Genomic DNA, 72089 nt, shown 5'->3' with positions numbered 1-72089 from the left:
TACTCAGTAAATAGAAAGGGAAAATCGAACAATATTGCCCTTATATCTTATAATCACTATAGTTGTTGGGAATAAATTAATATAATATCTGGAAATTTCTAAATTATTGATGTTAAGGTACCTAATGATAATGGGAAGTATATTCTCCACGTGCATAAGTACAACAAATTGTATGAACCAAGTTAAACTTCTCTTAATCTTCCTTGTTTCTTTCTGAAAAATGTAATAATCTAAGGAGTTAGAGCACTATTTGTTATTTCTAAAATAATAAATGTAAATTTTTATTCATGTAAAAAGTCCATAATCCCAAGGTTGTAAAATAATAATATAATTATTTAATATATAGAACATGGGTAATAATGCTATTAAAACTCGATATGATACGGGTTAATCTGTAATTTGTTTTACAAAATTATACAACATAGGGTTGTTCTGCAACATAAGAAGAGAAGTAAAATGAAAAAGCTTGGCCAAACTTTCCAAGCTCATCTCCCAAGAATCAAGTTGGCAAAGTTTAATTGACCAAGAACTCAGCATTACTGAAGAGGGATTCTGCACGTCAGGACTTAACTTGATCAATGTCGGGCGGCTGACCTCAGCTGAATTACACCACTTCCGGTTGGTCACTTCCGGATTGTTATTCAGCGGAAGAATATCTATTTAACTACAATTTACTGTCAAATAATATGTTTACGCGTACATTAATATGTGTAAGGTTATTAAATATATTCATGATCCGTTTTATATACTACGAATGGTAATGAATTCAATAACATATTACAGATTTTTAAATTCCACTGTTGTTTGGATCAAAAGTTATAATGTGTTTCAATGCTCATTAGATTATTGAAACTTTTTTCAAATATGATTCAAAATAAAAGTTTTTCTGTAAAAAGTAGAACATTTTTGGAATACTATAAACTCACAAACACCTTTCATTTGGTGAGATAAAATCTTTCCCACGGTTGTCAGTGTACACACAGAGTTGTAAGTTGTTTTAAAAGTTAATTTTATATCCTCTGATACTATAAAAATGTCATGTAAGAAATGTTACTACATTTACATACGTGAGTGTACATTTAGAAGCGAGAGTAAACGCCTGCAGATTTGTCGCTACAAAATACTCTCAAGATGTATAGCAGTCGTTTGTGAAAAAGATATACTACTCTTAAGAGATCGAATTCAGCTGAATTTAAAATAAGTGAATTAGTTTTAATTTAGTTTCAGAAGCTACTTAGTATAAATGTGCTAGGCAAAAAGTAATAATATCTCGAGAACCATTTAATTCCAATATGGCAGATCTAAGATGGTGGCTAAAAATATGCTAAATTAAATACTTGGTACAAAACAAGAATCAGCGGTAGTCCGGGTCGATATCTGAAGAAATGTAGAACATGAATTGGGTTACGATTAGAACTCACCCAGTTTTATATTACATTTTGTATCGTAAATTATGTACATTTCTACTTTACGAAGTAGTCTAGAGGTATCTTTTAAATATGTACGTCTGGTTCGCAAGACGTTTTGATATAATAGACTGATCATTACTGTAATTGTAAACCGAGTTCAATTAACCTTTATTTTATGGTATTCCCTCACACACGATTTTATAAACCTGAAATTACCTGTTGGGTCAAAAACCTGGAAATAATATCAATTTATTTGTCTCAGTACTTTATATTAATACCATGCTAATACATTTCAACCTCGGTTTTCACGATGATATACGAGATAACATTCGTCTATCATTACATAAGATCGTATCCACATAAAATAAATACTTCTTCCTTCTTTATTGAAAGGGATATTTTATTTATTCTACTGTAAATATTGTGTTAGCTGTTTTATTACTAGTTATAAATAACATTATTCATACACAAATTTGTAGATAGTAATGAATGTTTCAATGGACCACAGCATTTTAAGCATTCTTATTTTCATTTAATTAAAACTGTTAATACCATGTAACGCAATCCTGAGATGACATATAACAAAACCGTTTTTCTGTAAAGCGACTCAATCATTAAATGGTTTTTGCTGAATTTTGACTTTCTAGGTGTAGAAATCTGACTTAGAAGTGTAGTGGACATTTCAATTGTACCCATGCAGTAAAGTCTAAAACATTGAGGGTTTACACTTCATATAGCATTTTATGATGATAATGAATGACAGTGACATTTTACAGGAGTAATAATAAAATTTTTATTTTTTAGAATAAAAAGTCTCTTAAAATTCCTAGTATACAGCATACTACACAATATAAGTACTGTTTAGTAATTGTTATTTTAACACATTATTTCGGACTTAATTACGGTGAAACTGGAAACCACGCTGTTTGACGTTACAACGTATATGTATTACAACGCTTTGTGTTTACAGAGCTTTACCCACAGGAATTCCAGGCAATTTTTATTTTTATCGGTTTAATTAACCGCCAGCAATTTATTTTTCGTTCGAAAAACATCTATGGTATTTATTTTGATTATGTTAGTTTTCTTTGCTGTGTTTAGTATTTTAAATGTCTTTTCTTGTCTGTAAATAATGCCTAATAAACAAATTTAGGGACGATGTTCCGTTATGAAAATACACGTTTTATTATAATATTAAATATACTTTAAAATTATACCAAAACCAGATATTTATTCTAATGTGAATATTATTAAACAAGAAAATGTTTTGCTATATGGTGCTATATTCTGGTATTTAAGGTTTATGAGATATCATAATTTTTTATTTTTCCTAATTTGAGACCTTAGCTTAAAAGTGACCTTTTTAAATTAGTTCTCATATTTAAAACGAAAACAACCTTAACTTTATAGTGAAAGATGTAATAAATATTGTTTTAGTATTCACAACTCGTATGCAATTGTGTACTATGAAAAGTCCTACATTCCGCAGTTTTTAGAATTTTAAAAAGGAAAAATAATTAACTCTCTTTCTCTTGTAGTATTTGGATTACAACGATTTTTAAGGGTGAAACAGCACATTTTAGAAATCCAAAAATCTAAAAACGGTCTGTGGATTGTTGGCAAATTATTTATTTAAAATTTCCTGAAAACATTTGTAAGCTATTAAGCCTAGAAGTGATTTTAAGGAAATAAATTGAGTCATTTAGATTTAAGCTGTACAATCTGCATCACCAATTTCTGTAACCCTTAATAGCGACAATTCGTTTTCTATCAATTTATTCTGACAATAATAAGAGACAGTCTCGATCTAGGCAAGGTTGAGAATTCAATTTTAAATTCTGTTTGACCCTGTTGTTGCTATTACCTCTCTACATTGAATACTTCTAGATAAGGCTAAAGATTCAAAATTATTTATTAACATGCTACCTATTAAAAATCATCAATGCAACAATATTGTAAAAATTTACATTCATAACTTCTTAATCCCCAGATAAACAGTCAATGATGACACACTGATCTCTACTATATGTGGCTTAAGCAGCTGGCATTTTTAAAACTAGACTAAATGGCTGAAACCTACAAAACACCAACAAGCTAACGCCTTAATTTAATATAGCAACAGAATCCTCTGTTTTTATGACAAAATAATATTGTAGTTTAAACAGATTGTTTTGTTTTAAACATATGTATTTATTAATTATTGTAATTTGTTTCATACATGTGCTTATGTGTAAATTTACCTACTAGTACATTTATCAAATAGTAAACATATCGTGCAAATAAAATTCTTGTAAAATTAACAAATTCTGTAAATATTACTAAATTTATCAAAAAAGAATCAAATGAAATAAAACCCCGAGTATAGTTTGTTATCAGAAATTAAACCTTATTGACAGTAACACCTATAATCCTATTAGGGCAATTCAGTACTTTTATCATTTGAGGACGTCAATGCAAAAGATAAGCTGCAGCGTGGGTTTATGGTATAAACAAGTATTACAAATCCATCAAGTAAAATCCCCATTCTTGATTTGACAGTACGTATTTTACAATATATATCTGTCTTGTTACTGTTGAAATTTTACTTTTTATTCTCATAATTTTTATGAAATCACCTATAAGCATATGTTTAACCCATAGTATATGTTTTAAAACAAAATAGTAATAATATAAAAAACCAAATGCTTGAAACGGAACTCGAGAGGTTTGAAAAATGTTCATTTCTGTCTGTCTGACTGTGAGTCCGCACGAGATCTCAAACACAAGGTCACTTATAGATTTTAAATTTTACATGAACCTTTATTTCTAAAATATAAGCAACACTGAGTTCATTGATGGTATATGGCATTCATGGTTTGGCAGAGCGTTAGTGTACATTTTCATATTGCTCTTATAGGTAACCATCACATTTATTGGAAATAATTTCTACGCAATAAGGGATCCCATATCAAATGTTTTTGACATCGAAACTACTTTTGTAAGAAACAATACTCGTAAAATATATTGTATACATTAACAAGACAAAAATGTACAACAGATATGTAAATTATTTAGAATTATCTTTTATTGAAGTAAGATCAATTTTACTACTTAGCGTAACATAGTTAACATATTTCTTATCTGTAAAATAATTAATAAGCTGGATTGAGTTGTACTCCGGACCTAGACGATAAATCGGGTGATGGTTCACATTGGCCGAGTGACATCGTCTGAGGTCACGTGACATAGCGTGGTCGCATAGCGTCCTCGGTATACAGCCCGGCCAAGCAGTACTGACATGATTCACTTACGCTTGAAATCCTGGGAGCGGTTTCAAAAACTTAAATCGAATAATAAATCATATTTTACAAGCAGTTTACCGCAGCTTCGCTCTCAGTTTCTCATGTACAATACTTATTATAATATAATAACTTCTGGTTAGAGTAAATTATATTTCCGATCCAAATGTTGAGTTTACTTTGTTGCCACGAACAAGAAAATCTGTCAACAAGTGTATACTTATGCCCATTGTAACTATACCACAGACTTAATTTTTTGCTCCTTCTTTGATTTTGCCTTGTTTCATGATCAAGAAAGTATATATATATATATATATTTACGGAAACAAGGCACTTGATGGTCCTGTGTTATACAGCGACCCATGCAGGTCCATCAAGCCCCCTATTTATACCTTCATATAACCGTGTTATGAATTTGTTCTCAGCATACATTTATGTTTTATAACTTGCTTGATAAATGTATGCTAATATTTTTTAATATATAAAAACTTTTATATATATATATATATATATATATATATATATATATATATATGGTATATATGATATATATATACACACACAGGTCTGAGAAGTATACTCCTGCCAAAAGATAACTAAGATATGATTTATAACAAATTATTTATAACAAGTTATTAAATTTATGGTAAATTTATTTTCTGCCATTATATTTACACACATAGTACAACATAAGCACACCTATACAGAGAGACTAATAGCGAGTATATATTATTGCGATAAACTAACGGCGGGTGTATTTCCTAAAGCGGTGTAGTAATAAGTTAGTGCCGTTGGCGATGAAAACTAATCAACCTGAATTAATGGGTTCCGCTCCTTCAGATATTGATTCAATTAATTATAGTAACAGACTGGCGTTCTGGTTCTTGATAACTGAATTAGAATGGAGTTATGAATGCTGTTTTTATTTTTTTTATCACTGGATAACCATCAAGAAAGCATAATGACTTATGCCCCGCAATTGGTTAAGAAATTGTATTTTCTCCGTCAAAGTCTGGTAATTATAAGTCTGGAACTTAAAAATACTTCGCTTAGTTTTAAAACTTCACACTTTACAAGTAAACAACATTTTCTTTTATTCTAAGCATAAATCTTCTGAGCTAAAATCCTGATAAGTCTATATTATGTGACATGTTTACTTTAAAAAACACTAAAATATTATTTTCTCTTAACTCCAAATGTACTGGAAGGCGTAGTTAGTACTACAATTTTGTCAATAAATAAAAAGTATTAAAATAATGCAAAGTAATAAGAAGAATACTATAATATATTAAGAACGAAGTTTACACCGATGTTATCCAGCACTAATCTCCGGACTCCAACTGTGTGACCTTAATCTCCTAACACATTACTTCTTTGTTTGGACAGTTTAATGGAAGGTATTAGTGTCATTTCGATGGTCAGCACATAGTCCTCGGCCGATTACCTTAAGAATTACTGCCAGTGGTTTTATTAAAATAATGACATATTTATTCAATTTAAATATGAAAAAAATTTAATTCTAATATTCATTTTTACTTATTGGCAATACACACATAAAGGATGTATTTGACAATCTGGTCCAATGTATCGGTTAAACAAGTTGAAATAGAATGTTTGTTTCTTTTCTAATCCCCACATTATTTACTCCAAAGAACGTAATGAAATTATTTTCAAGCATGTTACATGTTACAAATTAACACTTGGGTATATAAAAACTTTTCAGATGATAAATGTGAATATTTTTTTTGAAAATAGTACCTATTTAATACAATTTTCAAGATTTTTTATGTAATTTTTTGACACATCAAATAGTGCTTGTGGTATGAACTTGATATATACGAGAGGAATATGTGGTAAAGATGTGTGGCTTCAACATATGTGTCCTAACTAACGAAAAATGCAGATTGCAGATTTTGGAGAATTAAGCAAGATGTAATTTGACAACAAACATTTTGCAAGTAACTTTGGTAAAATGTTCTCCTGCACTGTATGTGGGGTGGTACTGGTCCTCTTCAGCGCCATCAAATATCTTCCAGTTTCCCAAAGTGGCCTAACCTCAACCGATGGTTGACTTAGGTCTGCTAATTTTATGCATAAATCCTCAATAAGTTTGCGTTTAAAGAGAGATTCTCGTCACCATGTATTTATGTTGGCTTCAAGAGAATCTTTTGATTCTGTGTTACATGTTTTTTTTTTTTTTTTTTTACAGGATAGTTTTGTGTTTTAAAAGCAGTTACTTCCTGCCTACTCTTCTAATTTCCCCCGATAAGCCCGTCACCTAAGGTATAATAGCGTCAATCTTCAAAAGGTATATTATTTAGAGCTGTTTAGATTTATATGAACACCTTCACTTGTGTTTCTATCACTAACAACTTTTAGCTGAACGTGTCTTGGCTCATACTCTCATTCAATTTTTCTTTTCTCTAATTCCTTACTATCTGTCTCACTGAATAAGAATTGGTTCCAATTACCAGACATTTTCTTATAGAGAATAAATTTTACAAGTAGCTTAAACGTTTCTTCTGACGTCTACTGGACAGATGAAGATCAGACAAATGTAGGTAATGCTCACCGAATATTAAATGTGTTATATGCATCCATTTCAACGGTAAAATTAAGTATGCACCGTGTAGTAAAGTTTTTAACGACAATTGGCTCCTTTGTTGGAATCAGGCTGTTGGAATCCTTTGTCTGTCTTGTGTCTGTCAGCAGGACATTGGCTGGGTTGGAACCGTGGCCGATCCAAGCTAACGAACATGCTTGTTTCTTATTGTAATCATGTTCGTTAATGTGGCTACTGAATTGTGGATCTTTTGCAGGATAAAAATAAAAAAAAAGTAATTTATTAAGTATGGTGAAGATCTTACATCGATATTCAATCCGTTTGTAATATGTCCAAGCGTAACAGGACTTAATTTATACTCTGTATTTTAGTATATGTTACATTTTTTAGTATATGTTTACAAGTATTTAGTTTTAATTTTGAAGCAATTTTAATTTTAATATTCTGTCTTTTTAGTGTTAAAACAGTAATTACAGCTTTTTATCAAGATTTGTAAAGAAGATTGAAAAATAATTTTTGAAGAATTTTTATTTGAATTGTTCAATTTTTTTGTAAATAGCCACATTTTTTACTTATCCTTTAGTGTGCGAATTAATTATATATTCAAAACAAGAACAAGTGTGAAAACTTTGAGAACTGTACCTTGAATTTAAAAAGTCTTAACATAGAATAAATTCACGTTTTCTCAAGTGACTTTAATTTTCTTGTCAATTTCAACCATTGAAATTAAATTCAAATTAATATGTATCGTTCTTAATTAAAAATAAGGTAAAAGTGCATAGACATTTTAACAAAGCTTGAATGCGGTAAATGAATTGAAATTTAAAAGTTATATAAATTGAATAATTCACAGTGAGAATAGATGACCATTTATTGTAAAATATAGTACTTTGTATCACAATTATTCCAACAATGACGCGGAAAGGATCCACGTAAGTCGACTCTGTCTGGCACTGCAATCACATATAGAAAGCCGGGCAGAACGAGAATCTAGATGTGAAGTCACCGAACGTTATTTCGTACGTCCAACGACCACGGAAGCCGCACCAATAAGATCTCGGTGAGAGAGAACAATATAAACAAGTATTAATGGTACCACGAGGGAGGGAGAAAATAATTAATTATGGCGGTGTAATAAATTAAATTGAATACGATGCGTGTTGGCTGAGAGAGGAAGTCGACAATCTGCATTATATACAGGGCGGAAACAAGTTGGCTAATTGAATGGTACCAACTCCATACCAAGTAATTCTCTCTTTGTCTTACTTATATACATAAAAATGAGATTTAGCTACTTGTACAGTAAACAGATTTTATATTATATTATAACTTAAATACTAAAGAACATTTCAAAAACAGGATTTATTTTGTCGTCAGCATATCGTCTCGATGACCGATTTACTGTCTGCAAAATAAATTGTATTTTTCACCACGCGCAGCTAAATTAAAAGGAGTGCAAACGTTTGTCTACGATTTATGTCGTCGATAAAAGTTGCAGTTCCCATTCGGTGTTGCGTGTATTTCCTTGCTGTCTCCCTCGTCCATCAGAACCACTTTGGTTTGCTTTGGCCTATATTGCCTCAGTTCGTGAAAGTGGAAGCTTTTAAAGTTCATACCTGTCAGTTTAGTTAGTTCAGTTATTACAGTGCTTCTACTTAATTGTCTAAAGTACATAACACTGATATAACCATTCAGAGAAAAGCTTGTAGGATATCCCATTAGTGCCCAGGAACTTTTTTTTCTCAGATTTAGATTTTTCTTTAATATTGTAACAAATTAGTCCTATAAACACCAAATATATGTGTATTAGGCTCAGTATATACTTAAATGCTATATTATGAGGTGCCAACAAATGTGGGCACTGGGCATACATGGGTAGGGTCAAAGTTATTAAGCAATTGTTAAAAAATACAGAGTTAGTGGTTTAGGTTAGGTAAATAACCACTACAATTGTATCATATATTCTGTTTATTTTATTACAAAATATATAAAAACCATTAAGGATTAAGAAAAATTTAAAAATGTTACAAATGGCAGGACTATTTACATACATGTTGTAAAAGGAGTGAAAGTTTTCAAAGCATTTTATATGACATCCAACAAGACACTGTTTACACTTTTTCCATGTGTTCTTTCTACAGAGGCCACATCGTATTTGTGTCGGGTTAGTTTCCAGGACATGAAGACTGTTGGAAAGCCGCACACTTTCTTCAACCCGTTCTTTTCCAGTGACAGACACGCGGGAAGCTCTCTGACGTTGTGGGGTATATTTCTGGAAGTATGTCTGCACAATATGTCTTATAAAGGACAGTAGGTCTTTGGGATCTTCTCTTCCTTTTGGGGTGAGCCTGTATAATTGCCAAGCATTATTCATTGTAGCATTTAAAAGGTACGCTAGAAGTGCCCAATACCATTTCCGATTTCTAATGCCAATTCTATAGGTTGATATATTCTGGTCAAGTTGATCAACCCCACCCATGTAAGTGTTGTAATTTATGATACAGGCAGGCTGTTGAACATCAACTTGACGCTTTGCCACACGACACCATCTCTTGGCCTTGCCCATGGGCTGTACGCCACATCTTGTTGAAGCAACAGTTACAACATTGTTGTCATTATACCTTACCAAGGTGATACCTGTTTTTTGTTCAGTAAGTTGATCGTATGAACCTCGTGATTCCTTTTTCAAAACAGTTGCTTCCTTGAGTGGGGCATTTTCAACTCGGTTAGCCTTTATTGTGCCTGTAGCATCGTGCCCCTTTTCTGACAAATAATCTAGTAGTTTTAAAGAGGTAAAAAATTATCCATATAAATACTGTATGTCTTGTTTTGAGGCAGCTCACTAAGGATATCTATTACAACTGAACCACCCACTCCAATTTCAGGGATGGTGTTACCTGTTTTCTTACCTTGGTATGGTTCAGCCTGAATCAAATACCCCAGGCGGGTACATACACACCAAACTTTGTACCCAAACCGTATAGGTTTCCCGTGTATATGCTGTTTAGCACCATGTCGTCCAAAGTATGGAACCATTGATTCGTCGATGCTTATATTTGCATCGCCAGGGTAAGCTTGAAGCCATCGTTCATTCAACATATTCCACAAAGGACGTATTTTGGCAAATTTATCTGAGACATCTAAATTTGCATTATCACAGACATGAAAATATCGAAGAATCTCTTCAAATTTGTTTCTGCTCATAGCTTTTGACACAGTGTCATGATGAGTGTCCGGAGATAATTCCCAGTACATCCTCTTCCGTGGTACAATACAATATCCACTCAGAAACAATATTGCCATGAATATGCGCATTTCTTCTATTGAAACATTAAAAGATTCATTACCACTTTGCAAGGCATAAATATTAGTACTCTCAACAACATGTTCGATAATCTCATTAGTTAAAAGTTTTTCAAACATTTCTGTTGGAGTGAAATCTTTTTCGAGCCACGAAGGCCTTTCAAATTCCCTCTCAGGCTTATTAGGAATGTCAACATTATTCCATGTTCTTTGTTTATCTGTTTTTGTCTTTTTTCTTGCATATGACTTGTGGGAACTCGGTTTTGTTTTAATTTTTCTTTTCAAACTTGGGAGCGACTGAGATGGAAGGTATTGTGATTGATTTATATTGTTCACTTGTAAAGATTGAGAAGTGCTTGGTTCTGTAGGTATGTATTGTCTTTGTAAAGAGTCTGATTGTACCGATTTAAATGTAGACACAGTTGCTTTCGGAATTACAGTTATAGGTAATGAAGACTCGCCGCTTAGATTGTTATCAACTATGTCTTGTTCTGTACATACATCTACTTGTACAATACCATCATTTGTGAACTGTTTTGCCTTTAACTCTGCGGCTCCACGCAGTTGATTTCCTGTGAAGTGAGTGAAGGCGGTGTCGCCATCGTCACCGCTATCCTCATCACTCAATAGAGGGTTTTCAGGCGGTTGAATAAAAACATCAGCCTCCAGAAAGTCGACTTCATCGAATAAGGCAGTGACTTCTTCAACGTTTAACCTGTAAAGGAGCAAAAATATTACATATCAACCATAAATTTATATCATGCAAAACAATAGTCTTGAATTCAAAGAACTCAAAATCCACTGATCAATCTTAGTTTTACGTATTAAAAAAAATAAATGAATCACATTTTTACAGTTACATAGGCCTCTATTTTTACTACCCAGTGCATCATAATTTTACCAGTTTGATTCATGTTATATACCATTAAATAATAATAAAACACCACCAGCATATATGCCCAGTGCCAACATATGTTGGCAGATTGATGAAAAAATACCCCTACTCTCTTGTGCCCACTGCCAACAAAAGTGGGCAGTTCACTTTAACTACAAATTATTCTTACAATTATTTGAATTTAAGGGCTAAACTATAAAAAACATATTAGTTTAAGTCTATGTAAAAGCAAACATAACATTATGATTTTATAAGATTGTATTTGAAATATTATAGTATTACTTACCAGTTGTTTTGATCCATTGAGGTTAGAATACACAATAAAACAGAGCTGTCATTTGTAAACAACTGCCAACTACAGTACACCAGGTGCTTTAGTGAGTGCAGAGTGGCCAACCAGACATATTCCAGCACCAAATTTCCCTCGATAAATTTTTAGTGTATTGTGACGTATTTTAAAATGCAGCGCCCACAAAAGTGGGCACTGGGCACTAATGGGATATACAAGAATAGTACTTGGACTGAAATTTGAGAAACTTTGCAAACTGCTGTTGCAAGCACATTCACACACTCCTCACACTCACCATTTGAACTGTAAGTGTTCTCCACCTTGTTTCGTCTAGAGAATTCTAAGGAAATTTGGAGCTCATAAGTATGTTTTCTACAAGGAAATGTCATCGATAAAATATCGTCCACAATAAAGTTGCACCGATGAGCACAGTGAGACAGGAGTTGCCCTTGAAGTAGCAGAGATAATTTTCATGAAATACGATATAGTAATATTATTAGAAACTGTATTATGTAGAAAGAGTTGGTAACAGTAATACGCAATACTAAAGCGGGGGATGATCATCTTTCTCTCAAGATAGCCAATGTTAGGATTTATATCCTTGCTGTGTTTGAAGTGACAACTATAGTGAACCATGTTTCAATGTCCACATTATCTTAGGGATGATTACGGCTTCTAGCAGATATCAGGAATGTATAGCATACTCTCCTGGATATCTGGGAAATAACAAAAAGCTACTTCCCTGATTATTGAAAAGCACAACATGTAGTATCGTTTATTGTTACTTTATGTGAGATTATCTCTTGAATTCCTTTACATCCTATTTATGGACATTCTGTAGTAAGATGCCAATCCACTTATAGCTAAAGCACGGAAAACACAATGTTTCCTTCTCCCTCACTGTCCATTTAGTACAACGTTACCCGTTTAGCTTTTTTATATTTTCCACTTAATATTAAAGGATTCAATTATCAGTAAAAAATATGGTCATCAGAGCTAAAATACATTTTCGTCATTGCTTTACCACAAAATTAAATATTCGTAGTTAACATATCAATGTGAATAATTATAATGTGTATCCACATACTTTATTACAAAAGTCAAACGTTTGCTTTCAAAAGAGAATAATAATAAATTATAAGTACCTAATAAATGCAATATCAAATGTATTTATTTTAGTTCATAATTAATGGGCCAAATACTATTTACGAGGTATGCCATCTTTGGCCCAAATTCCACGAATTAGCTCGGCACAGCTCTGCGTGGTATCGGCAGCCTGTATCTGTATAGATTATGTGTAAGAATGGAAGGGGTAGAAAATCAATAGAGCCTGTGAACTGATAAAGGTTCTTGCTACTTTAAATGTTTGTAGCATTAGTTTATTAACTAAACCAAATCCCAGGCATTAGCTCGGGTCAGCTCCTCGTGGCGTGGGCAACGGGTGTGTATTATGTGTATGGAGGGAAGGGGTACAGAATCAATATGAACATGTAGACTGATAAAGGTCCTTGCTTCTCTGAATGTCGTGACATTAGCTTATTAGTTTGTATTAAATTACTATTTGCACTGAATATATGCAAGATTTTACACTAAATTATTGTGTTTTGTGTTAAATATATTAAAATGTATTTGTGAGTTTTGCCTGTTTCTGCGTCACATCACGTCGTTGTCTGTGTTGCCCGCATTATCACACAGACAGTGTTGAGTAGCGTTGCGTGTTTTTATTCAATATATTTCGCGGTGCTATCTGTGTTCCCTTGGCATACTGCGCATTAACTATCATTCGTCATGGTAACAGCTTGTACAGAGCAAGTAATAAAACTACGAGTACTATTAACCTTGAATATTATATTCCCTGATGAAGTTGCTAATATTGTTAACACAACGCATTGTTAAAAATAACTTAATGGAAGCTGAAATTAATAGGTGGTTTAAGAATAATTTTATCTAGACTACGCTATAAACCGATTCCGGTTATAGTAATACACCCATAATTAAATTGAAGTAAGATTATCCTTCTGTGTGTAATTTTATTAATTTTTTACATTTATTCGTGTAGGGTGAGAGAATTTTATTTACAAAACATTACGAGCATGAAACCGTACTGAAGCAATTCAGTATTGCCAATATTGACGGATGTCAAAGCAAAAGATAAGCCCCAGCGTGGGTTTATGTTATTGACAGGATAGTCATACATCTATCAGGTAGCGAATCCCATTCAAGGTATGACTGTTGGAGATTTAAAGCATATCTGCTTAATTTTGTTATTTTATGTAGGCGTCCTCTTGATACGATCATCTTGATTGATACCATTAAATTGTCCATAACTTACTTATAACTCAAAGCAGAGGTTTAATTAGAACAACATACAGATACAATCTTTATAAGATTACATCAATACTTTAATAATACTAACCTACCTGCGGCTTCCAACGCAATTTCCCTAAATAACAGGGACGTAATAAGCCTATTTGTGATGGCATGCTTCTGAGATAAACGATTTATTTCCTTATAAATATTTATTTTATGGTATTCTCGTGTCCTAATCCATTTTAGAGTAATTGGGCGGTCAAATATAAACAATGTTCTCGGGTTCTGATACCATAAGTTATCATAAACACCAATAAAATAACTCACATTTTTATACAAGATTTCATGATATGATTTAATTACTTCAAATATTTCAGTTGAACTTGAACTAATGTACGTCAGTGGAGAGGAACCCTTAAGTCGGGGACCGACACTTTCTTAGTGAGCACGTTTATAATTAAATACTATAGAGCTATATAACAATAATATTTTTACATATTACTTCAGTATTCTAGCAAAATTTTAACGCAATCGTACATAGTATCTTTTGTGTGACAGAATCATAAAACAGCATCCAAACCTTCACATCTATAAAGTTTACGATTTCGTTAAATCTCTGAAAGGACACATCTGCCATTCTACCCCACTCGCTGTCCTGATCTATATTCTCACTTTTCGTTCTGGGAAATTATTAATGTACGTAGGCCTAATACGATACAGTGTGCATCCTTGCGCTCTCCGATATTCCTAGTATATTTTTCAGTATATTTTCCTAGTTCATTCTATAAATGACCTAAATCTTTATACACCCAAGCACCATCGTATCCTTCATCAGTATACGATAAATACCTGCCTTCTTGATGGTATACGCCAAAAAATTGGACCTTGTCTATGGTCCATTTGCAATGGTCACGTCTCGCTCTGCTCCCTAGTATCTACATAATATGGTAGTCACGGAGGGAATGACTCGTTAAGTCAGTTAGTGCTTGGTCTCTTTCTTTAATTAATTAGCCAATACTCTTTAAAGACAGGGATTTTCTAAGTGCACGTCTAAACAATTAATTCTGTTAATTAAATCTATTCTTATTTTAAAGTAAAAATAATATGTAGAATACCCAAAATTATAGTTACTGACGTTTTTGTTACTGATTATCACATAACATGGTATTTCATATTGTATAATATTTTATAATTTTATAAAAATCAATAAAAACCTATATATACATAAACTTCCATAGAAAATTTATTTACCGTTCTACAAAGTAAAATTTCAGGAAATTAGAAAGCTTAAAGTCCAATGTAAATTAAACGTAAATAACAAATGTTAATACTGTTCAAATTAGTGACCTGCAGCATTCCGAGTACGAGTCACCACTGATTTTGTACATCGTATCAAAACGTCCAATGAGATTTCTCTACACACAGCTTGAATCTCATTCCAAAGAATGTCTAGGTTACGTGGTTTACGTTTGTACACCTCATCTTTTACTGTGCCCCATAAGAAGAAATCCAGTGGTGTAAGGTCTGGAGAGCGTGCTGGAAACTCGATTGGCCCCCTGCGTCCTATCCACTGGCCCGGCAAATTTTGATCCAGGTAAGCTCGTACGTCCCTGTAATAGTGCGGCGGGGCACCATCTTGTTGAAAATAAAAATTATCATTACCGTATAATGCACGAATGGCAGGAAATATGGAATCAGCAAGCATTGTTAGGTAATTAATACCAGTTACAGTACCTTCAACTCGAAAAGGTCCAATGAGTCCCCTTGAAGACAAACCGCACCAGACATTTACACCAGGCAAATTTACAGCTTTTTCAATTGTAATGTGAGGATTGTCTTCAGCCCAGTAAACACAATTGTGCCTATTGACAGTTCCATTAAGTTTGAATTGGGCTTCATCCGACCAAATGATGCTACCCATAAATTCCGGTTCACGTATCACCATCTCCTGAACCCATTCACAAAATTGAAACCTTCGATCTGGATCGTCGTCACTTAGCTGTTGCACCAGCCTTGGAATGTAAACACGATACTTGCCTCTCTTCAGAATGCGTAGCACGCTGCTAGCACTTACATCACTTTCACGTGCCCCTTGCCTTGAAGATTTGTTAGGAGAGCGTTGAAACAGTTCCAAGACTGCCGTTGAAGACTCATCACTTGTAGCTGTTTGAGGTCGACCTGAATGACCTTTATGCACATCACACACTGTTCCATGAACTTCGAATTTGTCTCGTATGCATGTAATTGTTAATCTTGAAGGTGGTTCTGTATCATAATCCCTTCTCCACTGTCTTTGAACTTCATTTACATTCTCAAACTTCCAGTACCACTTAATAACCTGCTTACGTTCTTCAAAACTCAAACGTACGTCCGCCATGTTGATATTATAAATTCCAACTAACAATATAACATAAAGGGACGATTATGCTGCCACCTGGCGAAGAAATATAACATTAGCCTTGTAGAGCGGTAAAACTACGATAGTTTAAAGTGCGTAAACATTTTTTTGAAGTACCCGTTTTTATATATATATATATATATACTGTATATATATATATATATATATATATATATATAATAACCTAATTTTGAACAAATAAATACCATAAACAACAAGTTACCAATCAGCTGTTGAATAGAATGTTTATAAATGTTGGCATGGAAATAGAATTTAATTTAAAAGGAAGACAAGGAAATTATCTCAAGTTTATCCCGCCTGGTTGGTTGCCTTGATATGTACAGAATGTAACAAAACTCTTAATAGAAACTGTAGGATATAATTCCATGGATCAAAAGGAGCTAAAAATTAAATGTAACCAATAGCATATCTCTTTTCGCTTTCCGCCTGTCAATCTGAATGTGGTTTTCCGTTTTAGTTTTTAGTTCAGAATCCAGAATTCAAATTGGATAAAATCATTGTTCTTACAGTCGAAATTAAAGAGAAAAATTAATATCATATTATTTTTTAAGATGGCGGATGGTTGAATTTTGTGAAGGTTTTTTGTCTTCATACCGTAAAATCTAAACACATTACAAGTTATAAAAGAGTAAATAGTTGTTAAAACAAAAACAAAATGTTGACTCTTGGGGCATAAGAATTACTCTGTAAACAATGTTACAAATATTTAACAGATGTAATACATGGTTAATGAAGCCATAACCATTAAAAACGCAAAACTTGACTGTTTCAAACGCGTCGCTTCATTTTCATATAAGCTACATTGAGTTTGATTATAGTACTGTCAATCCGTAGAATTTGGCTGAGGGTTTTACATTGGTCTTATGGGTAACAAACCACGTTCAAACGTCATATTATTGTAAACAAATTGAGTAAAATTCACATCATGTGACATAATAACACGTGTACCTGAAAACTTTAAATTTTACGTACAACCTCAGCGAAGCGTTTACTCGATAAGCTGTGTGGCGTATTCCTGCCGTGTTTTACAGATTGAAACTTTGGGATTTCAAAGTCATTGTAGTAGGAGAGAAAGGCGTCATTACTCACGGTAGTGACACTTGCAGCAGTTGAACATACGAACTCACGCTAGTCCTGCAGATCTCGTGGTAGTTTTATCATTCATTAATGCTCATAGAACCACCTGAAGAGCAGCAAGCCTTATTCAGCTCAGCATAAAGATTTTAGGACCCAATCTAAAAACTTCACATTTAGAAACATTTTCAAGGGATTTTCAACTGTTTAAATCTGTAATACTTATTAATTTACTATGTGATCTGGCGCAAAAAATCTTTTCCAACCGAGTTATTTTTATTTTATAGTTTGTATTTACAGACAACCACCCAACTCCTCCAGTGACAACAAAAATGTGACACCAATTCGTATTGTGGTCATGTCCTGCTAACTCAATATACGATAAACTTACCGTTCAATCAGTCCACATTACAGACAGACCCACGTGACTTCTATGACTGTTCCATTGGAATTCCGTCATATATTTTTGAGTGACTGGCCAGTTTTTTTTTTTTTTTTTTTATATCTATATATATATAAAAGCAATGTTTGTCTGACTACACAGTTTAAAAATCAGCGTTTAACAGCTTTATAAACTTTATTTATAAGAAGAACTTTTGATATTAGTTAAGTTTGAAAGTGTATACATGTCTAAGGGCGTAAGGTGTTCAAACTGCATGTAAAGATAGCAATCGTAAGCATTAATTGCGTAAAATCGTATAGCTTAATAATAATAGTTTTATTGGTATCGTAGCTACTCGTATATAAATGCGTAGCTCACAGATGCTAGGAAATACACTAGTTTTCATACAAATTAATCGTTTTAGTTACAGTTCTGTCAGAACACTAATATAGAAGAGTTTCCAGAAAGTAAATCTTTTCAAATAAGCATTCAAATATTTCCCACAGACACTTGGGAAATATTGCTACTTGTATCAGGATTCCTCCTCCAAGAGCCAATTTAAACGTGAAAAAGAGCAACAAGATAGAACAAGTCACCGAAGTGTACTTTTCTATATATTATCATCATTCACCTCAGGGATGCTAAGAAATATTTCAGTACGACATTGCAGAATAAGTCAAGGTTTTAGTCTTGATTAAATCAATGCTCCACTAAAAATCGGCACATTCTTTTACAAAATAAAGTATTTACTAATTGGAGCTACCAAACGTTATTTTGTAGTCTCTGAACATCTTCATTTTAATCCCTAATTACAGTAAAGTAAAAAGGTCGTAAAATTTCGTCACTAAAATTAAAAATAATACAATTTAAGAAATTAAATAAACCAACTTAAAACACCTTTACTATCAAGGAACAAACATAAAAATTAATTTTAATTGGACTAAATTAAAGTTACTCGAACCCGATACTACACAATTTGTAAAGGCGGTGCCAATTTTTAAATATACTAAAAAGTAATTATGTGATACAAAAAGATGCAATTTGAAGATAGAGCGCGGTTATGTAAAAGTTTAAAATACAGTTTTCTTACAACGTGGTCTAGTGGATTAAATGATATTGACTTACTTCGCTGATAAGGCACATATACATAGACACATACTATAATAATATGTATTTAACAATCATCAAACGTATCGGCCAATGCAATGTAACTATCGATATGTAAGTATCGAATGTATTACTTGTTTAAATTTGGAAAGTTTCCTTTCATTGCTTATTAATGTTTATGTATACACGCCTGAGAAACGTTACTCATTATACTTATAATGCTTACGACAAGGGAGAAATGTTTATAGTTTATTACTTTATAATTAATTTTCTCATATGTGGGTCCCTTAAAATTTTGCTTAGAGTAACTTTAATTTTGTGAAAATACTATATTTTTTACATTTTAGTATCTTAATTTTAGTGCAAGTGTTAAACCTGTTTGTTTTTATATTAAAAAGTCTTACCATTCATACTAAAAGTAAACAAGGTAAACACCACAATTCTTTCTATCAAGATAGGATTACACCAATCTCTCACACCTGTTACTTCTTAAAGTGTTCTTCTCGCTTTTGTGGGATAAAAGAAATTTTAGTGAAAACATTTAGTAAGCAGGGATAAATTACGAATTTATAAATAACACTCATTTATTATTCAAGTGATACAAATAAACTTCCATTAGATTATATCTTTCTATAAAGGAATATTTCAGAGTGAATTAAAACTGATCAGAATTTATTGGAGAATTTAGATAAATGTTCCGAAGCTGAGCTCAGATGGAACATGTAGCCGGATGTAAAAGCATTGGCCAGCTGTCCCGTGCCTTGCTAGGTTACGTATTTGGTAAAATAAATGTACTCGTGTCTTACAATCTTATTTTTTGCTAGGAAAATCTTCTAAGTATAACAAACGCTAATATCTATAATCCTTGATTTTTAAGGTAATCTACGTTAACTTTCCATCAAAAGTAATCGTATTTTACTAAATAAATACGGTATCGTATGCTTGAATGAGCCACGGTCAAATATTCACCTTAAAATAGCCTACAGGTAACTTTTTGAAAGCTATGAGCTAATATTCAAAATAAATTAATATAGCTTTTGGAATTATTGTACAGATAATTTTCTCCCAGATATATTTGCAGGCGACACTCTACCAGACTGAAATGTGAGAAACTTTATTGTTGGTGCCCAGCTCAGGTGATATAACAAACTTTATTAGCGGGGACAGGTCGGCTTTGGCTGGCAGAACAACTTATGGACACAGATGTCTGTATCTTTAACTTATTAATTTACCACATCATACAATAAAACATTATGAAATATACAAATATTACTTTAAACTATCCAACTAAAAGTGTAACTTTCAATTATAATTAAAATATAACACGCGTTTTGTAATAGTCGGAAAATATCATCTCCTCGTTAAAACATGAGCTACCATCCGAAAAGAAACATTTTAGGCTTCAAAAGCTAAATTTACGAGACGATAACAATTATAAGAGAAAATAAATGTTGTGCTACAAATATGAAGACCGTTAATGAGAGGTTTTGAATATCGGATTTAAATAAACACTCATTAAGTACATCACACCGCACATGAGTTTCAATAATTAATTTGAAATCAAGGTATATATAATAGTTTAACACAATCGTGTACACTTAAAACAATAGCTGATGGTATTTCCACAGCAGTTATTTCAACAGAATTTGAGACGGAAACCAATATAGAAATATCCTCAATAAATAGTTGTAATTAATACTTCCATATAGTATACTATTAATATTACCATGAGTCAAAAGACAACATGGGCGATGATGTTAATTATGAGCTTGAACTGCATTTAATAACACAATTGTTTTATTTTTATTGAAAATATAAGACCCATGAGATAAGCTTTAACTCATAAGAAGAAGAAACTAAATTTACTATCTATAATTGCACTAATATAAAAGTGATAGTTGTTTTATTTCATAGCGTTTCTTAAGTGGTAAATTTAAAAAACAGGTATTTCTCTAATTAATTTGTCCTATATAAAATCAATCTGGTTAATATGTTTGTTCTTTACATAAACTTCTAGCAAAAGGTACTGTGAAGGTTACAACCTCCAGTATAGTTTAACTATTACGAAAGCTATGTATACAATATACATATTGTCCCATAACTCATCTGAATTATTATTAGACTATATTTGTTTTAGTTCTGACACTGCAAAGTGAAACAAATAACATTTAAAAAATATGTAGACTCTACCAGTCTACATTAGGAACATTAAAAATATCTGTGAAAATTACAGATTGTATTTAGTTTCTTTCTTCTATACATTTATTAATTTCTTTAAACTATGCATTTATAAATACCAATTTTTATTTTCGGCCAATCCCAATTTTATTTGCTCTTAGGTTCCATTAGATACGAGATTTTCAGCATTTCAGCATAAAAACAATGTTAAAAGAACAGCTCGGTGTTTGGACGAATATTGCCTTATCCCGACTAAGCTGGTAATCTGTCTGGATTTCTTTATAGCTGACGACATTCTGTGGGTTTTGTGGCTTACCAACCTGCAGGTGCGTTGTTCTCACGATTTATAGATGTCCTGACCTTTCCTTGACCTTCTCCCATGATACGTGTTTTGAGTGATTTCAATTTGATATCTTACTGACCAACACATATCTAACCAATTAACGATATATTTTATATATATTATTTTTTTTAAATAAAGTTAGTTTTGCCTTAGTAAATGTTTACAACTAATGATATACAATAATTAAGCGATCATACTTATGTAGAGTACATGGCGAGTTTTATAAAAAATATTTTCATTTACATTTCCCAACATTCATAATACTTTCTTAATCTAAAATGCCTGGTTATTTGGTCAAAATTTTATTTTAATTTAGTAAATAAAGTTTTAAGCATAATAATGTATTGTTTTTAATATATTTTTAATACGTGACAAATTTTCTCTTTTTAATTTATAATATTAACTACTTAAACCACTAAAACACTTAAATAAATTAAAATATTACTCCACTTTTGCCTAAGTTAGGAATATCTCATTTTATAAACATATATATTTCGTATTTATTACACTTATTAACAGATTAGAGCAGGATACGAATTATTACACTGCAACCAAGTGGCTGGAGTTGGTATCGTGTGTAAGAGATGGAATGAGCTGTGTTTCCCATCAGGTAGTGAGGATGGATTTTCACGTTTTTAGGTGAAAATTATTGATCTTTTGTTTATCCTTTTACCTTAGAAGAACCCGGGGGGATCCATAGATTTCATTCGTTCTCCTTTCTGCCTTACCAGGATGTGTGCCTCATCTTTTACATTCATCCCATGTTCTATAAATATTACAAACCTATTTTTTGCAGATTTTATAATCTCTTTTGTGACAATCCAGCTTATTCACATTGCAGCTTAATTTTACTTTTTATACATTTATCCCCAATGTAATATTAAAGAATACCTAACACTTTTTAGATGATATTAGTACTAATAATAGTAAATGAACTCTTCACTTAGATTTTTGGATTTGATCGTTACATATATCGTTCCTTACAAGTAATATTTAAAGTGTGTACTAAGAGTTTTACTCTGTTTATGTTACTCTGGTATAAAATATGTATTGCTTTATTTTTGTAATGACATCATTGTTTTGCAATAGTCATAAAATTATGAGGTAGGTAGAAATATATTTGACCTCTTTTTTACGCTTTTAGTGTTTTATAAAGATAATGACGAGAATTAGGCTTACTTATGTTGTTTCTTCTCCGGCAAAGTAATGAAAGTTTCATCATCTTTTGGAATGATATTAAGGAATCTTAAGGAAACTTTCCTTCCTATCCTTAACTTTTATTTTATCGTCGAGACGGAAGAAATACTGTTTTCAGACTTTAAGACAAGCCATTTAAACAGCTTTTTTGACGTAATATTTTCAGTATATTTTCTTAGTTCATTCTATAAATGACCTCAGTAGTGTAAAATTCCAAAAGAAACTATTAAAGTTTAAACAATAATGTTGTATTCTGACACTTTGAACTATTAAATATAACCTACATAGGGTAAACATAAGGTACATAGATAAAAGTACAACATATACATGTATATACTCGTAACACAACTACATAGTAATAGGATTATTACGTCATAGCATGAGCAGGGAAGTTAGTAAACTACCTCAGAGACTTTAGAGCCGATTACTTGTTAACTGGGAAAGCCACTAATTAAACAAATCTGCCGTTCATTCTGAGTTTCCACTTCTAATTCTCTCTAATTGATTTTCATCTAATCCACTAGCAAAGGGAGGCTATTGCTTTCATCTTATTGCCTCCATGTGATTATTTATTAAGTCTAAATTTCCTTTTATAGTAATATCTCAGGCAAACTCAAGAGTTGATGATTCTCATTAAAATTGCATTGAGAACGACCATCAATATAGGATTAGACTGTTAACGGTCTTAACATAGTACAAAGTTTATTTACAGAATATTTATTTTTAGGTAGATTTTAGGTAGACTAGATACCTTAGTATAGTAATCTACATGAAATATATCACCAACACCAACGACAATAACACCAGTATCTTATTAAAAGCATTTAATTTCAGAATAAACTTTTGATCGGTCTAGTAATGGAAAGTTTACAAAAGATAGATACTGTTTTTTGACCTTTTGACCCCAATAGCGTTCTTCTTTTTACCAAGAGGAAGCTATAGTAAAACTACAGTACCAAGTATCAAGTTTCTAAAACGTTCCTCTCTAAATTATCGCACAGTAACAGATACACGAACGGCCAACATGATTTTAAGAAGACCCCGTTGGGTTATTAACAGTCAGATACACAGCAGCGACCACTGGCACTAATCTACTGGGCATGTTTGTTGTAACATTATCGTCGCAAGAAATAATATTTGGAAAATTTTGTAAACAAAATCAGTGTATTGCTATTGTTCTCCTTGCTAAGCTCGCTACTAAATTTGGCGAACGTTAAAACTTAAAAAATATAACTCCGTTATTTAGAGAGAAAACAAAGTGTTATAGAATTCTTACCACATTTCCTAATCATTTTTTATACATTGTTTTTGTTTCTAGAACGGTTTTTGAGATATTTATTATTTGTAAATTCAATAAGAATTTTTCTGTTACTAACTGGCTATATGAATGATTTAGCTTGTTCAAACTAGATACAAAGTCTTATAAATATCTGAACTGAATTCTCTGCTAAGGTTGGTATGCCATTTCGTTCCGTTACAGCAGCCATTCAAAAGGTCTTTTTTACCCCGTTATTTATGGAACTACAAAAATAAAACTTGTTCTGGAACGCGTATTTTTGTTGTATCTAACACATTTTTCGAAATATTGAGTACATGTAAGCAAATTCCGTGTCAATAAATCAATAATATATTAGCTGTCCCAAAATCTACATACTTCTTCCGACTGAGCGGAAAGTTCATCGTTACAGAAATTTAATGTTAAAGGTTTTTTATCACTAGGCTTAAATCACTAGTATCTTCAGTACGGATAAAGTTCTACAGAAGGAGTTGACAGTTTCTATGTATCTTTCTTATGTTAAAACCTAACCTACTAAACCGATATTGGTGAATCTTATTTTAATGAACGAGGGCTTTCCCACAGTGGTTATACTTAACATTTTCTCATAATTAAATCCCCAATGTAAAGATTTCTTGTTAGATCAACGGAAACACTTGTTTGTGTTTTATTCACTATGCACTCAATGCACTATGAATAGTACATAGAGTTAACTGAGAAAACTCTGAAGCTCCGAAGTTTAATGCTGAAAAGTTTAAATTGAATTTAATTAGCTACTTCTAGTTCTCTATTACTCAGAACCAGAGAGTCAGTCTGTCACTGTAATTAATCGAATCAATACCTGGAGGAGCGGAACTCATTCATTCAGGTTGATTAGTTTTCATCGCTGACGGCAAGGGTTTATTATTACATCAAGTTAGGAGATACTCCTGTTAGACTTTTGCATTATAGTCATTTTCTTCTTAACACTTGCGTATATAGGTTTTACCCATAATCCGTAATATTTAAATAATACTAAAACACTTTAATAATAATATCAATCATATAACGCTTCCAAACGGATTTTAAAACTTTATTCTGATGTTTTTTTTACAATTTATAAAGAAAAGTTAAGTGTCCATGAACCTAAGGAGAGAGGAGAGAATCAGACAGCTTGACCAAACTCTCCAAGCTCATCTCACAAGAAGGAAGTTTGCAAAGTTTAATTGGCCCAGAACTAAGAAGAGTTTGAGTGGTATTCTCTACGGCAAGGTTTTAAGTTTAACGATGCTGCGTTGTCAGCTTCCGTCAAGTAATATACAACACCTACAATTAGCTAACACAATATTTGGTTCTAGAAACTGATTTATAAAGAGAAATGCGTCTATACTGTTGACTTTGTTCCAATACAAATTATAGACCTGGAAGTTTTACATTTAATGGATGATTTGATAATATATGGGATAATATACCTATTTTGTATGGTTCTAATGAGTAGTTTCTATAATTTCTTTTAGTGTCAGATCTATCAAGTTCTTGCATTTTGGTATAAGAGGATTATTAGAACAATCGCAGCTAATTAATTATAAAATGGAGTTTTAAATGAACGGAGTTAATTGTGAACAATCAGTAATCCGATTAGTGTTACTGCTGACGCGACTGTGCAAAAGTCAGTCTGAGACAGAAGCACGATCACGTTTTACATTATTTATGGCCCTGACTTGGAGTATTGTGTCCTGAAAAGAATTATAAAACTATAGTATAATTTTATTTGTTACAGTGGAAGCCCTCTCATTGCTCCTGTTAATATTAATTTCAGTAAAAAAGATCAAATAAATAAAATATTCTGAACTGCGTTAAATAACATATAAATTACCCACAGGTCAGACAGTGTGCCCTTTATATCGCATTCTGATATATGAATCATAGAGCTGACAGCAAAGTTCCAGGCTTACAGGCTGAGGCATAGTACAGCGGGCAAACCCGTTACAAACAATAATTTAATATAGCTTAAACGTTTTGCTCTACTATACCATGTATTAATCAGATAACTAATGTATTTCCTATATATAAAATAATATAGTTCAAATCATATACAAGTGTTCTCATAACTGTTTTTGTGTTTTTTATGAATACATATTGATATTTAAATTCAATTAATTCACAAACATGATAGACTGTACATAATATTAGATTATTAATTTGGTGTTGAAAAAAAAACCTAGACACATTTACTAACATAGATAATGATAACCTTGATATAAAATAAAGTAGTAAAGAAGAATTGAGAGACATAAAACAGAATGAGTGTACTTTATAATGGTAAAATAGGTCTATTATAAATCCCCAAATTATTCAAGAGTGTTTATTAAGTACTATGAAAATTCGCTTAAGTCTCGTTTCAAATTATTTTGTGAAGGATATTATAGCAATTCTATGACGGAATGCAATATCTATATCTCCTCTACAACTATCCTAAAACACGATTAGGAAGCATCTGTATACCATTTAAAATCCAACATCAGGCGAATTTAACTAATCCTGCCTTCTAAACCATACAATTACTAGAAAGCTGGAATAGAACTTCTTTTTTGTGTTTCATGTAATTCTCAAATCTACATCTATTCGTAATTCAAAATCTCGTATTTATTCTGGGAATAAATAATCCGTCTCTTGCAACTCTCACACGATGTAAAATAACTTAATATTCTCTTAATGAGGGACTCTTCCACTTTCCAAAGGCTGATTACTTTAATATTCAGAACGCCTCGCGACGCGGCGATGTGGCAATTTTGTAAATCCGTTGATCCTCTACCATAACTATCAACTCGAGCATCAGTATAATTAACGCTTCTGAGCAGCTTTTAAATTACGTTTAATTAGCCTAGTACCATTTATGCTTGAACATTTCTTTCTTTTTATGGTTTTATTGCTTTTGACATTTTAAGTTGAATATTATAATTCGTTTATCTTCAGTACATGATATGGATAGACACAAAAATATAAAAATAAAACGCTGTCATAAAACTTCTATCTGATTATTGGTCGAGCGTTAGCGGATCCTACCATTTGAGGGGCTCGAAAACCACATTTCTGTCTGTCTATCTGTCCGTACAAGGACAGACCTAAATACTCGAAATTTTGCATGAAGCTTCATTTCTATATGATGAATGTCACTCCATGAGAATCGGCTTAGAATTAGGGGACATTTTTAAATTGTTTTTTATTATATTCTTAAACATTATTGCAAAGAGAAAATAGCTTAATAAATAAATTTGTAAACAAGCTGAATGTAATCATATTACATTTTTAATTTGACATATACACACAAGCGTTGGGCCTAACTAAATACTTTAATATTATAGTATCAAACCGATACAACGAAGTACCGAAGGACCCGGAAGGACGCAATCAAAGTCAACGGAGAAATGATGTTACCTTTATTAAGTCCATTTATAACACATACTCAAGCTTTTTATGAAACCAACCAGTCAAACATTGTGTATGATTAATTGTTTTAGTAACTTACTCATGTATTTCATAAGATATGGACCAATATGAATTTACGCACCTATTTTTAAATAAAAGTGATCAATAATAAAATGTACCTTTATGGCCTTTCTGTCAAGGGTACACACAGCTTTATGTTCAGACAATTTCACTGAGAGACAACAGCAACATGTTAAAAAGGCCATGGCGCGTCCTTGGTATTCATGTCAAATTGGTGATCATTACTAACTGACCTGCAAAACTGGATGTGTGGGTGAGTGAACTCCTTCAACATCTCTACAGTTTAGACCTCAATACAATTAAGTTTGTTTGTAGCCTACTCGACATGTGAAGGCGAATATTATGATATAAGTTGCTAAAAGTATGGATGTTTTATATATTGATCTTAATGCACTAGTTTATCGGTTTATACGATGATATCTCGTTTATAATTTAAAGAAACCTTATTTTTACTATTTTTATATCTTAATGAAACAATTGCTTTATATAGATGGAATCTATGAAACCATGAATGGTTTAAGGCTATAAATTTAATATTTTTAAGTAAATAGTAAAAACAGAAAATATATAAATTAGTTGGCAAATGTATTTTATTTCGTTATGACTTTTTTTTGTTTTTATGTGCCAAATTTGCATTGATACAGTAGTTGCTTTAGAAATAAAGTTTGCACTCTCTTATTCTCCTCTGTTACTGTCAACTTTACCTTTAATTAAAAAAAAAACATTTAGTGTACTTCATTTTACTGCACGATGTACTGTTACTAAAAGCCCATAAGTCACAAGTGTAATTTGATTGTTTTACAATGATTAACAGATTAAAATTCGAAATTATATTGATTTCAAATTTATGTTAAACAGAAACTAAATTAAAATAATATTAACTAGTTTATAGTTAATAACTATTTTAAGGCAATATTAACTAGGTTTAGTTAATAATTTTTAATTTTTAAGAAAAAACCTTTGGTCAGTTCGTCTTGGTTCGATGGGTTCAAAGTATTTATCGTCAGGCAACTGCACTCCACAAAATATTGGGTAGAATGTACTGATACAAAGTTTTATTCAAGCTAAAATACTAAGATAAAATAAAATAATTTATTCCAACCTTTTAAACATTTACTCCATTATATATTTTTATTATTATTGATACCTAAATAATTTAAACTGTAATACCTTGCAATAAAAAAAACTAATATCACATCTATATATCCTTATTCTATTTTTATTGATGCATATGGAAATGCTGATCGTTATTCATTACGGATACAAAACTTGAAATTTTTTTTAAATTTCATATTAAATATGAAATTAAATCCATTTTTTCCAATTTTGCTGAAGATTTTTTATATAGAATACAGGTAATAATATTTGTATATTTTACTATAAAGGGTGTAGTTTTTCAATGTTTCAAAAGAACAACTTTTAAAATAATCACAGCAATACCACGTAAAATCACCAAAATTTGTTTTTTTTCTTGGCTTCTAGAAGGTTTTTTAAGGGTGAGAAGGTTGGGAGTGAAAATTTTCGAATTTCACTTTACTGTCAGCGGTCCTGTTGTGAATTTTGTAATTTACTAACATTTATTTTAGTGTGTATTCAATGTGTTGTAACCTGCTGATAAAATGAGAACGTTGTTAGAGAAATGTATGTTTGTTAGTTAGTATCTTCTTATAAAATATTTTCATTTTTCTACTAATGCCGTTCAGTAACTTTTGATTTAGGAATATGTGAATACAACGTTTGTAGAGCCGATGATAGTTGTCACGTGCTCGACTTGAGCGGCTATCTAAAGATCCACTGTATTATCCACTGGTAGAGCTCCTTCTTATGTCAAGGTCAGTCCCATCGACCGCTCAATTGTTACGCTGATTGTCAACAGACAGTATGAATGACCAGTTTGATCGGTTCCGGGATTCAATGAATGTGATTCTTCTCCTTTCAATTATTAACGAATGACTCAACGCGATTGTTAGTTAAACTGTAACATTATACAACGTAGCTTAGAGAAATGTAGATCATTTGTCAAAATGGAAAATTTAGTAGCCGGATTTAATGCTGACCGCCCGGCACATAAGGGCACAAGCATTTTAAAAGCACATTAAATATTTATTTTATTTTTTTGTGATTATAGGTCCAAGTAAACGAAAGAGAAACCCTAACACGTCATCAAAACCAACCAAATAAATAAATACACAAATTTTAACATTCGTCACATAAACCCATTCAAACCGACTTTAATACAAAATTAAGAAAGTTTTATAGGCATTTAATTCTTACATGTAATTTTTAAGCTTTCACAAATTTCAGGTATTGAGAAAAGGTAAAGTTTTTTTACTTTCGAAGAAATAAACTTTTAAAACAATCAGTTTGTTTATAAAATACAGTCTATCATCTGGCAGTCTTTATTTAAACTTAAAATAACATCTTTTTACTAAACATGTGTGTAATGTATTGATTTTTAATTTTATTTTCATAACTTACTTTTTCTAAACTGTTAAATCTTAAATCTCTTCTTAAAAATCACGTTTCGTATTAATCGCAGAAAAAAGAGATGGAAAGTTGTCAGTGGATTAGGTATAATAGACTGGAGAGAATTAGACGGTGTAGTTTGGGATGAAAGGCAGGTTTGTGTGATTATTGGCTCTACAAGTCTCGAAGTTGGAAGATCAGAAGTTGCTATCACCGTCTTAAGGTACTAACTTCCCTGTCACATCCTACTAGATAATTATACCTTTACTAAATACATATATGTATGTGAAAAATGTCACCAACAAAATATTATGACAATTAAATAATCAAGCAAATCATACCGTTACATTACAAAGCATATTATATCTCTTTTAGCTCGTTCTTTGATTTGGTACAATGGACATTAGATTAGAAAATTGTTTTTCTAACAGTTAAAAATAAAATTTATTCTTAGCCTTTTAAGTACATTTGCCAAAATTTAAAAAAAAACTGAAAAATCTTTTTTTTGATCACTCTCGATACGTTGTACATCTAAAGACATTTAGAATGTCCATTTGTGACATCTTATAATCAGGCCTAAAATGAAACTGAAGAAGCTATAACTATATACATACAGGGTGTATATTATGTCTGGAAACACCCACATATATCCTTTAATAATTTAAATATAAATTTGAAACCTCTTACAATCGTGATAGAGATTGGGCATCTACTTTTTGGAACAATGTTTTGTTATGTCACACCAACGGGGGACGTCCTGCCTAGGGTATCGTGAATATTCTTAATGGAAGCCTATACCTTGTGATACATAATTTTAAAGGTAATAGCTTACTGAATTGAATGCCACAAACCGCATCTCAAAGGAATTATTCTATCAGAAAATAGAGCATTTTTAGTATTGAAAATTTACTGATGTTCAACAATGTAATTTTAACATGGTTCTTGCCACAAAATGTGTTACACTAATTTTTTAGCATTTTTTAAATGTTCAATTAAAATAAAATAAACAATTTATTTTTAAGCTGGTTTCATTAGTACAAATTTACCAGTTTTTATTGCAATGAATAAAACTTAAGAGTCACTTTCTCTGATTACTTATGAATCTGTACTTGGTGTTTTCCAGTCAGCAGGAAGGTTTAAAGAGACAAAGGTCACTAGCCTATGAGAAACATTATTGTGTTATTAATCATCTGGTCTACAGGTTTCAGTTTGTTGAGCATGGAGCTTTCACTAGACAGGTCTAAGCTTGGGAATTACAAATGGACAAAGGTCATATCATTCCTGTCGAGTTAATCAGTGTCTCTGAAGCATTGCTGTCAACAAGTTATCTAATTACAGTAGTTCAGTTTTTATTTGACATTTTAATGGAATTGTCTGAAAGAGAACGAATTACTCTGTTGATGATGCGAGGATATGGCGATCGTCAAAGATCTTATCGGGAAGTTTGTAATTTGTTTAATGACACTTTCCCAGAAAGGAATCCCATAAGTGTTTCAACAATATCAAAAACTATTGAGCGTTTTGAAATGACAGGGAGTGTACGTAATCGGCCAAAGTCGGGTAGGATACAATCTGGAACAGATGAAGAACATGCACTAGATGTTTTGCAAACATTTATTGAAGACCCACATACATCGCTCAGAAAAGCTGCACAGCAACATGATATGCACCCTATGTCTGTGAGTAAGATTTTGAAAATTAATAAATACAAACCATTTAAAGTTCATTTAGTCCAACAGTTAAGTGAGGATGATTACGACAGAAGAGTTGAGTTTTGTGAACTTGTGATGCGCAAATGTGATGACAATAGAGATTTTCTGACCAACATACTATTTTCTGATGAGGCAACTTTTTTCCTAAATGGCAATGTTAACAGGCACAATTGCCGTTACTGGGCTAGTGAAAACCCACATTGGATTACTGAGTCCCATTCACAGCAACCACAAAAACTGAACGTATGGTGTGGAATTTTAGGTAACAAAATTGTTGGACCCTTTTTCATCAATGGAAATTTAAATGCCGAACTTTACTACAATATGCTCCAAAATGAAATAATCCCAGCTATTCAAATTGCATCAGGAGAATACTTTGATAATGTATGGTTTCAGCAGGATGGTGCTCCACCCCATTATGGGAGACAGGTAAGAGAGTATTTGGATTTAAGGTTTCCTCATAAATGGATTGGCCGAAGAGGAGAAATCGAATGGCCTCCAAGATCTCCGGATTTGTCACCAATCGATTATTTCCTATGGGGTCATTTAAAATCCAATGTTTATAAAAGAAAGCCTCATAATTTGGAAGACCTAACAAACAGGATTATAGAGCAGATTGCTTTGATAACTGAAGAAATGTTAGGCAACTCTGTCGAATCATTTTACACAAGATTGGCTCATTGTCAAACCGTAGAAGGAACACAGTTCGAACAATTGCTTTGACACCAAATGCAGGTAAAACGTTTGTTGTAAGACTTTTCTAACAGCATACATTATTTTTTATTTGTAATAAGAAATCAATAACATAAGTATTTCCATAATTGTACTGTAATAAAAACTGGCAAATTTGTGCTAATAGAACCAGCTTAAAATGAAATTTTTTTTATTTAATTGAACATTTAAAAAAATGCTAAAAAATTAGTGTAACACATTTTGTGGCAAGAACCATGTTAAAATTACATTGTTGAACATCAGTAAATTTTCAATACTAAAAATGCTCTATTTTCTGATAGAATAATTCCCTTGAGATGCGGTTTGTGGCATTCAATTCAGTAAGCTATTACCTTTAAAATTATGTATCACAAGGTATAGGCTTCCATTAAGAATATTCACGATACCCTCGGCAGGACGTCCCCCGTTGGTGTGACATAACAAAACATTGTTCCAAAAAGTAGATGCCCAATCTCTATCACGATTGTAAGAGGTTTCAAATTTATATTTAAATTATTAAAGGATATATTTGGGTGTTTCCAGACATAATATACACCCTGTATATAGAAGCGTACGTACACTAGTTATAGCTGCAGAGTGTGAAACTATTTTAATAATTTTTAACTGATGGTAATTGCATGTAATTTTGTTATTAATCGAGTTTAAAAAGGCATATTGGTAACAAGGTGTTATTTAAAGAAATTATTTGTTTTTATCAATAGAACAATTTCATTTCCTCCAACTAGTATTCAAAGACACCCGCACATAATGTATATCCTTGAGTATCTTCAGTTTCATTTTAGGCATATATATATATATATGTTTCCAATCAAGTTTACGACCTACATTCACCAACCTTATATGAATATATATATGTATATATATATAAAACCCCAACCAAAATCAGATTGCACTGCTGAAAATTCTATAATATACTATATTGGAACTATACATATTCTTTATATTTGGCCATTTTATTTTGTGCAAACTGGTCCTAAAATAATTCGTAATTTAGACACAACATTATTTTTCTACTCTATTGTTTTGTAGAAAATGCTTTCATATGCTGCAGATCTCTTTTTTACAGGCTATTTCCTCTTTGCCATTGCTTGTACCGGAAATTGTTCCAGCTTCCGGTCTTGGGAACTTTACATTTGTATTTTATCTTTGTAAACTGTTGCGCTTTCGAACGGAAGAAAGAAAATACACAGCATATTTTACCGCTTCCGGACTGGCACTGCACTCGGTAGTGTACACGGCTTACCTCCGTAACATTATTGGCATGTTGAAGTTCTGAATATTTCTTTCAACTTTGAAACAGCACTCAAATAAAATAAGGCATTTGAAAAAGCATCTTTAGATATGTATTGTAATGGTCAGAATAGTTCAACATTTCTGAAGGAGCTCTTTAGAGTTGACCAGTGCTGATAAATAAGTCATGATTTGATCAACAGTTTTGTCTATGTGGGACTGCGTCTAACGATCGATTAGTAGTTCAGTCAATAATATAATTATATTTATGGAATTTTGAATGTAAATTTTGAAGATACATTTTTAAATGGGTCAAATGGACAAAGGAATCCAAAGAAACCTTATTGTGAACACCAGTTTCGTAAAATATCCTAATATCATTGTTTAGATTCGTTTTTGTAAACCGTGTGTACATTTATAATATTTTGCGTATAATTCCTCGATCCACAGATGATATTGAACAGTACTGCTCTGCACCTCTACTATTGTAACTTATAGTCTTCTATGGCTGTAGATGCTAAAATTCATTGATAGTACACCTATGTTTCATGTAGCCGTTTACATACTATTTTCCTCAATGTCGTATACACGTTTACTTTAACTGTAAAACTACATCTCGACAAACTGTCATACATTTATCAGAATCTTATTGTAGAAAGAAACAATTCTAGAATAAAGCAAAAATAATTTTGTATTCTATCACTTGCAGGCATTGAAAAAATCATTTTTGTTCGTCTGACTGTCTGTCCGCACAATATATCTAAAACAAACTTACCTTTAAACTTGAAATTTTGCATTAAATTTTATTTCTATGAAGTTTTCTTAAGTAAAGTAGTAAACTGTACATTACAGCACAGTACTGTAGTTCTGTGCTATTTTCCACATTTTAAGACACTGGATCCTTGCAAAATTAGTTTGAAGCCGATAGAATAGAGAATGAATTAGTAGAAACTTTTGAATTACAAGATCGCATAACATATACAGGTATGATACAAATAATATGAGATACATATTCCATAGTTCTCATTTCATTATTAATCTCAGTGAACATAATACAGTAAAATTACATGTGTTTGTTTATAAGTTAAAATATTATGTCGTAATTATTATTAGCCTTCACTATACTTTAACTATTCTGTGTTTTCTCTTTGCCAAGATGGACCAATGTCACCACAGTCAATTTTCAAGACATATATGAAGAATCCCAATGGAAAAATACGTATCATTTTAAAAATCGACATAAAGGTATCGTAACAAGGTCAGGATATGAAAACAATTAACAAATTTACAACATAAAGTATACATTTAATCACAGAAAATATATATTAAGTTTGTAAGAAATCTAGTACTAAATCCTCCTTATAAGATGGATTTATTTCAAACAATATGAAGATTTTTTTGGACTCATTCTATCGGCTAATAGTTAACCTTTAGTGGGTGTTAGACTATGACTTTGGTTAAATTGATAATCTTTAAATTATTAATTTTTCATATAATACTAACTAATCAAGATAATACAAAGTCAACGTTAGGCAGTTTATTTCTTTCCGAAAGGGAAACCACCGAATAATCCCCCGCCGAAAATCTGATGCTGGACGTTCTGCAGCTGTTGCTGCGTCTGTTGAAGTTGATGCTGAATCGATTGCTGCTGCTTAGTATACCAATCGTCCCATTTCTTCTGGAGTTCTTCCAGTCCCTTGATCTTCTCCCTGACGGCATCACAGTCCCGTTCCTTCATAGGGGTCTCGGTGCTTGTGTATTTACCTCCTGTCTCCTTGAAGACTTCTCGGAGACACGTATCCTTGTTGAGATGTACAAGCTCCGATCGGGTGTCCGAGAAGTACTCATTGCCCACCACAAGAGAGTTATTGATGTTAATAATTCGCCAGGGCTCGGATTTGCAAGGATACACGATCTCCTTAAATATCTCCGGCCCAGAGATGGTCAACTTTGAGTTACAGTTTCCATTTACTTCTTTCTGCGAGATGAATACCTGATATCCGTTGCCAGAAGACAAATACGTGCTGCTCCCAGACGAATAGTTTCCTGCAAAGAAACATTATTGAGTATCTCTGAAGAAGATATGGTAAACTTGGTAATAGTTCCTAGGTACTTGTTTGCGGGATGGATACATTATGGATATATTCGGTCCCAGACGATATATATGTGCTGCTCTCAACCAGAAAGTCACCTGAAAAATATTTAAATGAGTATCCTGAGGAAGAAATTGTAAATTCTTTATGAGATGGCTACCTGATATTCATTCCCAGTTGGCAAATAAATACTCGTATATACTGCTCCCAGACGAATAGTTCCCTACACAAATACATTATTGGGTATCTCTGGCGAACCTATGGTAAACCTGGAATTAGTTCCTATTTACTTCTTTTTGTGGGATGGTTATAGTACATCCATTCCTAGACGATTATAAGTGCTGGTCAGAGCCAAATAGTCCCCTAGAAAAATACTTTATTGAGTACCCCTGAAGAAAATATGGCATACTTTCTGCGAGATGGCTACCTGATATCCGTTCCTAGATTACAAAATGTACCGATCCTAGCCGAATCTAGCTAATCCTAAATGAATAGTCCCCTGTAAAAATACCTTACTGATTATACCTGAGAATATACTTGTAAATGATATTGGTTTGGATCTGTCTGAGTTGAGAAAACCTGTCATCACAGACCCTTTGAAAACGTACTCTACTGAGTAGCCATGATGAGAATATAGTTGTCCTATTTGCAGTACTGTTTCTGGTTACCTCCTTCAGCATAGCCTAATGGTCATAATATCAATTACCAGATGACAAAAACGTGTTGTCCTGTGACTAGTAGCTCCATGGGAAAATACTGAAGTGAGTAAATATTTCTGAACATGATGACTTGCTTTCCGTTTGATTTATACAATGATGGGTTATTGATACTGGTTGAATACTATTCTGGGGTGATAGTAGTTCAATGAATATTAATGAGTTCCAGATAATCAACTTACAGTCGCAGATTCAGTTCATTTTATTCTACAAGATGATATCTTAAAGCCATAGCTCGTTCCAATACATCAGTTATCATGTAAGTAGTTACTGGAATACACCTTGGTGAGTATCATTAAGTATCAACGCCGGTGTGCTACTGTGTCTTGGGTAGTTCCTAGAAGTTCGGTAAATACTGGCTGTAGGCCTATTAATGGAGGCACGACTGATGCCTTGAAAATCGTGCAATTAGTGAGCCGTATCAACTGAAATGTAGGTAAATATTTAACTGGGTTTTATCCGTTACACTGTTTATCTTACTTACACGTAAAAATTATTATTTTCTATTTACTAATCATGTACAAATAAAATATATATATATATATTTGTAATTTTTTAACCAAAATAAAGTAAAAATTTAAATAGATCTTACGAGTATCTTAATAATCTGTGTTATTTATAAAAGCAAATGTATTAGTGAATTAGTACCTGAACTTCCACCATCAGAGTTTCCTGCCGGATAACCGCTGGTGAATATTGGACCGCAAATCTGGAATATAAATATTAACTCATAATTATATAATGTTTACATAACAATTTCTAAAAGAAGCGTTGAAAAATAGCAGTATATGAATAATACACACATCAACAAGTCAAATATGTGTTCCAGAAGCCCATATTTATAGAGATGTGTGAGTCTCAATTTACAGTTGTGTTTAGTAAATCGATTGAAGGAGGGGTTTCTACATAACTACATAATTTACCCAATTCTGGTTAAAGAATTTTAACAAAAATTGCTATGAAGGTACTACACAAAAATTTAAGGATAATTTGTAATCAGAACTCTAGAGTCATAACTAGTTGTATACATCTCCGGCCATGATATCCATGTATTTTAACATTTTACATGAATGTTGTACGAGTAAACGAACCAAGGTATATTGCGTTTAATGTATAATTAAGGTTCATGTATACCATTTCACATCATTCGATTAAAATAAGAGTATACCGATAAAATAAGGCCAAAAAGAATCTGACAGCTTGACCAAACTCTCCAAGTTCATCTCACAAGGAGGAAGTTGGCAAAGTTTAATTGGCCAAGATCTAAGAAAAGTTTGAGTGGTATTCTCTACGGCAATATTTCAACTTTAACAACGTATTATATTTACTTTATTTATACCATTTATATTTATTTGAATAACACTACCATTTCTTAAAAGGATACATGAAAAACTCTTGTGAAATTTCTAAATTATCAAGTGTCTGAATCTTGTTAGTTTTACAAATAAACGAGGTAACAATATGCCACAGCACGTTTTAACAGGTTTTACTGAGATCAAATACACAATTTCTATAGTTTATTTCGTTTATTATTTTACAAGACACTTCACACACAGAGATTCAGCCAGAAAGTAAATGTTTGCACACCCGGTAGAAAAAAATATAGCATGCACCAACCTACAAAGTGATATGCTTCAATGACGCTCAGCCAAATCCCAGTGATGGACATCCACAAAAAAAAACTCATTTTAGTTTAGGAAGAAATGAAGTCTCATGTAAAATTTGCCTAACAGTTTATAGATGGAGTGACCATAATCGAACTCGATATAACCTATAAACATGAAGAAACTTCGCACAAAATTACGTTTTAAATTTGTTCGTTCTCGAGATATCGTGTGGATATATGGACAAACCGAGATACAGAAAGGAAGTTTTCTCAGTCACTCGAGTGGATAGGCTTCACTGATGGTCAGCTAATTATGTAACACATTAAATAGTGACAACTACTAGTGTTGTATGAATTAATCTCGATTACTAATTAGTATGAATTGTTAGCTCAATAATTTGAATGCCAGCCACAAATGAAATCTGCCTTTTCTCCAATCGTTTCGGAAGGAATATTTACGTGCCTTTTTTTCGTCTTCAGTACTGTAATCATATCTTTCCTACACGTTGAAATTTGCGTCTAAATTGAGCCCCTAGACATTTTGTTATTTTGTAGGGAACATTTTATGTTAATTTATTATGAATAAATGTAGAACAACACAATTGTTATTATTGTTGATATTCACTTTTGTTCAGATGAATTATACTATACATTTTTATATTAATACCCTTCTTAAGCCAGCATATTATTTTATATGTTATAATTATAATGGAACCTTATTGTCAAGTCTAGATTTTCTTACATTTGGTTAATTAGTTCTTGCAAATGTACTACTTTTCCTTGTGGACCTGTAAGCCTCTTTTTACCAAGTTCAAAGTACGTTTAACAATTTTATGCTTTCAGTAGTATAAATAAAGGTTTCAGAGTGAGCCAATGATATCAAGATCGTTTATTTCGCTAAAAATGGAAACTTTCAGTCTTTATTGAGTTTGATGTCGGTTATGTAACATGTCCGATGTTTTGAGTGGGTCATACTAAAAAATATTATCTGAAAAACACTCTATATTTGTAACATATTCATACCCTTACACTTCGATGCTTACCAAAGCTAGCATAGCTAATACATTCTCTAGAAAAATAACTATTGATTTCATTAAACATAACTTAAATGGTTGTAAAAGTAAAATTGCTTCCTGACTCCTAGACTATAATTAAAGTTTCAATCGGTCCACAAATTGTAAAGTAACATAAAAAGTCCGTACTGAGAGAAGTTAAACAATTAGAGATAATGAGAGTCAGTCCATAGGTCGGGATCTCATTGACTGACAATTGTGTCTCTCAGTGTTTGTTATCACTGGTCTGTAATGTCATTCTAGTCGACCTAGACGTGTTATATTTCTGTCATGTTTATGTTGATAGTAGTTCACGTGATCGCCTTGTCAACACGAGAATATCACGGTCAGATCTCATGGACTCAAGTCTCCTATTACTTGGCCTACGAGTCACTCAATTACGACACTTAAGTGCCTAATTATTCATCTCATAATGCGTTGCATATAATGTGCAATGTGTTAATCAAGGATAAAATACAATAGTACATATTTAATTTATCTTCGGAGTGGATACACCTTTTCGTTAGAATAACTGGAAAATTATTCTTCTATTTGTATGAGAACATCCATTTTTCATTAAACTTTCAAAAACGTTACATTTGGGAAAATAATTAATAACAAGCCACGCTAGTCTTAGTGGAGGTTGAAATAAAAGATAAGTAAAAAGGTTAATGATGCCAAAAATATATTTTTCCAAGCTAAATACACACCATATAACCAAACTTCAGACACATAAATAAGCATATACATCAATGTCAAACAATAAGATAAAGAGACTGAAATCTTTCAGTTCCGACGACAAATTGGGTTATGCTGTTATACAATGCAAATTGACTGTCCCGGACTAGTCGCTTAGTTTCCGATTTTATGTCGAATAGAGCCTTGTTTTATCTTTATTTAGACTATGATTTTACTTAGGTAAATAATTTAATAATATTAAACCAATTAGTTTCTTTCATTTAATATAAGTTTAAAAAATATTTAAAATAACTAGGAATTCTATAAATTAGTGTACGGTATCGAATGGGAAACAGTTTCATTAATTTCTTGGATGTATTACAGATAATAATATAAAATATTTCAATTTATATTATACACATATACCGTTGTTTGAAATTGTAAAGAAACTAAAAACAGTATAGAGGATAGTTGGAAACTTTCTTAAAGTTTTTGGATTTCAATGAAGAAAAACATTTTTGAATCTAAGAGGATTTACAATTGAATAAATATATGAAATTTTTTGATAACTTGTAAATTTGTACATTTAAAAAAATATACTATTTCACATGATTGATGGGGACAAAGCATCAATATAGATGAAGTACATAGAACTTATCAATCTTATCTTTGACTTTACGTGAGAATAGACGTACAAATAAGGATTGTGTTGTGGTGAATACCATGCATTGATCACGTGTGCTGACATGTATATACAGCTACAGTGTTAAATATTAGCTTCGAGTTGTACATTTTCTTTAAACTTCTGGTGTTTGTACTAATTTTTATCAGTTTTATTTCAATCATTTTTTTAAGTTAATGTTGTTATTATTGTCAAATATTCCTCGTTAATAATAATGTATTTTTGTATTTGAGTAATGTATTTTTCAGTATTTGGTGCAACTTATCTGATATTGAATATTTGAAACAATAAAGAATATCAATATTGTTAGTGTTTATAATTCGTAACAATAAATATTGTTTGATGCTGATACTGTACATTTGTTAGTTGTCAAAAATGTCTTCAGAAGCGTAAATAATATTTAATTTAATATTAACTTCTATATTTTCTTTATAGTTCGGGAAACCCACATGTAGCCTGTATTAATGATTAAAAAACACAATTTCGGCAAGATTCAATATACTGTACTAGATACTAGAACACATCGGCTTTTATTAAAATCGAAGGAAAAAGATGGCAGAACAACAGCTCAAACTTTTTCAGGCGATTTCTTGACGACAATTTCTACCGATTATCATACTCTCTACGATCAGTATAATGTAAGAGTTAGGACAGTGAAATAAATACCATATTTTTAACAAACAATTGATACTATTTCAAACTTGATAAATATATATTTACCTGTAAAACATTACAAGACATCAAGATATGTTGATCAATGTAACGGCGATAGGGAGATTTTACTTAGCTTCAAAAACGATGCTGAAAATATTAAATTTGTAGTTTTGAATTAGTACCAAAATATGTTATCATCATAAAATGTGGTTGGAGAATTTCTTAATTTAAACTTTCATACTAATTTTATATAATTATTAGGGTTATGTACAATTATGGGTGGATAATATTGTGTTTAGCTAGCTGATCAAGCTCTGAAGACAATCGACAGAGGACTACAATAGCTTGGAGCTACCGTTGATTGCCGCATGTACTGTATACGAGCAGTTCTCGTACTGTTCATACATACATGTCATTGGTATTGCACCCAATCCCTAAGTTGTGCCAATCTCATACTTCCCAATTTAAATTTATAAAGAATAAGGAAAAAGTTTTAAACTGGCCAATGGTTTTCTAGTTAATTCCGTGAAAGATTATCTACTTGCAACTCTTATATTACACTGTACAACTTCTCAGGCCTTGCTATCACGATTAAAGCGTCAAATTTATTTTAAATCTGTATTTGATTAAATAATCTGTAGTTTTTTAACTGGACATAACATTTTTCCAGTGTTCATTAATTGGTTAGAGTTTTAATAACTCCCTTTTGTGACCGAAACTAGTGAAAGTGCCGTCTTCTCGACACATCTTCACTGGACCGTCGGCGTCGGATCATCAGTTTTCGCAGCGCTACAATTCTTAACTCACTCTTAAACCCTCCCTCGCCCGTATTGGTTCATCTCCCCCTCACAAGATCATCTGGTTCATCTGATCAATTCGGCCTCATGTACTAGGAGCAAGTATGCTACCAACCACTCTAAGGAGACAGGTTCATCTCGTCGTCTTTCATTTATCTTTATATATTCGTCAGTAATTTTACTTTCTACAGGGTGGCGCATATGTCAGTATTCCAAAGGTGTTTAAGGTTTATTGAATAAGACACTTTTAGAGAAGAAAACAAATTCATTATAAGATTTAATTACATATTACCATACAATGTTATAACAGTTGTTCGAAAAGTTCACCTTGATTTTGTATACACTTCACACAACGACTAACAACAGAATCACAAATTATTAGCAAATAAAGGTTTATCGTCATTAACAAGTTCAAATGCATTTCTAATTAGGTTTCTGAGCTCGTCAATATTTTGTGGTTTTGAGGCATAAACAGTCTCCTTTATAATACCCCACATTGAAAAATCACATGGGATCAGGTCTGGCGGGCGCGCAGGCTAATCGATTGTACCACTGCGACCAATCCATTCATTAAATGTATTATTTTAAAAATCTCGAACTTGGATACCGAGATGTGCTGGGACACCATTTTGTTGCCAGAAGAGCGAATTAATATTGAAAACAGGATTGTTTCTGAGCTCGGGAACTACTTCTTCTTACAGCAATCGTAAGTAACTTTCTGAGTTAACATTTCCTTGAATAAAATAAGGACCAATCAATGTAGTATTCGAAATAACTCCCCATACCATAACACCTGGCACATTGAGTTCTGCTTGGATTACGTTATGAGGATTTACATCTGACCAGTACACGCGGTTATGCCGATTAACGCGCCTTATATTACGCGCGATTAACATTTAGTATGAAACAAGCCTCACCACACCACAACATTCATCGCAAGAAATTTGGATCAGCCTCTGAGTAGATAATATTGTCTCACAGAATTGCAATCTCCTATAGGAATCAGGATGGTTATTCACGAGGACCGTGAAGCGCTTGGAGCAAATATGGACGGTATGGCTTAAATTTGATTTACTTCAACATTCTTTGCACTCTTCTTGGTATTTTTAGTTTAGCAGATGCCTTACGAGTCTATTTACCGAGACTGGCTATAAAAGCTTGAGCAATTGTCTGCAGGTTTTCTTCGCTACAAATTGGTAGTGGACGACCACACTTGGATTCTTATAGCAGTATTTTTATTATGCTTCCACCACAACTGAAGGTGTAAACTCCTTGTTGGGTTGTAAACATTTTAAAAAACATACAGAAACAAATAAAAGATGCAAAGAGCGTCACTTTACACTAGCCAATGGAACAGATGACAATGAACTTTCTCCGTGTTGCTGCCAACTTAACATTGTTACCAACGTATCGAAACAAAATATTCCAATTTATGGGGAAACTGACATATGCACAACCCTGTATTTAAAAACTGTGCTTTGGCATCTATTTATAAACTGATTTTATTCACGTTGGAATCAGTGTTTCGATGTTTACTGGGACCAGCAAGCGTTCCGTAAAGTCAATAGTAAGCGCGGTACAGTTAGCCCAACCCGCAGTGTGTGATAACAAACAACATTGAAAGCGATTTCTTCCTGTTAGCTTGCAAATACTCAACAATGGAGAAATCAAATTAACATTTTCTCAAATTTTTCATGGTCATTAATGTAAAAACTCTAGAGTCGAGAAAATAACATAGACGTTTTACATACATAAATTAAGCGGTTTCAATGCTATATGAACAAAGACGGAAGATGTTTAAACCTCTATACACATTTCAACATTTATTCGAAACAAAATATAAATACTAAGAGGTTTATTAATGAAATGTGTAAATATATTGTTTAAAAATACTGATAGTCAGTAGCCTCGTTATTGAATCATTTCGGTCAACAAAACACAGCGATGGTACAATAGACCTTATACAAGTATATTAAATACTACCAGCCTTTTTATCAAAAATGGTTCTCTATAGCGCTGAAATATTTCAAAAACTTAATTGTGTGAGCAATGTTTCGACACGATGTATACCGGAAATCTCAGAGTTACTTATCTTAATTCACCCATAAATTTTCTCTCTAAAAGCAACATATCTAGGTTAGGTGCACAATCTCTGTTGATAAACAGATTTTGAAACATCCTGTAGCCTTAAGGTGTGCCGCTCAAACTGTGCAATCTGTGTCTACAATAATTCATTAGGAAACACACAAAACACATCATACTCTTACATGACCCTTACGAAATATAAGACATGTTAAATTTCACATATCATGAGAACTTTGCGTTGTTAAAATCAATTTCATCTACGATATAGTTATAGTATAAAGCTGAGTAAAATCATATTATTAGTTTTAACAAGAATTTGTGTGATACATACTAACTTCCTCATTCTATATTAGAAATATACCAAAAGGTTTATTAGGACGATAGGGGCCTTTGTTTACTTATACCTCTATTATACTGTGTATTGACGAATAAAACTCCTCTTACTTTAAAATTGCCGGGAAGTTGTAATATGAGAAGGGCTGTTCTTTTTCATCGTCATGTTCCTAGCATAGAACGGTAGTGACCAATTAGAAAACCTGTCATTTCTTCCCGCTACAACTTTAATGTGTTTTATGTATTGTCATATTAGTCCCTTCGCTAACCTCTCTGCCTTTTTCTACAGAATTACCCACACAACAGAAGTGTAGTACACTTTTTAATTCCTTTCAGGGTTCACATTTTCATTTTTCTCCATTAAATAAAAATTGTTACATATTCTACTTGGTTATTCTTGCCCAACAATAAGAATTCCACAATCTCGTTTAGTCAATGGCGCTGCTTAGCCGGCGGGGCGGGTACAGTAGTTATCGTATCAATACTGAGACAAGTAACGTCTAGCGTAGCTCCATTGATGGGTCCGCTGAACGGTTTTGGCCTTGCAAGCAACCCGCCTGCCCGACCAATAGTAGTTGTCCAGAAGTCCTCTTAAGCCAGTCTTAGAAGTACATAGCCCTAACTTAGATGGTAAAATAAAACAGCTTTTCACTTTTTGCATACTGCATCTTTCAATACATAAAATAAATTTTAATACTTGTACTAGTGATTGCTGTTTAAATGTTTACCAGTAAAACTTCAACTTTATTCAACCTTCGAATGTTATGACGTTGATAAGAACTCATTAAAAAGGCAGATGAAACTAGAAAATGTGATTGCTAGCGTAGGCGATACGAATGGTTAGTTTTAAATATTAATATTAAATTAAATCCATTTATAACTGTATAAAAGTATAAAAAGTATATTTTCTCGATTCCATGAATGTTTTCTTTTCTAAGAATTGATATATCTATTATTGTGTGTTACTTGTGTCAAGGCTCATTGTGTCGTAATGGTAGAACATGTTAAGGTTATTGTTATAAGTAGGCTCAGCCTAACAAACAATTATTTCCTTTCTGCTTCAACAGTATCAAAGAAAAGCAAAACTCCGACAGGGCTGTTTGTTCAGTTTACCCTGTTGTCATTATAATTGTAAACGCGGAAACAGTGGAAATTCAAATTCAATCAGTCCAAGCCTTTGTTTCGCTGTCGAACTGACAAAGGCGAGGAACAACGTGACTGGAATGCGTTAACACGGGAACAATGGGAAAGTAATTGCTTGTGTTTATGGAAGAACGCGTCTTCTGACAGGTGACGGGTTGACACCACACTCTCACTTGCTCCAATCATCGATCACGTGACTCGTCTCAAATACGTCACTTGTCACCGATGTGTCTTACCTTTCTGTTCCCCTTGTTCCCACTTCTTAATGAAAGTTCATGATTCTGAACAGTTCAGTACCGAGAATGTATCTATCCATTTTGAACAATTCCAAATATTTAGAACCCTAGTTAACATAATACCAGTATACAAGCCAACAAATAGAAAATATAAATCATATAATTCATTTATAGTAAAATTCGATATGTTTATATCTCAAGGATTAAAATTTCAATTATTTTTATATCAAATATTTTATAATACAAGTGCGATCCTAATTTAATTTCGATCCGAAGTGTATGTTTTAGATTTTTTTTCAATTCCTGGTTTTCTACTTCTTCAGTGAGAAAACGGTGTACATTTTCGTCAAAAACCGATAAGAGCATAAAATTTTAATTTCTACAGTTATAAACTTAACGGTTTTCCGCATCGATAAGCAAGAACAATTGGTCGTTAAATACTGATTGCAGTGATTACTGTGATCCTGTTAGTCGTGCTGTGTGTAACTAGAGCGTTCAGTAGCAGCTTCAGTTCACCTCTACTTGAGAAGTTAACTAGCTTGTTTTGAAAGCTAGTTAAAAGAAACACTTTCATTATTAAACTACGGAATGCAATCATAAATCCTACTTATTTCCAATATTCTCTAACTATATGCACATTAGAAGCAACTGGTAATTAAGTCCACGTCTAAAGTAAACTGTGCCGAAGAGAACAAGTAATGATTATAGTTCAGAAATACAAGTAACGACTTATAAAAACATACGTTTAAAATTTGCATTGAAATAAAATATAAATAAAAGAAAGTTTAAAACAAAGTCAATTACACGACATTTAGCTTACAGCAGCTAACGATACAAATATAATGCAGTTCAGGGAGTGACCAAGTTGAAAAGTGAGAGAACGTTTGGAAAATTAAATATTAATATTTGTTTGACGGGGAATCTTTTTACACAAACGGAATTTAAATTGAGCAATCAATCGTTTGATTGCATTGCAGGCTATGTAGACACAACAAAGTGTTTTAGCACAGAAATAAATATATATTTGGACACATTTTTATGTATATATGAAACTATAAATTAATGCTTAACTTATTCTTCTCCCCTTAACTTACAGGCATACGGCATCTGTCCTCTCTAGACATATTCGCTATTCATTACATACATACGGTTTATTTAGCATCTAAAATAGAACAACAAGACTTGTCATATTAAAATGTTTTTATTTGACATCGTTCATAACACATAAGATATGTATTACTGACATACTCCACTAGAAGATGTTATTTTTGTCATTTTTATATTGCATTATCATGTGAAACGAGTAGATTACAAAAAATGTTCAAAACCTCAAGACTTGTCATATTAAAATGTTTTTATTTGACATCGTTCATAACACATAACATATGTATTACTGACATACTGCACTAGAAGATGTTATTTTTGTCATTTTTATATTGCATTATCATGTGAAACGAGTAGATTACAAAAAATGTTCAAAACCTCAAGACTTGTCATATTAAAATGTTTTTATTTGACATCGTTCATAACACATAACATATGTATTACTGACATACTGCACTAGAAGATGTTATTTTTGTCATTTTTCTATTGCATTATCATGTGATACGAGTAGATTACAAAATGTTCAAAACCTCAAGGTTACAGTACAAAAATTTATTACACTACAATAAAATATGTAACTTATTAATATTATTTCGTTAAATAAATATATATTATTTAGATTCTTTCTTTAGTCCTTTAACATTTCAATTTCTAATCTAACAACTTCTAATTTTATTCTTAATAAACTAGTATGATGATAAAAGAATTATACACACAATTTGGCTTATATCAGGAATATTTTTAGTTTCCCAATGATTTTAACTTGTTTCTAAATTTTTGTGTTGAAATTAAATATTGACCCTTTAAGGGCCTTTAGTATAGTGTTGATCAGCCTCACGAACTACGGAGAACTTTTAAGTAACTGCAAATCGTTTAATTAAAGTTCCTATTTCCTTATTTAAAATATATTTTATAAAGCTGGCGAAATTAAAGGAATGTTATTTAGTCACCCAATATTTGATAGTGTTCTAAAAAATTATATTTACTGATTTAAATATACTGTCTGTCCTATTACTCCTTAATATTGGTTGTAAAATACGTTTAAATATGAGTTCTCATACATAAGTATTAAAAACTAGGATAGTTTAAGATATCAGAACAGAGGAATGATGGCATCTAGTATTGAGAATTGTCACGTAAAGATTAGTTTTTAATCTACATTAATTACAAATTCCGAGAAATTAGGGAGGAAAATTTGTTGAAAAGACGCAATGTAACGATTGTTTGATGTCATAGTTTATTAGTAGAAATGGAGTCTCAATAATTATTCAATTGTAAGTTGTTCATTGTTGTTTTAATTCTTGGAAATAAACATGAGAACTAAATGTGCTGAATATAATTAATATATTACAATGACACATATTCAAAGCTTTGATTCAAAGATCTATTAAACGAATGTTATTCGGTTGAAGTTGAAACCATTACTTAACGTGATCTGTTCTTTCAGTTGTGTAAGGTAGAGTATTGGAGAGAAATGTAACACAAAAAACATCTTCCCAAATTTAACTTTCTGAAGTTTTTGAGCAATTCAAATTTATTTTTTAATTCTGTTTTATATCGTTAGGCTTTTTTATTATGTTTCATGTTTATTAAAACATTAATTAAATGCCTTACAAAATCAGAATTAACTGAGTTTTCCTTGTGATTTCAGCAAATGTTTCAATAAAACTTAATATAAAACGTGATATATTAAGATTTTATGTATCATGTGTGAAGATTTATGAAAGGTAGAAACGGAAACAAAATCATAAACTGTAAGTAGTATTTCGGTTACAGTATTTATATTTTAACAAAACGTTTGTGTAAGAACCAACTAAGATATTTTCTGAAAAAAAGTAAACCCAAAAACAAATATTTCGATCATTCTGCGATGAGTGGCATTGGAACAGAATTAAGATGCAACTTATAAGCATGCCAAAAAGGAAAGGATATTTAAATATGTCACAGTACATACATAAAAGATAACCTGAAAAATGATAATTTTAAATTTATTAATAACATATTATTTCTTACGGTCATACATTTTTAATATACGTGTCACTCCATAACGTTATAGCTCGTGTAAATACTATACAAATCACTTACTTATCGTCAGAGATTTTTATTTAGGCCTGGTTACAAAATTTCCCAAATATCCTACTTTACATACCTATAATTTCTCGTAAAGTAATAAAATGGTTCCCTCTTTTTAGAATCTCAGGGAAATTGTCTTAAAAGATAATAGGTTTAAAATAAAAATAAATATTCTAACAAAAAACCGATCATATCAAGAACAATAACACCGCCAGTGAAGCAGGGGCTGCATGTGATTAGGTTATCAGTGAACGTTAATTGTGGGCGGTAGCACCCTTCCTATAATTTTATTCCTTTCAATATTATTACTTTACATATTCTTAATTGCTTATTTTTACCAGTGTTCCTAAATTTGGACACACGCTCTCAATTGTTATTCTGATGTGATTTTAGTGTGATTCGGCATTATTCTGTAATGGCATCCAACGCTGCAAAATCGTAGTCTGTTATTTCATGCTTGAAAAATGTAATTAACTTATATTAAAATTTTAGTTTCTGGTTCAATTGCCGTAGCTGTCTGTAATGTTAATGATAACACCCTTCCTAAGGCACACACAACAAGGATTTACAAGAAAGTATGAGACCTGCCTAGATTGGATGTTTGGAGAAGTTTATAGTCCCAGATCCGTTATAAATCCGGATTTCCTGAGTCTGAATGTTATGCTGTTACTTGTTATCTACTGCGTACTAATACTACGAGACAGTATATCACTCTAATTATGAGGACTAACTAGTTTATAAAAATAATTCTGAGTATAAATTAATTCTCTTAATGATAAACAAGTCTAAATCTGTGCCAAAAATGTTGATAAATATTACAATTGTGACATAATATTGGTATTGGAGTTTAGCAGTGTTCGCTTAACTAACTAGTTATATAAATTAATTCGAAAGCGTTTAATTGAAGTGTGTTTTAATGATTTAAAATTTAAAATGTTTGGAATTAAGAACCTTTAAGGCAAAGCAATGGAAAAAACTATTAAAACAATACTGTGACAAATGGCGTCTGAAGTTGGCTATAAATCAAGTTAAACCACATTTAAAACTATTTATATTCATTATTTATAGCCGGTAGAAAATTTAAGCAACATAAATTTAACATAAATACTTAAAAAAACTATGTTTTTACCATTTTGTTATGCACATTATTTCACTTTTAATGTTTTTTTATTGTACAAAATTCGGAGTGTTTAAAGCACAATGTTTTTAGGAATCCTAGCAAGGTAAAGTTTTATTTCAAGCAGTCTTATATTACAATCCGAAATGAGTAGAAAATTTCTTGTTGGTTTTAATTAGTGAATAATAATACAATTGTGTTAAGTGACAACTCCTACCTGACCTAAAATGTTAGTCTACTAACATCTTAATTGTTCTGAAATGAAGCCATTAAGATATGAACTAAATGTACTGTGTATTATAACGGCCTCGTTGGTTGTTCATTTTTTTATTGTTCAAACCATAACAATTCATTCTTCTGTGTCTGGGACGCTACGCTACCAGCATTTAAAATAGTTTTATAAATTTCAGAATTCACTCTTAACTTCGCACAATCTTTTGAATTACATTTTTGAATACTTTTGATAAAAACATAGAATATCTTAAATATTTAAACCTTAATGTGTGTATACTATTAAATATTTTGTGTGGTTGTTTTATTCTTGAGCAATAATATGAATCGTTTCAAAAAATTCTTAACTCTTCTCCATTGAGTACGGATAAAAAGCTATATTTTAGAAATTAAATACTATACTATTGTATAAGACGTGTTTGAAAACTTCAATAATATGTTAGACAAATATTAGGCAATCCAAGCAAGCAAATAGTTTGTGTCTTATTTTTTCTTCATTCGGATAGTCATACTGTACTTATTTATTTCGTGTTAACAAAAGTTACAAGAAAGGTAAATTCAGTATAGAAATTAAAAGTTATCAATATTTAATTATCTATGTATTACATTACAAACTAAGTTAAATTTCAGTTACTGAAACTAAAGCTCAATCAATTATATGGTACTTTTGGATTGGTTCTGTAAATAATAACACTGTCATTAAGAGAACTGTTCAGTATTTCTTAGTACCCGCTAGTGATCGTACTATACAATAATACGGATACGTACCAGAACGGTGACAATGAGAGCTGGAACGGTAGACATGGCTGCCTGTGCTGGAGGTTCCTGCTCGACTGAGCGGTGATAACACGGAGATGTCAAGGTCACCTGTCATATCAATGACAGACCTTACACACGTCTCCTTCCAGATCATCCCCCACTCGTTCTCTCGTGTCGTCACGCTCTTAGTCAGTATGCTATGTCACATGTTGAAATCGGAATTCGTTAAGAAGCAATTATAGAGTCATTACAATTTCCGCCTTCAAGTAATTGTCGACTTGTTTAATCCAACTGCACAACACTCGAAGTTAAACACCAAATTTTATTTAAAATTTAGTTACTTAGCTGTTGAAAGTTGGTGTTGAACGTTCAGGTTTGAGCCCCCTCCATCAAAGTTTTTATTTATTTATTTATTTACATACGGTATACACCATTTCACATTTGATATAGGTATTATGAAAATACAAGAGGCTTGATAAAAACAACTTACATAAATAGTTTACATGCATACATGCTAAAGCAAACAAAAGCAAAAATAAGCAAAACAAGTGCCAAATAACATCAACATCGTGAATAAAAAGAAAAATTACAACAGCAATATGTGTAGTTCATAAACAAGTGCAACATGAAGGTGGATACGTAAAAAAATTAATTAAAGTAGCGTATAAATTATAGAGTTACTTATATACTGCTGAGACATACATATGAGCAAATACAATACGAAAGAAAAATTAAAGATTAGCGTAGCCTATGTTCATTGATATATAAAAAAAAATCTCAAGAAACCATTTCCATTTTGCAAAATATAAAACATGCTACAATACATGCAAATTTTGATGCCATTATAATAATATATGAACAAAAGTGTTAAGAAAACAGCAAGCAATATATAACATTCACAAGAAACCATTTCTATTTAGCGAAATATAAAATACGCGACATTACATGCAGGGTGTGATGCCATTAAATATAAACAAGTGTTAAAAAAAAAAACAACAAAACAACAAAAAAAAAAACAAAAAACAGCAAGCAAAATATAACGTTCAGTGTCAGAGTTTCACGTGTGGCCAGAGAGATATTTAGTGACCTCCCTCTTGAATGATGTGTCGGACATGCTGAACAAATCAATATGCGCAGGAAGACCATTTCCCAACCTGTGAATTCTCGGTATTGTACTGTTGTACGCATAGTTCGTAGCGAGGAAATCCCTCTCGAAAAGCTGCACAGATCTTGAAGACGGTCGAGGACAACGAAGACTGATCCTCTCTAAAAGTATCGGGGAATCACAAGACGACAACAAAATCTTCTTCAAGAACATCAGGTCAGCAATCTGGCGTCTAGTGCTCAAGGGTAGGAGCCCAAAGTGGCGTTGCAGATCTTCAACAGGAACCCCGTCGTAGGCAAATCCAAGTCTCAACCCAATCAGCCTGATGAATCTTATCTGAATTCTTTCAACGAGTTCCACCTGACCCAACAGGTAGGGAGACCATAGCGGCGAACAGTATTCCAATATTGGTCGAACCAACTGGACGTACAGGACCCGAAGTGTCCATGGTGAAAACCCATCTCGAGAAGTCCTAAATATAAGACCGAGGGCAATAGTGGCTTTCCTAGTAATTGCAGACAGATGCTGTTCAGGGCTCAGTGACGAGGACAAGATAACTCCCAAATCCTTAACTGTACTTGAGCGATTCAGTATGGTTCCTTCCATCTCGTAGTTGAAGACTATGACCCTAGCTGAGCGATGGAATGAGACCACAGAGCACTTTGCGAAATTTATATCCATGCCATCCCGCACACACCAGGAGACGACACTTTCCAAGTCGGATTGCAGAGAGGCGCAGTCTTGAAGTGAGGATATCTCCCTATATACCTTGGCGTCATCCGCGAACATTAACAGGCTAGACGATGTGACGACATTCTGAAGGTCATTAATGAAGATAGAAAAAAGGGCAGGTCCCAGCAGAGAACCCTGAGGCACCCCAGACACCGCCTCAAATGCAAAAGATGTCCCACCGGCATGACGCACGACGAGGAGACGATTCGTCAGGTAACTCTCGAACCACATCAAGAGAGATCCAGTCACTCCCCATGTCCTAAGTTTTGCTAGGAGATGAATGTGGCTTATCCTGTCGAAAGCCTTTGACAAATCAAGATAAACGCAATCGACCTGGTGGCCCAATCTGAAGGAGGATGTAATGTCATTTTCCAAAGTCACGAGATTGGTTGTTGCCGACCTTCCCCTCATAAAACCGTGCTGAGCTGGAGAGATGATGTTCTTGGCTTCAAATGAAAGTCTACGTAAGACCAAGGACTCAAAAACTTTGGCTAGGGCAGGCTGAATTGCAACAGGTCTGTAGTTCTTGGCATTTACTGGATCACCACTTTTCAGGATAGGTGTAATAAAGCTCGACTTCAGGTTCTTAGGGAAAATGCCCAGAGTTAGAAGAGCATTGAAATATTGGGTGACATGTGGAGCCAAGATACCACTACAAAACTTCAATACTACTGGAGGAATCCCATCTGGCCCCGCACCCTTCCTTTCATCCAGCCCAGCTAGTGTCTCCTCCACTTCTTCACATGAGATGTGAAAACCTGACAGATGGAATGAGGTTTCCAGCTCCAAAGGAACTGGAAGTGCTTGTGGGAACCTGTATACAGAAGAGAAATATGAAGCAAACAAGTCACATATGCCCTTAGGGGTGTCCGCTGTCACGTTGTCAAGGTACAGGTTGGAAAGTGATGAAGACTTGTGTTTCATATTCCTGATGTGTCCCCAGAAGACCTTCACATTGCTTGATATGGAGTTTTCAATACGAAGTATATAGTCCCTGTAACAGGAGGCGGATAGAGTCTTACACCTTGCACGAACACTACGAAATTGCAAGTAGTCTGAGTCTTTTAATGACTTTTTGAACTTGTCGTGCAGCATCTTTTTCAAAATGACTAGTGCCTTCAGCTCTAATGAAAACCAACAAGGGAAGTTGCGTTTTCCAAGTACTTTCGTGTGGGTCAAGTCCTTGATCACCCCACTGAGAGAGCCACAAAAATCAATGAATGCAGTCTCCACACTGTCCCCCATCACGTTGTTTAGTACCGGATACGGCCAACCCTGAATCACTCTAAATATCTCAAACAGATCACTCCTCCTAAAGTCGTAGATAAGGGTCCTGTTATTATCAGTGACTGGTCTGAAACATGGAACGGTAATATCGAGAGCTGGATGATGTTATTCCACCTGAATAAGGCGATCAAGAGACCTTCGGACACTGATGTCTATCCTGGAAGAGAAAACTAGATCCAGTAATATTCCACGCTCGTTGTTAACATCGTTGACCTGTGTAAGATTGAAGATATGGGCAAGATCTTTGATTGGCTGGCTCGCAGGGTCATGACTTTGAGAGCCGAGAGGATCCCAATCCGCGTTGGGGAGGTTAAAATCGCCCAACAACAGGATAGGTTCAAAATTTTCAGAGGTGAGGAGCAGCTCTTCGACAATTGAGGCAAAATCAAAGTATTGGCTTGAGGGCATGTTAGGTGGAAGGTAGACTCCGCCGACCAGCATCCGATGACTAGATGATAATTTGACAGTTGCAAAAACACATTCTACAGATCTATTCTTTGGTATGATTTCTTGGGATAGTATGTTGTCCTTTATTGCAAGCAAAACACCTCTCCCGCTAACTTTAGATGAGGTCAGTTCTGAACGATCACAACGAAATATATTATAATTTTGCAAACCAAGCTCAGCACTACAAATGTCGGCAGATAAATTAGTTTCAACCAGTATTAATATATCATAATTATGGCAGACAGGTATTGATTGTTTCAATGAGGTAAACTTTGTCCTTAAGCCGTTGACATTTTGGAAATAGAGTTCCAAAGCTGACTGGTTTACCCCAGCATTTTCTAGTTTTTTGGCTCGAAGGTAGTTATACAGGGTGATCCTTTCAAGTAACGTATAGTGATGTTACTTTCCCCATTCATCCTGCGTCTCCCCAGTTCATCCCTCAGCTTCTTAAGATATTGCCGTTCCTTCATGGTGCGATCTCTCGATATAGAAATGTCAGAGAGGGCGGGATCAACGTCAGAAATTGCCTCCTTAGAGAAGCCGCTAACGAACTGCATCGCGTCTTCTACCGAACAAAAAACTACTTTCAGTAGTCTATCTTTATCTTTTAATGGCTTGCTCAACCTGAAAATTTTTAGGCCGTTGACATGAATGCCGATATTCAAGGCCTCAATTACCTTTGAAATCAGCAAAGTCTCATGCTCTTTTTTTAGTTTTGGTGTCTCCTTGAGGTTAAAGATAATAACATTCCGTTTCCTAAATAGACGCTCGTTGATTTCTTGGATGACAATCTCCTCAGATTCACCCCCACTGTAATTTTCTCGTGTCTGTTTGATTTTGGCTATTTCGTCGTGGATTACTTTAATATCCGTCTCATTTGAGGTCACTCTCTGTTCCAATAAATCTACAGTAGCCTTAATAGCTTGGATATCGGTCTTGATTTCCGAAATTCCTGCAATTATACCGTCAATTTTGTCAAGCTTATCGAGTTTCTGCACTATTACAGCGAATTGGTCGTTCAGATGATCAATTTTTAAAGATAGGTCATCCGTGTTAACGTTGCAGTCTACGCGCTCGCATTTCCATGTTTTCTGGGTGCCATCAGCTATTTTCCTGTATTCCGCCGGAGTTATTCTGACGCACTCAGGATGGAACCATCGTTTGCAGGCTCCATCGCATTCCACGCCCTTATTCACAACTTCTCTAACGCAGACACGACAATAGTTTTTGCTTACCAAAATGAAACAGTAAGTGATATAATATCTAAAAGGCTGTGGTTTCTTTTTAAACGTTGATGCAAGTCAAGCACGGAGACAAGTCATTACTCTACGCATTGGAGTAGAAGCAGACGATGTGATCAGCTGAAGGGGAGATCTGTGATAGACCAATAATTAATAAAATTACGTAAGTAGAAAAATATTAATTAGAAAAATATTAATTTGTAACAACATGCCAATGATTTGTAAAAACATGCACTAAGAGAGATATGCTTCAAGTATTTAAAAGAAATTCAAACAAAACTAATAAATTTAATTGAAGTTTATAACAACAGTCACTCACAAGCCGAATCTGTTGACCCAGGTTATGTCCACATGCTAATGACAGATACTACACAATCCACGATACTTTTCGGAGCACAAAATGCAAGTAACTAACAAGTCGCCTTTGGCACCTAAAATCATGTACCGCTTCAAGTGTAATAATTATAATACACAATTAGATTCATTTACAAATTATTGTATACATCCTCTTTGAATCACCCGTATTTCAAGATAAATCATAATCCATGAATTTATCCTTAAATTGGTTCATTTATTGTCCAGGAACACTTAAATTTATGCTTTAATAGCTTGGAGGGAAAAATAATACCACGGATTAAATTTGAGATCAAAGTTTTGCATCCACAAAAGCGCAGTAAATATGTATTGCCCAATAATTATCAAGTGTTATCTGAAGTAATCTCTTAAAAAATTGTTATATAAACAGCAATAATCCATATAAAACCAGACTGGAATTTTAAAGAATATTGAAATATTATTTACAATACTTTTTAAAGAACAAACATCATTGTTCAGTGGATCTTAGCTACTTTTAAAAGTTTCAAGGTCCATGTTTGCTGTGGCAGTTTCGTGTAGGTACTGTATTGGGCGATTAGTATCAATTATAATCATAATCATTCCTTGTTGATTTTAATTTTTAACATGCTTATTATAATACAATTTTACTATAATACCAATTACTGAAATGATTCTATTCGTATTCAGATGCTCTTGAGAGATAAAGCTTAATTAAAATGAATAGCTTTAATGGATTGCATATTAAACAGATATCAACGGATATACCATTACTATACAAACCTTGCAATATTCTGTTTTTGTTTTTGTTTTAATTACACCAAAAATATATAATACGTGTAGCCAAAGTGATGGTCTGATGGAATACCAGCTACTAACCCTGCTATGAGAAAGGTGACCGTAACCACACACGCTGTTCTCTGTGCAAGGCATCTCATAGACAATCCATTCGTAATAACACTAGAATCTCTGAGTTATGTGATGGTTATTGGAAAGTGTTGCAATCTACGTAACTGCGTAGTAATTTCAATAAACCTTTATATCTGAACAAACTTGTTTTATCATAAAGGTAAAATAGGTGAAAATAAAGATCGTTTATTTAGATTACATAGAATCACGGCTAGAAAATAATGCCTCATTCCTCACAGGTTACCAGTTCCTATCCCAAATGGAATCCTCCAAAGTTGAATCCTCCGAGGAGTCCGTTGAAGAGTTGATTCTGCAAGGCTGCCAGAGAACTCTGCAGGCTGAAGAATTGCTGCTGAGCGATCGACTGCTGAGCCTTGTACCATTCGTTCCATTTCTCTTGCTGCTCCTTAAGAATAGTAATCTTGAGTTTGACCTTCTCGCACTCCTGGAGGCTGAGTGGCGCTACGGTGCTGGAGTCCTTCGAGAATACCTCCTGTGTACAGGAACCACCGTGTAAGCGCACAAGGATTCCTGGAGCGTCAGTGAAGTACTCGTCTCCCACCAGCAGCGTCTTGTTGAGATTTATGATGGCCTGAGGGCGGTCTTGGCAGCGGTACTCTGCCACCTTGCGGATCCCATGACCCAGGATAGTGACAGTGGCCACGCACTCCCCAGACACCTCAGTCTGCGACAGGCTCACGCGATAGCCGTTAGCGTCAGACACGGAGTGACCGCTGGAGGCGAAGTAATCTACCAATCATATAATAAACTTGTGATTGTGACTAATAAACAGCTATACAAAATAGTTATGACACTTTAAATATGCAAATGAATATGTAAAATAAAAAAATAAATGGTCTATTTATACAAAAACAGTCTTACTTACTCAAATGGATGGTCTAATAATTTTGATTAAGAAGCATTGGCAATGTTTTAATTATATGTTATTCTCTGTCTAGACGTAAATACGTACTTTAAATTAATAATGCATTTAAATGGCCGGTAGTAGACACCTTCTAACCGAAGTAGACTTCTCAGTTCTAAGTATGCATATATTTTTTTTCTTCGTCGAGGCAACTAGGCAACAGTGCCATCACTGGAAATATCTTAGACCGGAAGTCTATTACAAGGGCTAGAACAAAACTCTTTTTAGCCGAATTAGATTTCCGAGATCTGTCTATTAGTACCTTCTTGATCGGAGCAGCAAAGCATACTCAGCTTTAGCAACGGAAATATGTATAATTGATTCGAATCAGAAATGTGCATACACTTGCAAACATAATTTAATAAGAGTCAGTTTGAACTCTGATCCTCTTAACAATGATTACTAAAATAATATGTAGCTGATGTATGTCTTGATGTAATTATGTGCGAAGCCGCAAGTACCGGCTAGTTACCTTATATATATATATATATATATATATATATATATATATATATATATATATATGCGCCGAGTTGTCTTGGCTCCAGGTAGGTTCTTGAAATATTCATTTAGATTTTCTTTCAAAAAGCGAACCTCTTTATAACTTCAACCAGCAAAATTTCAACCATTTTAGTGGTTTCTTTTAGTTGTTTTTCCCTATTAGTAATACAATTTTATAATTATGTACTACTTTAAAATTTATTTGTACGTGTATCAGTTTTAAATGAGGTTGCTTTTTCTTAGCGGATTGTATTACCTACTTTAAACCAACCATTTGGATCATAAATGAACTGAACTTTTTATTCCTTTTTTCAATAACACCTGATTCAGTGTATTTCGGTAAAAGTTAATGCCCAACATCATAAAGATAGATTAGATTTTTTCAATTTGTAACTTAGATTATTGAACACATTTTAACAATATTTGGACCATTTTACTGTTTTATTCTCCCCTCTGTATGCATTTGTAGAAAACATGATTGGTGTTTATTGGCTTATATTGGTTGGTTAACTTCATTCAAACATGTTTGAGGAAACAAGAGGCAAGGTTCTTGGAACTCCGCTCTCCCTCAGTTACATATCATTTGTACATGTAACCAGGGTAGGCCCATTACATAAATCTTCATCGCCAGACATCATAACAATATGTAAACACGTCATGAACTGTCACCACTGTTGTTTAAAAAACTGACAGTCATAACTGATTCCTATATACAAAATAAAATAGTAATATAATTACAGTTCACTATTGTAAGTTATTCAATTACTGTATCTTCACTTTGCTCCTTGTTCTTTTCGCCACTTGACCAATATATTTATGCCGTAATCTTTGAAATTTCCCTTGCTTGGTATGATTCCTTAAATTTATCGAGTTACTTTAGATTCGCAGAGAATCTAGTAAGGTACGTCCCTATTTTTATGTTATGAGTTATAAATCCTGTCTATATTAAATTAAACATCAAGTATTAAAATCTTTCAGCTTACTTTCGGTGTATCCAACATAAGACGCAGGGAAGCAGGCTGCCTGAAACATAATGAAGATCAGTGTTATTTATGTTAATTGAAAACTGTGGCAGCATCACTCAAAAATCAGTTTTGAATGTTATTATTGTATACACTTAAAATTAAACTGCATTGAATTAATGTACAAACTAGTACGACAGGAATTAACTTCATCATTTTATATTTTAAAATTGTTCATATGAAATTATGCATCTTCGCAAGATCTTCCTTTCAACATTACCGTAGGGATAATTCTAGTCTTATTAATTTTAAAATTAACTTTATAAATATATTAATGACAAGATTACTAACGATTTAGTATATTTACTAATTCAAAGTTATTGATAGTTCAGCATTTCATATAAGAACATTAAACATACGCGTGATGGTGTTGGTTGGTTGTTTTGTACCGTATTACTCGTAGTTATTATTTTACTCATGATAAGAATAATCTGAACCTGTTACAATTAACACGCTTAATTTATTTCACAATTTCAGCAAAATACATATCTCACAACAACGCGAAGTGTGACGCATGCCATTATGCACTTTTAATTATCTCTACTGCTTCATTATCAAGATTCAAAAACTGTAATTTATTTATTTGTCATCACAACACTTCCCCTGCTCAAGATACTCGTTAAATCAAAATCTGAACATTGAGCTTATACAAAAAAAGTAATTCAACTCCTTCATATATATAATAAAACAGTACAAATTCAACTGATATAACTTTATATTTGCCCTTTATATAAACCTAAACATGAGGGAGTATTATTTTCCCCAGACCCCCCTCCTCTGCTACTGACTAAGATAGTGTCAATTATCCTTCCTCATCTTTGCAAAATTCAGCCTCTACCCCGACCTCATCCACACTGAATATTCTGTCACTCCGGAATTAGCGCAAAGGTCCTTTCAGGAATAAATCAGTGAGAGGATTCCTTATCAAGTTATCGTTAGAGAAAAACTTAAAGTTAAATATAGCGTTTTTATCCTAAAAATCATACAAATATTTAAAATTTTGTTTTACTATTCACTGAATTTAATTAATGTACCAGTATATGTTGTTACCGTATATAAAGTCTGTTTCATAATGAAAGAACTTAATTGGGGTCCCCTGTTCGTATAACGTGTCAATAAATGTTGTAATAAACCAATCAAAATATTGCCTTTTATTCTGGTATTATTTCTACGTAACGTTTCTATTTTATTTCTGACTAATCTATTTCACTAATCATTTCGAAATTTTATAAAAGTCGCCGTACAAATTCATAACACTAACAATCAGTAGATATTAAGTTACATGTACCTTCTTTGTAAATTATGCACGTAGAAAGGATAAAACATTCACTCTTGAGCACGTCTGTCTAAAATATGGTTTCACTGTAACTACTTTGAAAGTCAAAGTTAAAATTTACGTCGGCAGTAAAGATAAGTAACTCATCACTCCTATGTTACTAGGTTAATTTTAAAAGCATTGCTTCATTTCGTTGGTCTTGACAAACAACACGACAAGACACACATGGCCACCACAAAATCTTCATTTTTGTTAATTGGAAATCACACTACAAGGAATATTAGTCAACGTGTTGTAATGTCTGTGAGCTTAATAAATTAATCATACAGATGAGACAAAATGTAGACATGAAAATCAATGTTTGCATACAATGTTTACTAATAACGATATAAACTTTGATTCCCGTACCACACATCTTGTGCTGTGCTACTTAACCTAGCTCAAGTGGGAGATCCTAGTTTCCGATATCTTGAATGTGGTGCCATTTCCGAATTGCATAACTATATCCAGCCTATGAAAATCATTAATTATTATGTCGACTATTATATACTGATTTGTAAATGTTACTCGAGAAAAACATCAGTTTAACTCTCAATTTTCCCTCAGAATCAGATATTTTGTTAAATTCCATTAATCATTATAAATTTAATCAGTAAAAGAATCATTACTTTTTCTAAGGATTAACCTTCTGAAAAAAATGCTTTAAAATACTTTGATATAATCTTGTACAATTAAAAGCTAAAGTCATTTTTCTACCATTAGAAATATTAATACTTACTGATAATAAAATTAATAATTTTAATTTAAAATATGATTTTAAAAATTCATCTTGTAATTTTTTTTAGGGGTCTAGCTGCAGCAGAATTTTTTACGTTTTCATGTATCTTAAGTTTTATTTTCGGAAAGTATACACCTAGCCAAGGAGTTCTTATATGCATATATTCGTGAATTTTCTACAGTTCAACCACACAAAGTTTAATCATTAGGTTATTCATAAAATATGGTAAAAACTTAGAAGAGGTCGAGGATAAGATATTCAGCACCACTTGCCCTAGACAGTTGTGTAAGATTAGTACTGATCAGCAATTCAATTCAAATTCTCATTTAGAAGATTTAAATTCCTTCGGTTCAACAGCTGTCTAATGTAGTTGATTTTCAAAAACAAAACTTTTCAAGCAAGGCAATGAATAGAATAACTAAGTAAAATCACAGAAGATGGAGTTTTTATGAGCACTTTACACAGAAGAATTTCATTTTATTTGAACACCAAAAAATGAAACGTATGTATTACTAAGAAATATTTGTTACAAAAGTAAATAAGGAATGATCTTAAAATTGGCCTCACAAAATAAAAAGTTTTAAAAGTTGGTTGTGATTTTTTCAATATTTTGCAATAATAAATTAATATAACCTTTAACATTATCCACTATCACTACAAATCAATAACTTTGTGACATAAATTCATATTGGAGGCATGTTCACATTTTAAAGTTAATTTACACAAAAAACTGAACTTTTAATACAAACTTTACAAGAATTATACAATTTTAAAAGTCTTATTACAATTTTTTAATCATTTTCTAAAATAATCTGCCATACGAGTACATCGGGACATACGCGACCCTAAAGAAACTAACATTTAACCTGGTAAAGTATGTGTTTTAGCGATGTTGTTTTCTCTTAGTATTACAGAAACAATTAGCTAAAATAATGCATTCCTCTAGAAAATAAATATTACCAGTTGCTGAATGCAAGATGAACACAAATCCAGACGATTGGAGAATACGACTATTTCACAAACAGCTGATTGCAGCTTAAAATACGACCAACTGTTGTTAACTAAGATAAGTGCGAGCAATATTTAACACAGTTTTTGATTGTTGGACAACCTGGATGGTTTTCACCTTGAGGATGGAAAAATAATCACAGAATGTGTTATATGTGTACTTACCGTCGTTAGATGTAATTTAGAGGTTATGAACACAATGTCGATTCATTAGCTGACCACTTCGTACCAGTGACGTGCGTAAGCTCCCTTAGTTATCTATTATGATAGACAGACAAACAACAGGCACACCCACAGATGTTTAAAACATTTTGAACATATTTTTTGATGATCCATATCTCAAGGTGAACATTTACTGATATTTGCGAAAATAATCAACAAAGCAACATAGTAGCAACCCAAATAGTTATAACAATCCCTTTCAATAACAAATTGTATTTTTAAACAACTAAATCTATTTTAATGAATTATATTATTTTATATTTATTTATACCATGTTTGAGTTACTTACTAAAGCAATTACAGCAAATGCTGACAGTGACCCCATGACGAATTGGTGACTATGATCAGTTAGGTACTGTTTCTAGCTAGTCGTTTATAAGCCGTAGTCAACGACCCAAGGTCTTTATCACGAAAACACTCTGAGTTGCTAATGGGTCCATTAGACTGAGACTGAGAAGTCAGGGAGGGTTTCTTCGTATCATCAGAGATATCTCTGGTATAGACGATGAAGAATTAGTCATCAAACCTCAACATTGAACATCAATGTGTTTTTGAAATATATAAGGTAAGAGGTTTATTGCGAATATTTCAAATCTAGTAAATTCCAGAAAATACACAGAGTCACAGTTATTCTCTGTATGAAAATGAAACATTTGTTTTAACTGTGTTACAATTTTTCCTCCTCTTCTTTTTCAAATTGTGGCAATATATGGATGGAAATATTGTTTAGTTGGCTTCCTTATATTTTAATATGGAGCATTGTACCTCTTCTAACATGGTTCTACTTGGTAGAATAAAAAACCAAATATAACATGATATAAAATTCAATGTCTATAGAACTAATGATATCGCACTGTACCTTGTCAAAACAGTTCCAAATGTTGTAGTCATCCACTGCAAATTTGGGAACAAAAGTCTTATAAACAAACACAAATTTTGAATATTTGGTCATTCCATGAGAAATTTTGAAATAGAATTTTTAGGGTATCTTATAACCAGACCTAATGAAAAATTTCTACAGGACTAAAGATAAGAATTTTTACAGGACTAGGGGGAAAAATGCGTGTTTTTATTTAAAACAAAAAGAATTTAATATATAATGTTTTTATTAAAAACCTTTGACTTTTTTTAATAATATTTTATTGAATAGCGAAATTTCCTTAGCCATAATTTAAACACCTTGACATTCCCTGAATCTATACGTCACGTACTCGTATAAACTGTAAAACCCATTCACAGTTTAATCTTCAGCAGTTTTATTTGGGGCTTGTTACAATAAATCCTAAATTCCCTAATTCAACGCCAGTGGAATTCCTCGTAGAATCATAAATTTTTTTCTTTAGATATCTTAAAAGGCTACACATTGAAATTAAACGAGACATTTTGGCTCACCGGCCACAACATACCGTTACTTTTTATAAGAAGGGTACAGTGAAACTTAGGTGATTTTTCCTTAAAAAGAATTGAGCATTAAAATAATTAGTAGCGTCACTAAGAAGGGTAAAGAATAAAACGACACTCTATTCCCTTATTCTATAACTAGTGTTACCCGTGGGTTCGCACGCTATTTCGCAGGTTTTGCACCCGTATGAGCACCTCTGGTTTGAGTGAATTTTATTCCGACACCAATGTTGAGTTTGTCGTCTTCCAGTGATCAAGAAACTATGTTATAAAGTGTACATTTGTGGTGATTATAATTTACTCTGATCTTAGTATTTTTGTTTCATAGCTGATTTTTCCTCTTTCTCGATCAAGAAAATATATAGCTCGTGTACATGCACAATTGTACACATGCACAATACGTAATTTAGGTTTTATAACAGACTTTAAATGCAATGTAAAAGTTAGACTATATTCTATCTTATATCTATACTGCTAGCAGTTACCCTCTCCTTTGCACGCACTTTAGTAGGTGTTGCACGTGTATGACCACTGCTGGTTCCAGTGAAGTATATTTCCGACGCCAACGTTGAGTTTGCCTTGTTCCCACGATCAAAACAATACGTTTATAGTTATGGCCATTGTAATTAATTTTATTAGTATGATTTGTTCCATACTTGATTTTGCCTTGTTTTTCGATCAAGAAAATATATATCTATATATATATATTACAGATCAGAGAAGCTCACATATGTTAAAAGTGAACTAAGGTTTAAGATGAGTGTTATGTCTTGAAATTTATAGTAAAAATTAGATAGCAACATTGTCTTTTAGGTCTAATACTAAATATTTGATAAAAAAAGTACAGTTAAAACTATATTAACAATGACACCACAAGTTTGTTTCTTTATGAACTGAAAAATATTGCTAATATTTTAGTACATTTAGAGCTGGAATTGGTACATTACTTCAAAAGCTCAGTCCAGCGAAGTTTCAAATAGCATAGTTCTTTCCGTAAATTTTCTAAAAATTAAAATAAAATCTTTAAGTTTTCTTTAGCTTTGAGAACTAAATTATCTATATAGACTAAGTTTTGAATAAACCTGTCTTTCTATCAGTGAACAATTAATCCGATGATGATGTACGTCAATGATGAGCATGATATTTGGCTGAGCGTTAACGAACATTTTTAAATTGGTCTTATACGTAAACGAAATGGCAACGACAACATCAAAGAATAGGTACATCTGTAAAGAAAGTGAGTACAGTAGTACGTTAACAAGTAACACATTGACACTAACGTGTAACCTAATTATCCCTAAGATATCTTGAAACAGTTAACATAATATGTGGACTACAATTTTGCACTAAACTTTATTTTTAAATAGTCAGGGGGTGTGTAAACATTCCTTTCTGTACGAATGTCTGTAGGTCCGCAAGTCATCTTATGACGTACATACTTGATAGTATATTACGTGTAACTTCAACGAAGCGTGTTACGCGTGTTGCCTTTTCTTACCTTAAGTTTTAATATGAATAGAGTAATCACGACTAGTTTCCCCACCAGAGCTGCAGGTTATGAGGATTTAGGAATCCCGTGCGGATCTGCTATGTGTGGGAATTCCGTTAATTTAACATGGACCATGATTGTCAGTACCAGCGCATGTACTATTTTTCCTTTGCTATTTATCTCCTTAATCCCTATCGTTTTTGTATTCGTTCTAGCAAGTCACAAGAGTGGATGCTAGATGTTAATACATCCACTTAAAATCTTAAAAAGTGGATTTAAATATGAGATTAAATTGAGAAACAACTTACCAATCATATGTGAAGGAAACATGATTTTTTCCAAACATATCGCATCTTTCAGCGATACAAAAAATTAGTAAAACTACTGTGCGATACCAGCAAACTGATATCTTTCTCAGCTGATTAAAATAACTTACTCACAGCTATATAATCTAGGTTAACATAAACCAATAAGACCAAAACGTAAAAAAAACCACAAAAAATACTTCGTCTAAAATAATCTTAAAAAGGACAATCAGATTCTTACAAATAACAACTTTGAATTAAATTGCTACAATTCATATAAGCTATTCCATACTCCTACTTGTAAGTGCTTTTTGTTGAACAGAATTACCTAAAGGCCATACTGAAATATTATTCTTGTTTCCATAAATAAAATCTATGAAATACGTTAACTTTACTATTTATAAAAGTTATCTGATGTTCTGAAGCCAATACAGAAAATATGGTTTACATTAATCGCGTGGGTATTTCTAGTGTAAAAGTTATTGCCACTCTCCTAGTAACCTGATGTCCTAGAAAATTGGTGGATCCGCTATCTTACACTAACCCACCATATTATGACAGTGATTGGATGTGGACGTAAAGGGCAGTTCTGATCTGACCAAAATTAAGGCGAAGGAAATCTTGACAGATCAAAGTGAACGGTTATATGGATGGTAACATAGAGAAGCGTGTTTTTAGATTATCCAGACATATTGTGTATATCTAGATACACAGCTCGATTATAAACTACCTATATAGACGCTGTATTTGTGTAGATGTATATAAACGATATAGCATATAGTGTTGCACGTCAGCAAAATAGATGAGATAGATAAATTGTTTCAAATATTTAATATTTAAGAGTAAATGTCCGTAGGCACTCAATGAAGGAACTCTGTAATGGTGAAGCTTTTACCTTAAGGGCTTCAAAATTAACCCTTGAAGTTGTTCAAAGTTTTACAGGAGTTCTGAGCAGCCCTGTTCAGGATGTATATTATATTTTCAAAATTTACGAGTTTGGTTTTTAAGTTCATTATTCTAGTATACGAATTAAATATTCTACTTGTTTGTTGCACACTTATACGTCTCTCATCATATTAGTTCGTTACAATGTTTTTAGCTCTAAAATGTTTATCTACTTAAACTCTTTCTACTTTGTAGTTTCCTATTTATATTTAATGTTAAACCACCAATCACTTAGATTAAGTTACTTTTATCCATCAGACGATAGACCATTCAATGCTAATTAAAACCGAGAGTGTAGTGTTCATGAGTGAGCAGCTGAGGGTAGAGGGCAACTCATAGGAGTATGTCAATGGTATCAGACATATTGAATGTGGGGTCAGCCAGGATGTAGGCCTTCGCCCGCCGGAAGATTTTCGGGGAGAGTTGTGTGGTGGTAAATCAACAAAAGTTTTTTCCAAAATATGGAGAGGGTAGTTATAGGCCAATATACGACTTGAGAGGAATTCCACTTGGACATGCGGTATAAACAGACATTTGGGAGAGGCCGCCAGCAGTCAAGTGAGAGTGCATACGACGCGTAGGCCTACCTAACAGCTATTCTCGCTGATGAAGATGGCATGCTGCCAGGGTCAAGAATAACATGGAAAACCATAGTATTTCCGTTAGAGGGGATGATCTTGACGATCGCAATGCCCAGGATCACAGTGTTATGATAGCCATTTTAGAGCGAAAAGGAGAGTTTTTACTTTGAGAGATGCGCGTCACGGGGTTGGACTGTGTGTGGTAAACTTAGATACCTGGGGGGAGGTATTTGACCTTGAGGATCATTAAGTGGAGAGTGATGTCTTTTCTGACATGTGTCATAAGAGGTCTTAGAATTGCATTAAGAGATAACGTGTGCACCCAGGCATTAAGCACATTTACTAGCCTTCATTATATATTTTATCGTTTGCGAGGTATATGCTTCCTGAACAGAGTAAGTGCTAGCCAATGGTGCAGTTTAGAGGGTACAACGGTTATTGCAAAATAACCGAATCAAACAACGTAGAGGGTGGGTGCTGCTTGGATGGGTGACTGTTGGGCGATCCTGTCCTTGAAAGCAGCCCATCTGCCCCAGCCATTGGTACCAAATGCCAAGTCAACACGCATATCTTCTACTATGAACTGAAACATAATTTTGTCATTGACGTTCCGAATGATCTTGTTAATTTGGTGAGTTTCTTCCTCAAAGTCCGGTTCCAAAACAGCATGAAGGACACAACTTTGGCCCGATCTTGATTCTACAGACACGAGCAATGTGGCCAAGCTTGCTAAAACTTTTGCGCGTTTCGTTGATGAACTTACGTCCATAGCGTGATGCACACTATTTCCACACCTTTAACATCTTCCAGTGAGTTGACCACTTGGTCTTTTCGAAGAGCTGTGGCAAAAGTCCGTTGTGCGTTAGGTCGAACACTACTTCCACGAGAACCCAGTGCAATTGGTGTGTTACGTTGCACGGAGTGAATTGACTCAACGTGTTTCACTAACTCCTCCTCAGATTTAGCAAGCTCAAAAACGATTGTGTGACTTTCTTAATCGTTTTTGGTTTAGTACCATGCAGTAACCTAGTACATATCTCCGAATCTGTTAACCCCTTAAATTTAAAAACAATTCTGATAGCAACTTCTCACACTTTTAATTCAACTCACAATTTGGCTACAATTCTGAAGTTCAGCGGCAAATTGTTTCACTGTGTCCACATCTGATTGGACTTTACAGACAAATGTGTGTTGTCTAACTCATAGACCAAGTAGCGGTTCCAGGAAATCTCCCGAAAGTTTTACAAGCGTTGAATAAATGTTCTCCTTCAGATCTATTGGTGTGCAGAGGTCATAACTTTTGATGTAGTCATATAACATATGACTTTGTGATGTTAATGTATGAAACAAGAGGTAAAATTTAATCTTTCATTCTTAATGTACGAAAAAGTATTCACACTGTTGATGCAACTTTTAAAAGTCTCCGTATCGTTAAAGAGGGTGAATAAATGCCAGAGGTGGAATTATCTCCACTTCGTGTAGAATGGGGTCGTCACAGCTGTTTTATCGCCAGCAATCCGGTGATATTATTTCCGATATGTATCAACCTTACGTTTAAGATTAAAATAGAGCTCCTACACTTCACAACGGTAGTCGATCTCTGAAGTAATATCAACTAATGTACCTTGTTCAATTGTCTCTTGCAGACGTCCGAACCGTTCCCAAATTTCATGAGCAACCGATAACTTGTCTTGTAGTGTCCAGTTTGTAACAACTAGTTGTGAAATGTATCTCTGCAACTTTGAAAATAGAACGTCTACCCCTGCCAGATTCGCCATCTTCTAACACTTGCTTTAAATGGGGTGTTTTTGTTTTTTGGCTCTTCACCAATTATCATATAAAAACTGTAAACACGCTTGTGGTCTCACACACCACTTTAAGCCTTGAAGCACATGAGTTTAATTTATTGTTGTAAAGTTTGAAACTGTTTTGTTTATTAAGTTTATATACTACACAATATTATATCATGTATATACAGAGTGAGTTTTATGTCCCGGCACACCTGGATATAATTTAAACGGCACGAGATATCTATGTGAAATCTTGACCCTACCTATTATAACATATTTTTTTTAATTTTTCAAGTTGTTGAAGATTTTTGCCCCCCTTTTCTAAAGGGGGGTAAAGGGGGGCAACTATACATTTTCAAATACAAACCCCTATCATGTGACCCCTCATTTTAAAGAGAATGAAAATAGAAATCCAATAATGCAAACTAGAGGTCTCTACGATTATTTTACCAGATTTTATGACAAATTTACAATAATAAAATCAGTAACTGTCTTGTTTTGTTTGTCGTGATATGAGTCAACACTATCGCAAATTCTAAAACCAGTTACCTGTTTTAATGTAGCAGGTGTTCAAACTGTTCACCTTCGGCTGTTTGACAGTGTGCTAGACGTGTGTAAAAACTTGAGACATGATAGGGGTTTGTATTTTAAAATATTTAGTTGCCCCCCTTTACTCAATTGTAAATTTGTCATAAAATCTGTTAAAATAAACGTAGAGACCTCTAGTTTGCATTATTGGATTTCCTTTTTTATTCCCTTTAAAATGAGGGGTCACATGATAGGGGTTTGTATTTGAAAATTTTTAGTTGCCCCCCTTTACCCCCCTTTAGAAAAGGGGGGCAAAATTTTCAACAACTTTCAAAATTAAAAAAATATGTTATAATAGGTAGGGTCAAGGTTTTACATAGATATCTCGGGCCGTTTAAATTATATCCAGGTGTGCCAGGAGATACAACTCACTCTGTATAATGGGAAACCGTTGAAATAAATAAATCGATTAATTAAGACACATGACGTGTTTTATTCGTTCCCAAACAACAACATACATAATAATCAATCACATTTCTTGTCAACAACCTAAAACTTTTATAATACAACTCCCAGCCTTTGGCAGATTCTAACTACTGTCGATCTCTGAAAGGTCTAGATCTTTAAGAGTTCTTGGCTTATGGCAGCCCCAGCCTCTAAAACCTCTGCTATGCTCTCTTTAAAAAAATAAAATTACGTGTTATCATTCACTCTAATAACGTTCTTATTAATTGTGGTATAAAGCCATCCAATCAAAGCGTTTAGAGTAAAATTGCATACATAATAGCTTTGAGCTTAGGGCTATACTCCCTTGTCTCAAAGAGATCTATAAAACTATGCTTGGTTATTATATAACACTAATAATAATTAAAGTTAAAATACACTCATTCACAAAGCATCAATAGTTGTATAAAACGGATTTACCCACAGGGCTCTGCCTCCTTGGCTTCAAAGTCGGTTATGAGCTATCCTCAAACTATGAAATCTCTTTCTTTCCTATATGTCAATCCTATGCATGTCAATTTCGGCTAAAATCCGACGCCAGAGGCGTCTAGTCCACATGTTTACAAAACTGTTTAGATCCTAGGGCTCCATTCTACTGTGATCCAATTGGTCCAAACAACAAGCTCGACCTTGCCATTCACCTGTAGAAATTTCCTATGTAGTATCGTAAAGATTGTTAAGAATTTCGGCCACAATCTTGATGATACATATATGACAGAAAATGTTTACATTTACACACTACAAAAGGTACATTATAAATCTACCTAAAAAAATTCAAACCACAAACTGGTTACACAACCTTGACTAAGTAAGTCTTGGTGCACACTGTGATTCGCTAGGATCTTCATATCCATGAAATGCATCAAATATTTTTTTTTAGATTTAAAAAAAAAACTTTTTAATATTATGACAACATTTTCTTGTTCTTGTAAATATCAAATCGAATATTATTCACTGTAATGAGTTGTGGCTCTTATTATATCTGTGAATGTTATTTCTTGCACACACACACACACGCACGCACGCACGCGCGCACGCACACACACACACACACACACACACACACACGAACGTACATGAACGTACACATGCACACAACCACGCACATGCACACACACACACTTCACTGATTAAGCTTTGTTATATTCAGCCAATGGTTTTATTGAATTATTTTGTAGGTTTGTATTTTTTATTGTTCACAATGAATTATATTGCTTAATGTTTTCTTATTTTATAAGCAACAAACTTTCATGTGTTTTCTTTTAGGAATTTTCTTTAAATAATCACTAAAAAACAATCCTGGGTACCTAAGGTAACAAGTGAAGTGCTTCAATATGTTCAACCACCCAAGAAGATACAAGCCTAGTCACTTACAAAAGTATAGGGATGCTGATGGCATCATGAACTACCTACATTATTGATACATGAATTTACAAACACATGGTTTAAATCATTAACACAATAATTTAAATTAGAAACTGTTTTAAGTCATATTAAATAATTTCTTCATAACACACTTGGTCATATTGACAATAGACAGGCTTAAAATCAAAAAATTATTTAAGTTTAAAACAATATGATTAATTAAAAACTAAGATATTTAAGAATACTAAATATTTTACATTTTTATAATAATCATCTAAGTGAGCTTAGTGATCCAGGTAATAATAGAGGAACTGTATGTAGGAAAGATGCACTTACAAAGCATCATTTGTCTTTTGCCTCAAATTCAAATAAATTATTGTCAAC

At 33.0% G+C, this 72089-nt stretch overlaps 2 protein-coding genes across 2 annotated transcripts; both read right to left on the bottom strand.

The window, feature by feature from the left end:
• Nucleotides 1–34936: 34936 nt before the first annotated feature.
• LOC124367309 lies at nucleotides 34937–51169 on the bottom strand. Its single transcript, XM_046824038.1, has 3 exons — nucleotides 51021–51169; nucleotides 37110–37170; nucleotides 34937–35698 (listed from the first exon to the last, which is right to left on the bottom strand). The coding sequence occupies exons 1-3, from the start codon at nucleotides 51054–51056 to the stop codon at nucleotides 35190–35192; spliced, it is 606 nt and encodes a 201-aa protein (XP_046679994.1). The 5' UTR covers nucleotides 51057–51169; the 3' UTR covers nucleotides 34937–35189.
• A 5829-nt stretch (nucleotides 51170–56998) lies between these two features.
• Nucleotides 56999–68287, bottom strand: LOC124372241. The gene is made up of 4 exons (XM_046830645.1): nucleotides 68282–68287; nucleotides 67979–68101; nucleotides 59475–59514; nucleotides 56999–57815 (listed from the first exon to the last, which is right to left on the bottom strand). Exons 1-4 carry the CDS (start codon nucleotides 68285–68287, stop codon nucleotides 57316–57318), a joined length of 669 nt encoding a protein of 222 aa, XP_046686601.1. The 3' UTR covers nucleotides 56999–57315.
• Between the last annotated feature and the right edge of the window lie 3802 nt (nucleotides 68288–72089).

This window comes from Homalodisca vitripennis, chromosome 1, assembly GCF_021130785.1.
Source record: "Homalodisca vitripennis isolate AUS2020 chromosome 1, UT_GWSS_2.1, whole genome shotgun sequence".
NCBI classification, from domain to species: domain Eukaryota; kingdom Metazoa; phylum Arthropoda; class Insecta; order Hemiptera; family Cicadellidae; genus Homalodisca; species Homalodisca vitripennis.
The sequence above is the reverse complement of the archived record's forward strand: the minus strand, read 5'-3'. Positions and strand labels throughout refer to the sequence as shown.

Coding starts and splice junctions, on each gene's coding strand:
- LOC124372241 (XM_046830645.1), bottom strand. Junction 59,515..67,978: donor CAGCACCCACCCTCTACGTT/GTTTGATTCGGT, acceptor ATTATGTTTCAG/GCAGCCTGCTTCCCTGCGTC. Junction 57,816..59,474: donor TTATGTTGGATACACCGAAA/GTAAGCTGAAAG, acceptor TATGATTGGTAG/ATTACTTCGCCTCCAGCGGT.
- LOC124367309 (XM_046824038.1), bottom strand. CDS start 51,056: ATGTCTACCGTTCCAGCTCTCATTGTCACCGTTCTG. Junction 37,171..51,020: donor CTCTCATTGTCACCGTTCTG/GTACGTATCCGT, acceptor TTTATATTCCAG/ATTTGCGGTCCAATATTCAC. Junction 35,699..37,109: donor CTCTGATGGTGGAAGTTCAG/GTACTAATTCAC, acceptor GTTTCTTTGCAG/GAAACTATTCGTCTGGGAGC.